Source organism: Astatotilapia calliptera, chromosome 3 (assembly GCF_964374335.1).
Source record: "Astatotilapia calliptera chromosome 3, fAstCal68.1, whole genome shotgun sequence".
In the NCBI taxonomy this organism is placed as follows: Eukaryota; Metazoa; Chordata; class Actinopteri; order Cichliformes; family Cichlidae; genus Astatotilapia; species Astatotilapia calliptera.
The window spans coordinates 2,010,500-2,082,588 of record NC_137424.1 but is presented as its reverse complement, the minus strand read 5'-3'; the positions used below and the strand labels follow the sequence as shown (position 1 = coordinate 2,082,588).

Genomic DNA, 72,089 nt, shown 5'->3' with positions numbered 1-72,089 from the left:
AAGGTGGTGATGGCTCTATGGAGGGGGGAGAGGTGGGGGAATTAGTGTCCAAAGTGCCTCTATTGTTGGGGCCGTTGGAGATGTGAAGGCTGCCTGATGGCTCGTCAAAACGGCAGTAAAAGTCGTTAAGGGTGTTGGCTAAGAGCAAGTCATCAGTGGAGTGGGGGGTTTTAGGCTTGTAGTTTGTGATATTCCTAAAACCTTTCCACACAGAGGCCGAGTCATTCTCTGAGATCTGCTGCTGCATCTTCTCAGAGTGCTGATGTTTAGCAATGTCCACTTCCTTAGTGAACCTGTACTTGGCCTCACTGTAGCAGTCCCTGTCTCCGCTTCTGAACGCCTTTCTCTTTTCCAGCCACAGCTTTTTGAGTTTAGGAGTAAACCAGGGTTTGTCATTGTTATAACTCACCCTGGTGCGTGATGGCACAATGCTGTCCTCACAGAAGTGGATATAGGAGGTGACAGTGTCCGTAAACTCATCCAAGCTGTTAGAAGCAGCCTTCATTGTGTCCCAGTCTGTAGACTCCAAACATGTGCGAAGCTCCTCCACAGTTTTTTGGTCCTCACGACAGGTTTGGAGAGCTTCAGCCTCTGTCTGTACGCGGGGATTGGGTGGATCATGACGTGGTCAGAAAGTCCGAGTGAAGCACGGGGCACCGCGCGATAGGCCCCGCTGATCGTGCTGTAGCAGTGGTCCAATGTCCTCTCCTCTCTGGTCGGGCATTTAATATACTGCTTATATTTCAGAAGCTCATGGCTCAGATTGGCTTTGTTAAAGTCCCCAAGAGCAATGATGAGAGAGTCCGGGAATGTCCGCTCCATGTGGAGAATCTGCTCCGCGAGTGCGCACTGAGCTGCCTGTGCATCCGCGTCTGGCGGGATGTAAACAGCGGCCAGGATGAATGAAGCAAACTCCAGCAGAGAATAAAACGGTTTGCAGTGAATAAAAAGATATTCCAGAGAGGAAGAGCAGTGCTGAGCAATCACTGTCACATCTGTGCACCAGCCACTATTAACGTAGAAGCAGACACCTCCACCTTTGGTCTTACCAGAGAGAGAGGCCTGCCGGTCCGCGCGCAGCAGATGAAAGCCCTCCAGCTTGAGCGCGCAGTCCGGGATGTCCTCACAGAGCCACGACTCCGTAAAACATAAGACACAGGAGGAGGCAATGATGGCAAGATGTTACACACCTTGTTATTGGACTGATTTCTACTGCTGGACTACTCCTGCGGAGAGTAACAATACTCTTACTAATTAGCTCCCTTTCACAGCTTTGGGGATATTTATTTTTGTGTTTGCAGCGCTGTGAGCCAGAACAGCGAGAGAAAAATCTGCAACAGCGACGAGCCGAATGCTTACGTGAATCGCAGCAGCTGCACATGTGCTACGCTGAATTAGAGGATATCTTTGCTCTGGATTTCTATTTCTACTTTTTCATTTCTATATGATTCTTCTTGCATCTAAACAAAGATGATTCAATTTGCTAAATGTTGATGGCTCTTCGTGCTCAGGTGTAAATGAGACGTAATATTTGCTCTTGGTTTGGTTCTCCTGTACAGAACCTTGCAGTACAACAGAAACCTAAAAACATTATTTGTAGTTGTTATTCTTAGTTGTTCTGCTGCCTAAATACCACAGGGTCTGATTATGAAGTTATTGAGCTGCACATACTTTACGACCTGCTTAAGTTCGAGGTCACAGCGTCTGTAGAGCAGCTGGAACATAATGAAGTCTACAAGGTTAAAGTTTTCTCTTCAGTTATTGTTCTTTCTGCTGCTTGGTTTGATGGATCTGAGAGCTTTTGTTTTTATTATTGTTATTATAATTATCATTAATATTTTACTCTCTAGAAGCTTTAAAATAGTGTTTGTGTTTGAAAAAATTGATTTAAGAATTGAACAGAAACATCTGTCCTTCTGAAAATGGCCCAAAGGCACGGAGACAAAGTCAAAGGATGCAACCTGTAACTTTCTCTTCCTTCATGTCAGGACCATCATCCATGATTTATATAAAATGCATATAGCAACAGTAGCACTTTAGTTTGGACTTTATGATTTCTGTAACTGGAAAATATTATTTTGTTTAAAGACAGAAGTGACCGCATAGTTGCAACATCAAAGGGAAATATTAATTAATTAGCATCAAGTATATTTGTTGCTTAAGCGTTTGCACTATAACTTAAGTAGGATTATAACTTTTAAGGAAGGAAAGATTTCAGATATTTAGTTCACTGCTTCAATTATTTTATATGAAATTAAAACATTTACGTTGGTCAAATATGATGCTCTAAATCAAATAAAAGTTTGAAAATAAATGATGTATTTTTAAATGCTGCAACAAATGTTCACAAAAAGTAACTATAATTAAAACCAGTTAAACAAAATCAAATGTTTGAATCATGCTTAACCAAATGCCAGGCTGCAGAGCTGAACCTAAAGTATACGTAGAAAGATTTCAACATCTGAGCAGGTTTTAATGTTTTTATCACATATAAATGTCACAGCAGTGGGTCCTGGCCCAATGCTTTGTGTTTTTGCTTTTCTTTGACTCTTGTTTTTCTTGCTTTTTGTTCTTCTTATTTATCAGGCTCTCAGTAATCTTAGTTCTCCCTCCCTCAGTGTTCATTTCAGCCTGTGTTTAGTTTCTGTTCCCGTGTCCCACGTTTCATCGTTTCATGTCGAGTCAGCCCTGTCTCTCTGTTTCCTGTGTCTCCCCAGTCAGCCCCGCCTCCCTCGGGCACTCATGTGTGATACAGAGTAATAAACCTGACTACATTTGCTGCACTCTCTTTATTACCTGTTACTTTAAAATTCATACACTAATTATGTCTGCCCATCTCTCTAATGTGAAGGTCAAAGGTCAACATCCCAGTGACATAAGAATAATCCCAAAGGGGCAAAGGCAGCGGTTAATTTAGCACATTTAGCATTAAGGGTACAGCAAGGATATACTTTTACTTATTGTGGCAGGGGTGTGGTCTCTGGCCTGCTGCAGTGGAGGCTGGTGGCGGGACGTTGGACGGCACAGGTGAGGGTGATGGAGCTCATGACTCTCCCCTTTATAGTGACGGAGGAGACTGGCGTGGGGGAAGCGTGTAGTGGAGGAAGCCGAGGAGAGAGCTGGTTTCTGGCTACAAAGACGGCGTCAAACCAGAAAAGATTGCTCGTGGTCAAATAATGTGTAATAATAATGAAATAAATAGGCCATTGGGAAAAACGGGATTTTGAAATAAAGACTGACTTTGAAAAAAAGGACATTTGGATTAAAAATGGCTGGGAATAAATAAAATGCCTCAGGAATAATCTCTGTTATTGTGAAAAATAATGATCATGAAATAATATTTCACAATAATAAGTAAATTTATATAGCAGAATGCAATATATTTCACAATAATGAGCTTTTTTTCAAAATGTGTTCAATTATTTCACAATATCATTCTCACATTACATATCTGTGTCTTATTTATTGACATAGTTATTTATTTCATCATGACTTATTTATTTATTTAATTTTGAACACTTTGGAGTTTCATATGGTTTTAGTGGGCTTGTAATGTAAATGTGTCTGATTAAATGTGACATTAATGCTGACGCTGCATCAAACCCTGATAAAACAGTTCTATTAGTGGGTCTGTGTGATCAGCATCAGTGGGTGAAGCTGAGGCCTTGACTAGTAGAACGTCATGTTGGTGTTTAACAACACGTGAGCCAACATCAGACTCCGAGCGCTACGATGCTAAAGATCAGAAGATCCAGTGTGACATCATCGTTACCTGGCAACAGCAGCCCTCATCTGACTTTATTGGAGGATATTTACACCAGCAACACGGTTTAGTTTGATATGACGGATTAACAACATGCGCTGTGATATCCAGTTCATCTGTAACAGATACTGGATCTAATCAGTCAGCAGATATTTGATCAGCTTATTTATAACTATACTAGAAACAAATACAACTGTGTTGGTGATTCATGCAAACTTGCATATCAGCCTTTGAAGGTTTTGTAGTATTGAGAACAAAGAGGTTGTGTTAGGGCTGAAAAGCCCGACTTGTTCTCCTCTGCAGGTCATCAAATGCACCACAGAAGTTTGTATTTGCACAGCCTGTATATGTTTGATGGCTTTATTATTCTCTGTTCAAAGACAGTAAATATGGAAAATGTCTCATGTAGTATCAGCTTCATTTAAAATGACTGCAAACATTTAGGGAACATGTGCTGCTGTTTGTCCTACATTTCAACACTGAATGAACCCTGAAAACATGATGGCAGCTGGCAGGTTGGAGTTCACATGAAATATCGGCTGTATGAAGACTGGAAATATAGATGATAAAAACATGCAGCCAAACATTTGTGGACATGGATAAACTATCTGATCCAAAAAGCAGGAAGTGACACAGCTAGAAAGTGTGTAACAGCTGAAGTCAAATGTGATGCAGAGTTGAATCTGCACTTGGATCCATCTGTGAAAGGTCCACATGTAGGGATCACATGAGTCCTGATGTTTGTCAGTCAGCTTGATAACTCCATCTACTGTGGCTACATATACTGGGCTGGTAGCTCCACAGTGTTGGAAAGAAACTATTAAATGTGCAAAGTTTAAAATCAGAGGCTCTTCTAACACAGGAGCCATGTTGAGTTTAGATCACAGCCGACCACCGGCAGTCTGAAATGGAATGAAGCCCATTGACAGCCAGCAGGTCTAAACAGGAACGCACCCATTTGTATGTGTGGCAATGATGTGGGTGCGGCTGACACAGGATTGGTTCAAACTAAACATCAGACACATTTCACAGAGTTCACAAATAAACTCACGTTTTTATCTTTGAAGATGATCATAAAGTAGAATTTATGGTCCAGTAGAAACAGCAGGAGGTTTGAGCCCTTCTGATGGCAAGGCAAGGCAAGTTTATTTGTATAGCACAATTCAACAACAAGCTGATTCAAAGTGCTTTACAGAGACATTAGAAACAAAAACAAATAAAAGGCATGCTTTAAAATTGATTAAAACAAGCAAACAAACAAACAAACAAACAAAACAGTATATAAAATCAAAACAGATCAGAACAGTAGATAAAATCAGTAGTTAAATGTAAGTTTTGAAATTTAAGCTTAAAAGTGTGGATTTGGTGCTTTATTCAAATGCAGCTGAGAACAGGTGAGTCTTCAACCTGGATTTAAATAAACTGAGTGTTTCAGCTGATCTGAGGCTTTCTGGGAGTTTGTTCCAGATATAAGGAGCATAAAAGCTGAATGCAGCTTCTCCGTGTCTGGTTCTGACTCTGGGAACTGATAAAAGACCGGATCCAGATGACCTGAGGGATCTGGAAGGTTCATACTGGGTCAGGAGGTCACTGATGTATTTTGGTCCTAAACCATTCAGAGCTTTATAGACCAGCATCAGAACTTTAAAGTCTATCCTCTGACGGACAGGCAGCCAGTGTAAAGACCTCAGAGCTGGACTGATGTGGTCCACTTTTTGGTCTTAGTGAGGACTCGAGCAGCAGAGTTCTGAATGAGCTGTAGTTGTCTGACTGTGGTTTTTAGATGTATAGATTGAAGTTCTCTGGTGACCTGTAATCGTTTTTCTTTGGCGCCAAAGACTATTACCTCAGTTTTGTTTTTGTTTAGCTGGAGAAAATTGTACGGGGCCTTGGTCTCCTGGTGACATTGTGATATATATTTGTGTGTCATCTGCATAGCTATGACAGTTTATTTTGTTGTTCTTTATAATCTGTGCCAGTGGGAGCATGTAAATGTTAAACAGAAAGGGTCCCAAGATGGAACCTTGGGGAACTCCACATGTGATACTTGTCTGCTCAGATGTGAAGTTACCTATTGATACAAAGTATTTCCTGTTTTCTAAGTATGTTTTGAACCAGTTTAGTACAGTTCCTGAAAGACCTGTCCAGTTCTCCAGTCGTTTGAGTAATATGTTGTGGTCAACTGTATCAAATGCTGCACTGAGATCCAGTAAAACTAAAACTGACATTTTTCCACTGTCTGTATTCAGACATATGTCATTAAACAGCAGAAACAGGATTTGGAGGAAGATGTTAATAGATTAGAAAGAATTGTACACTGTGAATCAATGCAAGTCTTTCTATATAGACAGATCTGTAATAATCCCTCAGGTAGGTTCCTCTGGGACAGTCACAGATAGAGACACCAATTCTGACATCCTTTGAAAGCCTGACTTTGAATTTTCATCACTCGTCATGCACACAGATGTTAATTCTACATATTCCTGGTACTGAACTCTAAATCAATATGAAGAAAATGCTCCTGCTAATCTGCATCTATGTTGATATCAAATCCTTTTCCAGCACATGGATAAATCTCTATAAATCTTTCAGTCTGATCAGAATGGGCACAGTGTTGTTATTGCAGCTCCCTGATGTTTGAAAAGCTAAATGTCCATTTTAAAGTGCTCGTGTGTAGGATTGTGTTTCCTTCCTTTGTGCAGTTCTTACAGTAAACATGTTTGAATGTTTCCTGTTCCCCTGATGCTTCTTCCTGTTGGATAAAGTTGGTTTGAATAACATGTTCTTATAGGTTTTAATGAACTTCAAACTGGGATCCACTTACAAAACTGTCTCATTTTATTGGAACGATCCACATTTGCATCCATTCACGGTACATTTGACATCTGAACACGTTTGTACACATGATGAAAGGACAGATGGTGTTTGTGTGTCCTTCTTAAACTTAGTGTGGATGTTTCATCATGTAGAACGACTTAGAACAAAGTCTTTGGAACATTTGGAGAACACGTTAAGGAAAGTAACATCCTGGTAGAACATTTTCTTAAAGCAAAGCAGAGCTGCAACATGACTGTGAGGATTCAGAAGAATAAAGTCAGAATACTTTATTATTATGAAGACTAAAGTGCACCTTAATGCTGCCAATGAACACACATGTTCTTTGTGAAAGCATGTGTGAGCACAGCTGACATGCACCACACTGACCCCACTCGCCCCATTTCTTCATCCACTTCTTGCTCTTGTGCTTGAAATGAGACGCAGCAAAAGTCAGAGGCTCTAAAATCCACACAAAGGGGGCTCGTTAGATCAGGATACTGGATGTGATCCATAGAAAACATGGATAATACACCACTTTATTTGAAGCATCTGTAGCACTGCCTCAGTTCTGGATGTTTCCACAGACTCCTCTGTGCACCTAAAGGAAAGGTCAAAGGTCAGCAGCACATGTAGTTGGGACAATTCTTCAGTCGCACAAACTACACAATCATTTTCCTCCAATGACGACTTTTCACTTGCAGAAATGGTCCTGTGTGATTTCCAGGCTGTGATATAAAAACTAGTTCCTAATGGCAGCGACTCACTCAGTAAACATGTGTTTCCTTCACCAACCTCACACACAGATCCAATAAGATCAGGAAGTGGGCAGTATAGTACAATATGTGTTATTCTGTGCTGCACTGCCCAAACTAAAGATCTGCTGAAGTGTTGGAAATGATCCAGATGTTTATTTTGGACGATACAGCAGAAGATCAGACATGAAAGTGGAGATAACACAGAAGACCTGCAGCAAAGGTCAGAGGTCAGACTGGGCCCTGGATTCAACAATGAGCCAATGATCATCAAGCAGTGACTAAAGCAGAGCCCTGACGTTCTGACATTCATCACACAGTCAGAACAAATGTCTGCTGATGACTTCATCTCATGAAACGACTGATAGATGTCAGTTCATTGATCAGCTGAGCTGCTGATCTTCATCGTCACAGAAACATTCAGCTTGTTTCAATCAGTAAATAACTCCCACTACTCCCAGTTTGAACTGTTCCCACTCAAAATGCTGTGAGAACAATGATCATTGTAGAACTTCACAAACATCACGTGTTGTTTTCCACATGTAAGATCAGCAAACACACAGAAACTTCCTGTTGCCACACACGGCCTCTAAAATCTCTTCCACGCTTTCTGTCTGAAGTCCACTCTCTGTGTCGGATCCACAGGAAACAACAAGATCTTATTAACATGGTTTTCAATGTGTCTCCTTCCAAAAAGTCCAACCAATGAACAAATGTGTGTATTTGTGGAGGCCGAACAAAAGCATGACACATTCCTCTGTTTCTATAAACTGGAGTCAAACACAAACATGAAGAGTTTCACTGACAGACTCCAAAATGCCCCCACAGTGGATCAAAGGGAAATCCTACAGTGTGGCCAGAGACTCTTAATGGCTCCAACATCAACACATCCACAATGTTGGATCCAGTTCTGCCTCACAGAGTTACTAAGACACACCCTCTGCAGCATCACAACAGCTCCACCTGCTTCACCTGCCTCCTCAGCATCTGTACACCTGAAGAGAAAAGAAAGGCTCCAACAGCTCAAATCTACAAAGGATTCATGAAGTTTCATCCAACAATAACATGTTTGCCTTCCACAGTGTGCTGTTAGACACCACTGTACCTCTGCCATTTCAAAAAGAGCAGCTTGGGAACATTTTGGCTCCAAACACTTTGTGTTTAAGTTCTTTGTTTTCTTTGTGAAGCCGACAACATCTGGAGCTTTGTGACTCATAGAAACATCATTTTGTTCTTTAGATGACAGCAGATTGGGACTGAATAATCAATCACTATCAAACCAATAAAGACAAACATGCTGATTTTACAGGAACTTTGTTGGAGAAGCTGCAAAGACATGAAACTGGTGGAGATCCCAAACCAGTTGATAGTGCTGGTTATTCCAAATAAAGCTGTTTCCCTTTGAGATGAAATGACTTTGTGTCCTGATATATAATAAAGATGTTGTTGTTTTTGAGCCCCTGTATTAAAAGTAGCTTAAAGTCAGCTTGAGTTTGATGTCTTTATGTCAAAGCTGCTCATGATGTTGAGCTGCTGATGGAATAAAAACAATATAAAAGCATGTAGTCCAGACTTAAATGTAGCCTGTTGTTAGCTGAGGTCCACACACAGTGTTTGACAGTGTAAAGTGTGTGAAAGGGCTGCTGGTGGAGCTCACTAGGATGAGCAGGTGACCACGAGGTGGAGAGCAGCTGGCCTGGCTTTGACCCGGGCCACGCCCCCTTTCTCTCTGCTTTGCTGTCACTTATCTTCACTGCTCTGTCCAATAAAGCTGAAAAAGGCCCCGAATCAAAGAAATCTGCTGCAGCCTCTGAAATGTCTTCTGTTTCCTTCCCGACGGCTTTTTCACCGTCAGCCCATCAGACAGTCCAGCAGCATTTATGATGATGTCATGATGTTGAAGAGGCTGCTACGGTGGCCTCCCATGACCCCCAGCCTCATCACAGCTGAGATGCAGACATTTGAAAACATTCAGCAGACAACTGAATAACAGTCCAACACAACAGTCTGTGTGCAGACACACACTGACCTTTCATATAGTCAAACACAGCTGGTTGAGTCATTTCTCTGTGAGTCTAAAGTGAATCTAGTATTTGAAAGTCCACTTCCTGTATTTGTTGTTGAAGACTTCTTCAGCTTCTTCTCAAGGACATCAGCTGCTTGTTTGGCAGCAGAGGCAGTTAAGAAGCTTCCTGAAAAACACTGAACAGTGAGTTCACTGTGGCATATGACAGATTCAGCTTTCTGTGTGCAAATGTGTCTGTGTCGACCTTTCAAATGCTGTTGAATCCAAAACATCAGCGGCTCCTCGGCTGCTCACTTCATGCACTCCTGTCTGTGTGACAGTCCAATGACATCACAGCTGTTTCCAGCCCCAGTGTCTCAGGACTGGACACCTTTAAACATGTCGAGGATCAAACAGCGTCCAGCTAAACACACATGAAACTATCAGAGCTGACAATCATTCCAATAACATCTAATGGTTCATGTATGTAGACACAGGACTACAAGGAAATGGCTCTCAGCATCTGGCTGTGGGAACACATGAGTCCCTGTTTGTGTTCAGATTGTGTGCATGTTTTAGACGTGTGTCACATGTAGAAACACAACAATCCCACAATGACACACAGATGTGTTTGACACAGCTGTGCAGCTGTAAGTTGTTTCTAATGATTCATTGAAGCTCTTCTAACATTCTGGAGACGATCAGTACATGAATCTGTTCAACACGACAACAGTTTGACTTCAGTGTGAACGTTTGCATTAAATAACCTTCTTCATCCAGCTGACAGCATCTTCATCCTATGATGTGAACAGTTCCTCCTGTTGATGACAAACCTCTGACAGGATCTGCTTGAGGAGCTTTTTCATGTGCAGCTCTCTGAGCTCAGGGCTGAGCTGCTGTTTCATCTTTAAGAGCTGCTGCCTCCTCGCCGGACTTGTTCTCCTCTTCTTCTCCTAATGACACCATTTCTGCTTCATATAAAATTCAATAAAGATGCTGACATGTATCTGTAGCAACAACATCATTGAATCTAGAACAACTGGAGCCAAACCAGTGGCTCTGCTGGGATCACTGGTGAGCCAACACTTCCTTGTTGATGCAGATTTCAGGGCTTCCTTTTGCTCCTCCGTTATAACTGTTCTCTCTTCTCAACACATGATGACACAAAGGAATCAGCAGTGACAAAGATGATGCTGAAGAGAAGCACACACTTCACACATATAACAGAGCAGTGCAGTTACACACACCTCTGCTCGACATCAGGCCTCAAACAAAGACACAAAACACTAACTTGACTCTAAACAGAAGAAACGAGCAGCTGTTTCTGTTCTGTGCTTATTTATATTTGACACACATGCTTCTCTTTGTGCAAACACACATCGCACTATAAGGGTAACCTCGCACACAATGATTGGACAGCACAGTGATGATGCTGGGAGATCCTATACGCAGCAACACAGAAACACTGAGAACTTTAAACAATGATGGAAAGTGTTATAAATGACTTGTTGGCCTCTGATCTGTCACAAACAGCTGAAACGTGTCTCTCATGAGTCACATGAAGGTTTTTGACAGAAAGGACAAAAAGTAGCTGCAGTCAGTTTGTGTCATTTTTATATTTATTCATCTGGGAGAAAAATCTGAGGGACATTAAAATGTGTTTTCAACAGAGACAAGAACATGAATATAACAGAACAGGTAAATGAACATGTTTCAAGTAAACAGCTGGACTGATCAGGTCCAAACACAGAGTGATAAACTTGTCAAACAGCTGTCATATCTTTATATAGAAGCTCTTTATAAATGCTGCTCACTGCAGTCTGTTTACTAATAATGTCAAAGTGTTAGAAACACAGAAACATCAGAATGGTCTTTGTTCACAGAAACCTGTCTGGGATCCTTTGTTGTTCTTTTGATGCAGAGTTACATTATAAATATAAAGAGTTATTTCAGAGTCTCATCAGTTTTCCTGCATGTCTTTATTTAACACATCAGCAGGGCTGAAGCTCTCATGTTAAACACACACTGATCTATGGACACGTTCATGTGTTTCTAACAGAACCAGGCTGTTATCAGCCTGCACTAACATGATGTCACACACACTGAATGTAACAGTGACAGTTTACATCATCACACAATCAGCTGTGATTGTTTCACTGTCATCAAACGAGTCAACAGGAAGTAGAATCAATAGAAACCAATCATTTACTGACAGCATGTCTGATGGAAATAAGTGCAGATTATGTATGAAGTCTAACTGCACACAGTAACTGTGTTACAATAAGGACTTAACAGCGCCCTCTGCTGGAGTGTTTCAGTACTGCGTTAACTAGAATACACCACCTCCTCCTCACACCACCTGCTACAGCTCTACTCTTCTATGACTACAGTCATCCACAGCACTGATGTGAGGTCACATGGTTCATATGTAAGGAGCACAGCTGACCTCAGGTCAGTTTAATGACTGTGAGCAGCAGCTGTGTTATTGTCACTGTGACAGGGAGACACTCTCAGACACAGCGCTCATGTCAGCTTGTTCTCATGCAGGAGGATCAGGAGCTCCATGTTTGTCTTTCTGTTTGAATCATGATGTGTTTGTGCCATCAGAGTCTGTCATGAGTACTCAGGGTTTCACAGCAGCTCTTCTGGATGCTGACGAGGACTCCAACCTCATGTTTCACCTCTCTGAGCTTCTGATGTCTGTGAACACTCGTGTTTCTTCTCTGGGCTCATCTGGACAAAAACACCTTTCTGTGTTTGGCTGCAGCCTCATTCTGACTGACAGGAAGTGTGTTATCCATGAGCTGCACTTCTGTGAGGAAGTTTCCTGCTGTGTTTCCTGTCTGTGGACAAACACGAGTGTTCCAGCTGAGGACTTGCTTCCTTCCACCTGTCCATACAGGACATCACGCTGTCTGCAGCTCTGTAAATGCAGCTCCAGGTCCTTCCACGTGCTGCTCTGTATTTGTGCAGTTTGTAGTGTGTCCTGGGAAACGTAGCACACATGGTGTTCTTCTGCTGTTTCCTCCTTTCACTGAGTGTGAAACACTGACGCTGTGCTGTTGTTCACAGAGGGGAGCTGATTCTAGCTGCAGCTGGACTCTGTCATCTAACTGAATGTGTTGGTGCTGATCACGGGGCTCTGAGGGGGGAGCAGCAGGAGGACTCTGGATGCTGACGTCAGTGTATCTGTGGAAGCTCCCACAGCGTGTCTGTCATTCAATATTGTGCTGTATATTGTATCTATGCAAAGATGAACAGACTGTGTGTTCACTGGTCTCTGTGCTGCAGCTCTGATGTCATCATCACTCCCTCCTCCACCCTCAGCAGTCCCAGCATGCTGCTGTGGTGCACCCCACCCTCACTCTACACCTGAGCCACAGACCACACCCTCCACCTCAATATACACCACAGTTTTCTCTGCTGTGGAAATGAGATCAGGAGGAAATCATCATTATTATTATTTAATAAACGCTCACATTAATGTGGGCTTATTTGTTTCATATTAGAAACATTAGTTGAGTGTTTTTAGTATAAAATGGTCAAAGTCCCTCTTTTTGCTCCTCCCCTCACCTGTGGATGGGCGGTGCTGTTACCGTGGTGACAGCTTGGATGTGTTTCAGTCCTGTCTGGTTATCACTGCAGGAATCTTTCACATTTATTACAGGTAATAACTCTGATTTTTCTGTGTATTATGAACCAAATGTATCCTGATACACACAGAGATGGATGAGCAGAGGTTGTTTTTGCAGTTTATGTAGTTACTATGGACTTAATGCATACATATTATTAAAATTAGGGCTATAACAGTTGTATTGATGTATAGCAACTTGAAATGCTCCCACAAATGGCTCCACAGCATGTAAAAATATAACAAAAGCTCTGGCGGACTTGGTTCTGTGGTCAGTCTTAAAGGGTGAAGTTAAACTCTGTAATCTTCACTGTGTCACAGAGTTCAGTGAGTCCCGTTATTCACAGTATCAATCAGATCATCAGAGAACAGCTGATCAGCAATCAGTGGTGCCAACAGCGCCTCCTGTGGTGAGAGGATGCAATAATGCAATGTAGCATTTTTCCACTCAACACTTGCAGTCATGGAAACTGTCTGTTGGATCTGTGTGACGTTGCTTTCTTGGTTAGAGTTCCTCACAAATGTCCAGATGATTCTTCTAATGAGGCGTCGACCATGTTTGCAGCTCTTTGGAAGAAAACGTCGCCCTTTGCCATCCTTACTTTTCTTTGACTTCTTCAAATGCAGCTGAACTCCAGCTGGTATTTTCTTGGACTTTGCAGCTGTTTCTGGTCATCAGTTCATTCCTGCAAACCTCTGAAGCTGAACAACAATGATGCTGCATTGCTGGCTGATCCCAAAAGGTTGATTCTGTTCATCTGGACGTTTTCAGAAACGTTTGCTCACTGATCAGGTGACTTCTTCAGTCTCAGCTGACTGCAGCTTTACAAGCTTACAAACAGCACATTTGCACAATGACTGAAAGCAGCAGCACCTGATATATATGATATGTTAAGGTTCAAAGTTGAGGAAGGAGAGTACAAACCACCCATGGTCCAGAGGATCTTGGTCAAACAATGATTTTAATGAACACACGTGTGGGAAGACACTCTGTACGCAGACAGCCAGTAGTCCTCGACTTAATCAAAGCATGAACAGATATTTTATAGCATCAGGGTTTGTTTACTGACGCCCCTTCATGCGTCACCGGTACATTTTATACATAGATCAGATCAACACCAGAATGACTTTTCACCTAGAAAATCATCTTCTATTTTCATGGCTTGGTACTTTCCGTTCTCTCCTCTAAATAAATCTAACTAATGTGTGTGTATGTGTTGACCTCACATGCTCTTTGTGTCACCTCTTCACCTACTGTCTGCGTCTCGTCTGCTTTCGGTTTCAGTTCTGCAAAAGGCACACTCTGCAAACCTGCAACTTCCTGTCAGCCTGCAACTTAGTCTTTCTGAAAGACACACACTGTTTCAACATCTGAATGCAATATAAACTCCAGATTATATTATTAATGCAATGGTACTGATGACAATTATTTAACAATAGCAGTAAAATAATTTCCCTGCTCCACACTCCCTCTCTCGACCTCTGGAACACCAGAGGTCGCAATACATTGTGTCCTCGCTCAGACCCTCTCTGGTGGTCTCGGACCTCGAGATCTCCAGGATCCTCGCCCCTCCTGTGGTCGCCGAGATCGATCTTCTGCAAAAGAAACAAAACACCTTTTCCTGCATCTCCCTAACTTATCCTATCTGGGACTCTTTAATCAAAAGCCTGATCCTAATTATCTTCTTAACTTATTGACTTATATTTATGTATACTCTTCAACGTTCCTCATCACTTTAAAACTCTTTAAGCCCTGCTTTCACGTCCGGTTGCTCGCTCTATTTTCCCTTATCTGATCATCAACATCCTGTGCACAAATTGTCGCTGCTGCAAGTTCCTCTACTCTAGAAATCAGTGAGTGTAAGAAAACAACCACTTTAATCAATTAAGTTTAAGCATATAAGCAATTACTCCTGTATACATTTCATCATAGCTAAATGCTGCCTTGAAACAATTCCTATGTGTTAACTTCATTTTAACCTCACATTTCCTATGTTATAACCCGTTTTGGTATAGCCTTTTTATTTCATTTTGCTCCTTTTAATGTAACCATACCTTCTAATTCTAGTTTATCAGACTTAACCAAAATATATGCTTTCCTTCCTCTTTGGTCCTTCTTTAAGTTCAGTTAAAAGCTAAATGAATTTAAGGCCTTTTGCCTGGAATCAATACTGTCATGTGTGTTTCTTAACTCTGTGTCTGTAAGCGTGTGCAATCCTTCATGAACTCATATTATCCTCACAGTAGATTGGCTAATCATAGCGCTAGCCAAAGGCTCGTGACCCTCCAGAGACAAATTTGAGCCACAACTCCTTTAAAAGCACAAAATGCAATATGTATAAAAATCATTTCTACGTAGAAGCTCCCCCTTTATCCTAAAGATAAACCTATGTAATATCTGTATGTGTAAGCCTACATTATAACCACTTCTTCTAAAGATCAAAAAAATCAAACCTGTTCTACTCCTTCAACCCTCACTAATTTTCCCTCTAAGAATTATTCACAGCTTTGAAAAACCGGCATTGTATCTTCTAAACAGGATTCAGTTCTGTCATGGTCCTGGGCCATGTTGGCCCAGTATTCTTGGTTCCTTGTATTTTCGCTCCTTATTTAGGCCATGTTTTCTGAGGTGCCCTGTTGTGGTGTTCCCTAAGTGTTTTTTCCCTTTGTGACTCTTACCCCCTTGTGCCCCTCTGTGTATTTATGAGCTCTCGTCTCTCTTTGTGTTTATTCCATGTTTCCCCCAGCCTGTTATGTCTGTGTTCTCCCCGTGCTTTCTCTCCTCCTGTCTGAACCTCTGTGTACTTCCTGTTTTACTTTGACAGTCTCTCGTCAGTATGCGTAATGTTGTGTTCACTCCTGCCCTGTCTCGTTATGTTTATCAGTGTCACCTGTGTTCCCCACCTGTGTGTAATCTCCCTGTGTTCTCTGGGTGTATTTAAGTTGTGTCTTCTGTTATGGTAGTTGCTGGTTCGTCTGTGTTGTTTCCCCTCGGTCTCCCTGCGTCTCTTGTGTATTTCCCCGGACCTCCCTGCATCCTCGTTTCTGGTTTGTGTTATTAGCTTACCCAGTTTAGGTTTCCGGTTTCTTGTTTTTCCACCAGTGCTGTTTTGTGCCCACCGTTGTAAATAAATATTCACCTGCACCAGAGCTGCCGCCTTTTGGGTCCTTTTCTACAACTCCACACGGCTTGCCTCGCAAACCGTGACAAGTTCACTTTTAATCCTTTAACCTTAACTTAAAAATAACAGTTTCAGTTTTACCATATCCAAATGATCAAAAACCCAAAAGGTCCTGAAATGATCCTAAATTATTAAACAATTAAATTATTAAACCCTAAACCCCCCTTTATCTTGATACATTTCATGTGTCAAGATACTATACAAAACTTAAAAATGCTCAGTTTCCCCACTCATGATCCAATCTATGTCATAAAAATAAACTTAAAACAGAACAGTTATCAGTCATGTGTTTCTTCAATTAATGATAACTGAGTTACATCAAAAAATATTTCCCCTTTAGCATTTGGCATTCTCCCAACAATATACTATAATCCCATAATCTAACCCCAGTCAACAAAACAAAACAGAAATTTTCTCTGGTAAAAACAATTGTTTGTCCACATTTATGCATCCTCACTCACATTCAGTCTCACATTCACTCACATGCAGTCACACCATATATTTGCTGATAGTGGAGCTTCCCGCACGATCAGATACTCCACCCTCAGCAAAATGAGCTCAGTCATTTTTTATTTTCCATAGGAAAATATTTCTTTATGCTTTTGGACTGGATTGACTCGCATAAAATCCTTTTTACAGGGACTTACGACCTGAATAGTCCCCACAGGTAGCTTTCTCCTCAGCCAATTGTAATCTGGAAAGCCGCCTTATATTTGCTCTTCCCGAGAATTTTCAGCGCTGTTGCAGGCCTGCTTAAAACAGAAATGAAAAATAGAGCTGATTGTTAGCTCATAAAAACAAAACAAAATCACCTGACAGGTTTTCTTTAAGTGCACTGTTACAAAATAATGGGCCCCTCCCAGACATGTCCATGTTTCCTAAAACTCCCTCTATTAAAAACAAAAACACCAACCCAAACCTAACTGACAAACTCAACCCATCACCACAACAACCTTAAACACACAAGTTTTGCCACCACATAATTTCACCTCCTCAATACACCGAAAGTCTCATTAAAACCACACAATTTGCAAACAAAAATCACCCCCTTTAACATACTTAAATTCAGCATAAAACCCCTTTGCGACAACGTATAATCACTAAACTATAAACTATTTCCTACCCAAATCTATACTTCTCTTGTCTGCCATGCTTCCTCGTCTGAAAGTCACTTCCTCAGTCACACACATACAGGAAGTTCCTTCGTCACCACTCACTCCAACTAATTTGCATACTGAGTCATCTCTCAAAAAGCTGTAACAACAGAAACATATGTTTAAACATCACCAACTCATTAAATTATGTTATTTCTTTCTACAGTTATCACTGGTTTTGATCACTCAGTACGAGAGCACTCCTAAGTCACTCTTTTTAAAACTACTTTAATCACTTTTTTGTTTTCATAACTCCCTTTGTCATATGGCTTCTTATATTCCTCAATTACAAACTCAAATGCATTTTATTAAACATTCACACCATTGTATCATTCATACAAAATAGCAAGCTGTTCTTCATTGCATATGTTTGTGTTCTTAGCCAGGTTTAATCAGTGTCTATGCATTAAACTCCATGAGCTTGTCTTGTCTTCATAAAGTTAATGCATTTTCTGCTTGTGTATGTGAATTTGCATATGTTGCTTTTGCAGTGTGTCAGACTCCTGCACAATTCTCCACTTAAGCCGTCAGTTTCTTTCCCAAATCTGCTAACCCAAATTCTAAATTCCCACCTTATTAACACCATTCCTGCTCCTTAGCCAGAAGTTAGGGCCCACTTGTCATGTTTATGGAGACATGGCGCTGTAAACAATTCAACCAGAAACTTGCCTTGGCATGTCCAGTCAAGTTAACCTACAGGTCTCTTCCGACCGCTGCACGTGGAAAATTGATCCAAATCTGTTTCGCCCCTATAGAAACACAACTGAGACATTTTCATTATTATCATAAGTACTTAAACTACCCGTTTCCCTTTCTCTGGTCAGAGGTCCCAACTTATGTTATGTATATACGTGTAAGCAGGTCTTCATTGCTTTTCCTATGTATTTTGTTAATGTTCAGTGAGTGTAAGCTGCTTTCTTCATTGCCTCTATATGTTAGAGTCAGGTTTAATTCATGCATCTTTTCTCTGATTTCTTACTTCAAAACTATCTCACTTCTGATTCTTTCCAGAAATAATGTCACATGTAACACTTTGTGTATGAGTGTTTTCTATTCTTGTTTACCCCTTTTTCTTTGTGACGGTGGACATCTCTAAACCATCATGAGTTCAAGCTTCACTTTCAGTCCAATTACACCCTCTATTCTCACAGTCGAACTCGTCCGGCTTCGCCTCTCACTGGTCACTGTCCTCTTCTCTCAGTGTCCTTTTGTTGTCTTGAATTCCAGCAAACACAGTCTGTTTCTTCTCTGTTTCTCTTCAGTATTTTCCTTTTGGATCAAATCCCAGCCTGGCAAAATACCACATTCAGTGCCTTTAAACAGTCATGTCACACTGTTCTTACCAGCCTGCTGTCCACCGTGCATGTTTCATCACGTGGTTTCTTCTTTCCTGTTGATCCTCTCAGTCATCTCTTTCAAGATTACTCCAAGCATGGCAAATCTGACAATCAGTGTCCAGTGCTTTACCACCGTTCATTATCCCACTGTTCAACTGCCCAGCCTGTAATTTACAGTACATGTTTCCACCTCGTGGTTCCTTACATGCTGCTGCTGGTGTCGTCAGTGTGGTTTCCGTTGCACTGTCTTTTGCCTGCTATTAATTCTTCTCAAGTCCACGATGTTCTGTCGGTCTTCATCAGGAGATTAACTGTCCTTTGAGCTTCTTCTCAGGATGGGGACAAGTGGGAGGTCAAGCTGTAAAATTTTAAGCCAAAATCTGGCCTGTTTTCTCCCAATTATGCTACTCTAGTGGTTTTGGCGCCGTACTCAAAATTCCAGGTTGAGAGAAGTCCACCTTCATTTATCTGTAATCTGTGTTGACACACTAAAACATACAATTAATATCCTTTTCATTTCTTTTCTCAAAACCTCCATTCGCTTTATCTGCCTAGAGTTTAACTCATCTGTTTCTCTCTCTGGGTGCTCACTCGTCACCTTATATGGGCATGCAAACTTCCTGTCACCCACACCATTTCCTGTTACACACACACAGCACGCAGCTGCTTTGCTGTTTCTCCAGGCTAATCAAACTTATTTTGTATTTACAATCTACAAACCCTCTGTAATTCTACTAACTTTTGACCTAAAATGTAGCATCATTCACACAATGATTTCATAATCCTCTCACACACACCTTTTAAATAAACTAAACTCTTATAACATCACTCATGCATCTCTTAAATTAAAAACACTTTCAAACTTTAAAACATCCTACTTTACATCACCCAAGAAATACCTCTCACACCTTTATTCATCATTCAAAACCTTCTAGTCACCGCATTCACACAAGAAATTGAAAAAATAAAACACACCAGCAACTATTGCTGGAGAGAAGTTACTGCTGAAAGTAATATGTTAATCTTAAGTATACACAGTGCACTCAATATATTTATATATCTACATCCAACTTCAGTCAATTACTATACATCCACTACGGCAACTCAAAACTTTATTTATAGTCCTCTAATAAACATAAATGGCATTTTAAACACACACTCAACAATGTTTGCAGCAGTATTTGTAAAACCAACTGTGGCTTAAACAGTTCACTGCTTACTAATTTGCATTATTAAGCATGTTCTGATTTTATCTGTTTTGATTTTATATACTGTTTTGATTGTTTGTTTGTTTGTTTGTTTGTTTGTTAATTAGTTAGTTAGTTTATTTGCTTGTTTTAATCAATTTTAAATCATGCTTTTTATTTGTTCTTGTTTCTAATGTCTCTGTAAAGCACTTTCAATCACCTTATTGTTCAATTGTGCTATACAAATAAACTTGCCTTGCCTTGCCTTGCATTTTCACACTCACACACACACATCTAAAAATAGCAGCAGGCAGTCAGTGCATTACTGACTCGACACACAGAGATCTCTCACACCAAATTTTCTTATTCTATATTACAACGACGTCTTATATTTACAACCACTGTCAGATCTGTCAGCTTTAGCGCCTACACAATTTTAGACAAATTTAAAATAACCGCCCAGCGGATAAACTCCCTGAGTTTTTTGCGACCAATTAACCAGTATCAAGACTTTAACTGTTTCTGGCCTCATTTCTAAAATCCCTAACTCAATTTAAAAGCGTCAACCAACCCAAACTTTGAAGTGTTAAGTTAAAGTTACACGCCCGAAGTCCAACTTCTTCTGACCAAAAAAGCGCAGACTACCGTTCCAAACGGTAAGGAGACTCTAACTCCTAGCTTAATTCCAGGATGCCCTGTACCCCACAGTTAAGCCAAACTGAACTAACCCTGTTCGCCGACAGGTCAATGTCGCGCGTCCACGACAAGGAGGGAGCGTAACCTCCGGGCTCTGCGCTTCCTAGCAGACTCGAACTGCCGTTCTAGAATAATTTATAATACTTTGAAACAACAATCAACACCCAACAAAGTGTATGACTGAGGCAGATCGACCCTGATGGACAATGGGGACTCTAACCCACAAAATGACCAACCAAGGTCTGACCTAATGACCAACCGGGACTTTAACCCACAAAATGACCAAATACCCTACCAAACTACTTGAGACTCTAACTCAATTTCTTTGGGACTTCAACCCAGTATTTAAACTTTTCCTGGCAGACTCTAACTGCTTTAGCAGACTTTACTGCTTTCATTTCTTCTTAGCAGAACTCTAACTGCTTCAACTCATGAAATTTTTCATCAAAATCAAAACAGACATCCACCAGTAACTTCAGTGAGTAGACTTAAATTTTATCATGTCCAATTTGGCACACTTTGGAAATAATTCAACAGGTAGTGCCTTACCTTTTGGATAAGCCGGCTTATGCCCACTCACTTCGACCACTGGAATTCATGTCTGCCCGTCAGACCACCTCAGAGACCACCAAATTTCTCCATCTAAACCTCCAATCCTCCCTCCTCAACCACCGGACGAAGCCCCCAAATGTTAAGGTTCAAAGTTGAGGAAGGAGAGTACAAACCACCCATGGTCCAGAGGATCTTGGTCAAACAATGATTTTAATGAACACACGTGTGGGAAGACACTCTGTACGCAGACAGCCAGTAGTCCTCGACTTAATCAAAGCATGAACAGATATTTTATAGCATCAGGGTTTGTTTACTGACGCCCCTTCATGCGTCACCGGTACATTTTATACATAGATCAGATCAACACCAGAATGACTTTTCACCTAGAAAATCATCTTCTATTTTCATGGCTTGGTACTTTCCGTTCTCTCCTCTAAATAAATCTAACTAATGTGTGTGTATGTGTTGACCTCACATGCTCTTTGTGTCACCTCTTCACCTACTGTCTGCGTCTCGTCTGCTTTCGGTTTCAGTTCTGCAAAAGGCACACTCTGCAAACCTGCAACTTCCTGTCAGCCTGCAACTTAGTCTTTCTGAAAGACACACACTGTTTCAACATCTGAATGCAATATAAACTCCAGATTATATTATTAATGCAATGGTACTGATGACAATTATTTAACAATAGCAGTAAAATAATTTCCCTGCTCCACAGATACTAATATAATACATATACATATATAATCCATACTAATGATGAAGGAACTGAGCTCACAGTCCATTGTTCATTCAGTGAACTACTCAGTTTATTTTGGGCCTCAGAAATGCTCACTCTGTTTGTACATCACTGTCAGCAATAGACTCATTCTGCTGTGTGGACAGGAACACATGTGACATCACTTCCTGTTTGTTTGTGACTGAAGAAGTTTACAAGGAATCATTTAGAAGAGTTTCAAACATCAACTGATTGAATCCATGAATCTGAAAACGTGTTTGTGAGTGAAAGAGACAGACATGTACAGACTGAACTATCTGTTCAACAGTCAGAGTGTTTCTGTAACAGGAGACACTCTTTACACTCCACTCAGCACAGGGACACTGAGGAACCAGGATAGAACCTAAACCCAGGATAAAGAGTTTGAGTGAATGTGGTGTTGAAGGTGTGGAGGTGGATCAGAGTGTCAGAGGAGACTCTGTAGAAGGACAGAGTGCCAGCAGGACAGTCCACATACACTGCTGCTCTGTTAGAGACAGAGGAGGAGGAGGAGGAGGAGGAGGAGGAGATGGATGTGTAGCTGTAATTGTGCCAGACATAACGAGGACCATCATCAGAGCAGCACAGACTCCAGGACTGATCATTGAGTCCAAACAAACAGTCATTACTGTCTCCTTTCCTTCTGATGCTTCTGTAACTCACTGATATAAAAACGCTTCCTCTCCACTCGACCTCCCAGTAACAGCGACCAGTCAGACCATTTCTACACAGCAGCTGAGACCAGTAATCAAATCTGTCTGGATGATCAGGATATGACTGAACCTCCTCCACACGTGTCACCTTCCTGTTGTTGTCAGACAGTTGGAGCTTTGTGTTCACTGTGTTTGTGTCGATTGTGAGTTGACAGGAATCTGATGGAGAGAACAAACACAATCCAGCTGCAGTTATTGATCCATCATCTGTTCATTGATTGACACTTTGATGATGACTCCTGACATGATGAAGATGGTTGAATGTGTGCCGCTTTGTTTTCATGAATCCCATTAAAAACACACTTACACTTCCTCAGACCTGGTCTCAACCATCGGACTCCAGCAGGCTCCACCCTGAAAGGAGGAGGGGGGTCAGAGCAGCACAGTCAGCATGCACACATGGACATTACATGGCTCTCACACACACACTGTTACACACTGAGCTCAAAGCTCGGCTCCACTGTTTTATTCAAAGAAATCTACATTTATTTATCAGCACATTTAAAAACAGCTTGAGCCAAAGTGCTGCACAGAGTAGAGAGAAAATAGGAAACATACACAGTAATGACTATAAAGACTGGTCAGGATTGAAAGCTACAGAGTACAAATGTGTTTCCAACCGGCTTTTAAAAATGTCCAGTGTTGGTGACGACCTGATGTGAAGGGCGACTGTTCCAGAGTTTGGCTGCAGCCATCGATAAAGCTCACCTCTGTTTTTACGTCTAGTTCTGGTCAGAAGCTGCTTATCTGCAGACCTGAGGGCTCCACTTGGATTCTTTTGTTAAAGAGAGATAAGATGGAGCCAATCCATTCACAGATTTAAAGACAACCAGATCTGGAAGTGGATTCTACCACGTACTGGTAACCAGTGGAAAAAGCTGGTGATGGGTCGTCTAGCACAGACCCACCGCTGGAACCAGACAATTGATGAGGGAGAGAACTGTGACAGCGCCGTTCCTTCACTTGACCTCAGTCGCTCTCGTCTGCTCCCTCGTAACACTGCTCTTTATTGAGCTTACATGAATATGCACAAGTTCATTATGACGTCTTACACAGGTATGAACAAAGAGTACCAGTCTGTGCATAGTGTGTGTGTGTGTGTGTGTGTGTGTGTGTGTGTGTGTGTGTGTGTGTGTGTGTCTGTGTGTGTGTGCGTGTGTCTGTGTGTGTGTGTGTGTGTGTGTGTGTGTCTGTGTGTGTGTGTGTCTGTGTGTGTGTGTGTGTGTGTGTGTCTGTGTCTGTGTGTGTGTGTGTGTGTGTGTGTGTGTGTGTCTGTGTGTGTGTGTCTGTGTGTGTGTGTGTGTGTGTGTGTGTGTGTGTCTGTGTCTGTGTGTGTGTGTGTGTGTGTGTGTGTGTCTGTGTCTGTGTGTGTGTGTGTGTGTGTGTGTCTGTGTGTGTGTGTGTCTGTGTGTGTGTGTGTCTGTGTGTGTGCGTGTGTGTGTGTGTCTGTGTGTGTGTGTGTGTCTGTGTGTGTGTGTGTGTGTGTGTGTGTGTGTGTGTGTCTGTGTGTGTGTGTGTGTGTGTGTGTCTGTGTCTGTGTGTGTGTGTGTGTGTGTGTGTCTGTGTGTGTGTGTGTGTGTGTGTGTCTGTGTCTGTGTGTGTGTGTGTGTGTGTGTCTGTGTCTGTGTGTGTGTGTCTGTGTGTGTGTCTGTGTGTGTGTGTGTGTGTGTGTGTCTGTGTCTGTGTGTGTGTGTGTGTGTGTGTGTCTGTGTGTGTGTGTGTGTCTGTGTGTGTGTGTGTCTGTGTGTGTGTGTGTGTCTGTGTGTGTGCGTGTGTCTGTGTGTGTGTGTGTGTCTGTGTGTGTGTTCCAGATGTGACCCTGTGACCCCAAAGCTGGTGCTAAGAGTCCAGCGGTCCCCCTAACAAAGGGCTCTTATACTTAACCAGACACAGAGTAGGTGTCCTCCTACACCAGGGGTCTCAAACTCGTGGCCCGCGGGCCAATTGCGGCCCGCAGGACGATAGTTTTTGGCCCCACCTTAATATGAAAATGTAATGTTAGTTTGATAATGTATGACACTTTACAGTGTTGTGGGCGGAGCTGAATTAACCCACCAATCAGGGTGGGATATGGATCTCAGGGGACACCAGCCGGGCTTGATGCAAGCAGGGAAACATTTCTCAATGAGTCAAAGTTCCAGCAGCGTTGCCCTGGAGTGTTTCTTTCTTTCCTGTGCCTGGCTGGCTTCCTCCTTTCTATTGGGCAAACGCCGACATTCGCCCCAGCGAGCTGCGTTCACAACCCTTCAAAAAAAGTTGTTTTTTTAAGTTGCTGCCCAGCGGGACATTATACGTATATAGATTTATACACACGTCAGTGGGATTTAAAGTTATTTTTCCACAGAGAGAGATCTCATATTAACTCTCACAGTGATGCGTAGGCGGCGGGATAAAAGAAAAGTCATGAACTCAATGCAGCCCAATTTAGTCTGCAGTCACATAGCGACACCTGTTCATCGGCAACAACAGTCCCCGGTAACCCGGACTAATTATAGGGTCGCACCGTAATTTGTGGCTCCATGTTTTTATTTGCATCACTGCGTTTGCATTGCAGCAAACATGAACATTACATATATTTCAATATAATGTAAAAGCAGTCAAAACAACTAACATCAGAAACAGCTGATGTTATTTGTTATATGTCACGGTGTCATTTCCGCTTCTTTCTCCTGTAACAACAGCCCGGCGCCGTGAGCAGTCGCCTTTTTTGCGCTCGCTATCCCTGCACTTTCTACCATCTGCAAACGCCACGGTGTTCGTGTCGTCATGAAAGACATGAACATCGAGCGTAAAAACAAAGGAGACTGCTACCGGCTTTTTATCTGCCGATCGCCGTGCTACGGTTGCAAGAAAAAGAAGCAGAAATGACGTTCTCTACGCGTTGAGACGTTCCCCGTCCGTCGGCTAAACGCTTGATTGAACCTTCAATGCGACAGTGACACCAAGTAGAATTATAAATGTCACATAGCCCCAAACATGTCTTTTTCAAAGCCTGCGGTGAAGAGAAAGGTTGGTGATGAGCACCGACAATTTCAGGAAAAGTGGGAAATGCAATATTTCTTTGTTGAGCACAGGGGCACCCCGACCTGTCTTATTTGCACAGAGAAAGTTGCGCTGCACAAGGAATACAATTTGAAACGTCATTACACAACTAGACATGCTGAGCTGGATGCAAAATACCAGGGAGACGAGAGAGCGAACCGGGTTGCCAGTCTTAAAACAGATCTACTGAGGCAGCAAGATTTCTCCAAGAAAGCAACCAAAGAGAATAATGCAGCAGTCGGAGCCACGTGGTTAGTGAGATGATTGCTAAAGCAGGGAAGCCATTCACAGAAGGTGCATTTGTCTAAAAGTGCATATTGCAGGCTGCAAATATAGTCTGTCCGGGAAAGAAAGGTCAGTTTAGCAACATCAGCCTTTCTGCCAACACCGCAGCAGATCGCATTTCTGACCTGTCAAGTGACATTTATGACCAACTGTGTGAGAAAGCCAAATGTTTCAGTGTATACTCAGTCGCTCTTGATGAGACCACAGACATCACCGACACTGCCCAGCTCCCAATGTATGTCCGTGGTGTTGATGACAGTTTTGAAGTGATGGAGGAGCTGCTCACAGTAATTCCAATGCATGGCCAGACCACCGCTCAGCAGATATTTACAAGCTGTGTGATGCCATTGAGAATGTTGGTTTGCCATGGAAGAGGTTTGTTGGAATAACAACAGATGGAGCGCCATCAATGACAGGGAGGAAACATGGACTGGTGGCACAAAACAAACTGGAAGAGGAAGGCGTGGAGGAGGCCATTGCTCTGCACTGCATCATCCATCAGCAGGTCCTTTGCAGCAAATGCCTGAAGTTTGACAATGTGATGTCTATTGTTGTGAAATGCATCAACCAAATCAGATCCAGGGGCTTAAAGCACCGAAGGTTCTGTGCTTTTTTAGAGGAAATGGAGTCAGAATATGGGGATGTGCTCGACTTCACTGAGGTACGTTGGCTCAGCAGGGGAAATGTATTAAAGAGACTTTTTGAGTTGAGAGCAGAAGTGAAGCCTTCATGGAGAAGGATGGAGTTAGTGTTCCTGTGCTAACTGATCCCAAATGGCTCATGGACTCAGCTTTTCTTGTTGATATGACACATGAGCTTAATGTACTGAACAAGACGTTACAAGGCCAGGGGCAACTTGTCAGTGCTGCCTATGACAACGTGAGAGCATTCTCCACAAAACTGGCGCTCTGGAAAGCTCAGCTCTCTCAGACAAACCTTTGCCATTTCCCAGCATGCAAGGCACTCGTGGATGCAGGCACACCATTCAGTGCTGACGAGTATGTTGATGTCATTTTGAGGCTACAGGAGGAATTTGATCACAGATTTGCTGACTTCAAGACACACAGAGCCACCTTTCACATTTTTGCGGACCCCTTCTCCTTTGATGTGCAAGATGCCCCTTCTGTGCTTCAAATGGAGCTCATTGAGCTGCAGTGCAACTCTGAACTCAAAGCAAAGTTCAGGGAGGTGAGTGGAAAAGCAGACAAGCTTGGACAATCTTTGAGAGAATAGAGCCCTAGTTTCCCTCGGCTTTCCCGAATGTTCAAGCGGACCATGTGCCTTTTTGGTAGCACATACTTGTGCCAAAAGCTCTTCTCCACTTTGAACTTCAATAAGTCCAAGTACAGGTCCAGACTTACGGATGATCATCTTCAAGACATACTGAGGGTCGCAACTGCTTCCTCCCTCAGGCCAAATCTGGCTCGGCTATGCGAGAGGAAACGCTGCCAGGTCTCTAGCAGCAAGGAGTAGGCAAGAGAAGCCATGTTCAGAAGAACAGTTCATTTTCTCCAGTGTTCCATTCATGTTCAGAAGAAGGTTATAGAACTGTTAATACAGACATTTCAATCTAAACACAGCAGATATAGAAGACTGAAAGAAAAACACAAGTTCACTGACTAAAAATATCTTATTATTATTTTATTTATGTATTACAGATTGATTTATTTTCTTATTAATTCTTAATTTGTTTATTTATTTTTCATATTTTGTGTTAAAAAAATAAAAATAAAGAGATTTGAGAAGATTGGAATTTTTTAACCATGCCTTTCTTGTGGAAAACCTAATGCGGCCCAGCCTCACCCAGACTCTGCCTGCAGCGGCCCCCAGCTAAATTGAGTTTGAGACCCCTGTCCTACACCATAAATCAGTAAGAGAGGGTACGACCTCTCTCATGGCCCCAAGTGGTGTGTGCATGCCAGAGCACTCTGGAAGGCACACAGAGTCTTTACAGACTACTCAGGATCAAACCTCTATCATTATGCAATCAATTATACAACTCTAAGCATATATGAGTAAATATTTCTAAGCATAAATGACAATCAACAATATAAACCTTACAGCTGGTTTTAATAACAGAATTCATTTGTTTCTCAAACGAGAAAGAGCTATCGAGAAACACTCCTAAATCTTTAGTTCTTAACTTTTCCAGTGGGCCAAGGTCAACATTATCTGCTAATGCTAAATAGGCTGCCGTTATTAACTAATGCTAATTTGACATGAATTAGCATTATGCACTAATGCTAACACTTACTTTTTTTAAAAATGTGAGTAGCTAATGCTAACACTATTTCCCTTAACTTTATAACAATGTGAACGGCTAATGCTAACACTCTTTTTCCTAGCATTATAACATCTGAGCTGCTAATGCTAAGTAGGCTGCCATTAGCACCTACGTCTAATTTAAGGCAAATACGCATTAGAACCTAATGCTCATATCGTTTTCCTTTGCTTTATAACAATGTGAGCAGCTACTGCTAAATAGCATTAGCTAATAACAGCAGTCTAATTTAATGCAAGTTAGCCTCATTTGCATTACAACGACGTGAGGAGTTAACGCTAAGTATGCTGCCATTAGTGGCTAATTCTAATTAGGGGTGAATAAATATTACCAGCTAATGCTAATATCGTATTCTCTTCCCTTTTAACAATGTGAGCAGCTAGTGCTAGGTAGGCTGATGCTAGCAGCTAATGCTAAAGCTAATTTAATGTGAATTAGCATCACATTAGTGAGGAGTTAATGCTAAGTAGACTGCCATTAGCAGGTAATGCTAATTTTAGGTGAATAGGAATTGGCAGATAATGCTAATACCATATTTTCTTGCTTTATAACAATGTGACCAGCTAATGCTATGTAGGTTGCCGTTATTAGCTAATACTAATTTGAGGTGAATTAGCATTATCCCCTTATGCTAACAATGTTTTTTCTTACTTTTTAACAATACAAGTAGCTAATGTGAACACTTTTTTTTTAATTGAATTCTAATTTTTCCCTTGCGATGTGAAGAGTTAATGCTAAATAGGATGCCATTAGTGGCTAATTCTAATTTTAGATGAGAAAGCATTAGAAGCTAATGCTAATACCATATTTTCTTGCTTTATATCAATATTAGTAGGTAATGCTAAGTACGTAGCCATTATTAGCTAATGCTAATTTAGGTGAATTAGCATTATCCACTAATGCTAACACTGTTTTTGCCAACTCTTTTCCCTTGCATTATAACAATATGAGCAGCTAATGCTAAGAAGGCTGCCATTATTAGGTAATGCTAATTATTATGTGTGTTAGCATTATCCGCTGCTGCTAGCAATGTTTTATCTTACCTTTTAACAATATCAGCAGCTAATGCTAACACTACTTTAATTTCAGTTAAACCTACTTAGCATTAATTAACTTCATTTAGCATTAAGAAGTTTTTGCTATAGGCTACCATTAGTGGCTAATGCTAATTTTAGGTGAATAATGTGAGCAGCTAATGCTAAGAACGCTCGTTATTAGGTAATGCTAATTTGATGCGAGTTAGCATTACCCGATAATGCTAACACTTTTCCCTTCCCTTTTAATAATGTGAGCAACTAGTGCTAAGTAGGCTGATGTTAGCAGCTAATGCTAATTTGATGTGAATTAGCATTGTATTAGTGAGGAGGTAATGTTAAGTAGATTGCCATTAGTCGCTAATGCTAATTTTAGGTAAATAGAAATTGGCCGCTAATGCTAATACCATATTTTCTTGCCTTATAACAATGTGACCAGCTAATGCTAAGCAGGTGCCATTATTAGCTAATACTAATTTGAGATGAATAAGCATTATCCGCTTATGCTAACAATGTTTTTTCTTACTTTTTAACAATACGCCATTAGTGGCTAATTCTAATTTTAGATGAAAAAGGATTAACAGCTAATGCTCATACTGTTTGCTTTGTAAGAATGACAGCAGCTAATGATATGAAGTCTACCGTTATTAACTAATGCTAATTTGATGAGAATTAGCATTATCCGATAATGGTAACTCTTTTCCCCTGCATTATAACAATGTCAGGAGTTAATGGTAAGTAGACTGCCATTAGGGGCTAACTCTAATTAGGGGTGAATAATTATTAGCAGCTAATACTAATACCGTTTTCTCTTTTTCCTTATAACAACTTGAGCAGCTAATGCTAATTTGATGCAAATTAGCATTATATTAGTGAGCAGTTAATGCTAAGTAGGCTGCCATTATTAACTAATACTACGTTGACGTGAATTAGCATTATGCGCTACTGCTAATACTGTTTTCTCTTACTTATTAAAAATGATAGTAGCTAATACTAATACTCTTTTCCGTTGGGTAACAACAAAGTGAGGAATTAATGCTAAGTTGGCTGCTTTTAGCGGCTTATTCTAATTAGGGGTGAATAATTATTAGCAGCAAATGCTAATACTGTTTTCTCTTTCCTTATAACAATATGAGCAGTTAATGCTAATTTGATGTAAATTAGCATTATATTAGTGAGGAGTTAATGCTAAGTAGGCTGCCATTAGCAGCTAAAGGTAATTTGAGGTGAATAAGCACTAGTAGCTAATGCCAATACCATTTTCTCTTGTGTTATAATGATGTGAAACGTTAATATTGTTCTCAAACAACAGAATGAGAATGAAATATTGATTCTAACAGGGCCCATAAACAGCATTAGCTTAGCAGCATTAGCTTATCAGAGTCTCCATCATGGTCACACAAATCCTTAGCGGAGCAAAGTGGCCTACTTAGCAATAGCTGCTGTAGAAAGCAAAGGGAAAACAGTATTAGCATTAGCTGCTAAATGTGCACTTGAGAACAAATCTATTGTGAATTCAGCCGTGAATGTAGTGTTTCCAGTAAGCTTCCATTTCCAAATGTTAGCTGCTCCTGTCTGCCTCTTTGTCACACACACAGACTGAAATGATTCACAGCCTTGTTTCATCCTTCTGTCAGTGTCACTGACTGTCACTGTGACTGTGGACATACAGCATGGGAAACACACACATGGCTGATACTTGTATCTAAAGTTACAAAATGTTGTCTCTGTCCAAATATTACCTAACTGTAAGTCTACTTTTAATGAAACTCTCAACATGACTTATCAGTTATCATTAATGTTCCTGCAAACAGACTCCTTGAAGACCCCCTACATAAATATCCATGTACTATCCAGCTAGACTAGTGTGTCTGTCCCTGAAAATATTCCTGCATGTGTGATTGTTCATGTCTCATCTGCAGGAAACAAACAGGAAGTGAGTGAAAGACACAGGAAATGATTCCAGCTCTTCCTCCTATATCAGACATTCTCTCCATACCTGAGAGTGTCCAGTCTCCAGCCTGGATCCTTCAGTCCAGCCGACAGAAGCTTCATTCCTGAGAGACCTGGATGATTGTAGCTCAGGTCCAGCTCTCTCAGATGGGAGGGGTTGGAGGTCAGAGCTGAGGCCAGAGAACTACAGCCTTCCTCTGTGATCAGACAGCCTGACAGACTGCAGACACACAAAACAACAATCCATCTGTTATCCATCTCTATAGCAGCATAACTAAGTGATGGTTCAGGGTCACCTGATCCAGCTCTAACTATAAGTTTTATCAAAAAGGAAAGTTTGAAGCTGATCGTCAAAGTAGAGAGGGTGTCTGTCTCCTGAACTCAAACTGGGAGCTGCTTCCACACCCAGTCCAACATAGCCAGGCTTTCTTTGCTGCTTTGACAAAACCTCAAATCCCAGTCAGAGATGGTGAGCATCATCACAGTGATGATCATTTCTCTGTTAACCCAGGCTTTCTGCTTCAGGATCTGTGCACGCTCACAGAACAAGGAGACCTTTAAACATCATTTCACTAAATGGATGGACTGAGCTCAGCCTACAGATGAACTGGATAAATAAAGATTTGACCTCAGTGTGCTCAGTGTTCCTGTCTATTCCTAACATATTCCTAACATGATAGCTGCACTTTAGAGCTCTAAAACTGGAACTGACACATATTTAAACTCCACATGTTACTCAGTACATTCAGTTCTGACACTCGCCCACAGTCCAACAAAGGAAACATGGAGATCACATCAGTTTGTCACCAAAGTCTAATTATTCCAGAGGGCAGTGTTGATACAACTAAAGTTATTTTTAAGCAAAGTTGAGTTTTTTTATCGTCGGAGTACTTCAAGTCTGAAGTATCATTTAAATGCATTACACGCTGTTGATGGCAGCAAACAAACCACCCAAACAAACAGAGTTGGGAGGCTTGGGCAGACTACGTAGATTCAGCTAGTGGGAGGAGTCAGGATAAAACCAAAGAAAGACAAGCTAACAGACGCCACAGTGAAGTGAGTAGCTACAAACTTCAGGCCAATTAGTGTTGTTGAAGAAGTCGGTCTGAGGAACGTTCTTAGGATCAACAAATGACCGCATGTATGAGCCTCCCTCAAGACGCACCATCACAAGAAGAACAAATGAGCTGTAGAAAAAGGAGAGACTACGACAGCCACAGCGTTACAACGTGCACCAGCTGTTGGTCTCTCTGTAGACCTGGGAGTTATAGTACATGATATTAATGAAGACTGGGAGCTGCATTCTATAGCAAACAATTTGTTATGAGGTAATCAGCTGATCTTACTTTAACCGGAAGCCCTTCACAATAATTGCAAAGCCTTTATTTTGTCCAACTACCATCAGTTCGTCTGTACTGATGGTAACTTAAAGTCACACTAATGCAGTTTAGTTTGTATAGTGTAAGTAGTAGAAGTATACTACAGTACTCTGATCACTGATAGGATAGATTTATGTAGATATACACCTTTGTGTTTAACATTACTGCATTATAGTACTGTGATCTTTGACCTTATATATGGTTATGTTAGCTATACTGACGTATGCATATAACTGGATATGTATCTTATCTATTCATCTTATTTGTCATGTATTTGTATTGTGTACTTCCTTTTTGTAAGAAACCACACACGTGATCACAGCCACAAGAATCAATCAGTGAAAGAATAAAGTGCCTCAAACCAAACCTTAAGCTCCTTATTCCACACGCTGGGCCTTCAGTGGTGCTCTGGCTGACACACCAGAGTGACTGGAGTGCTAAAGAGTGAATCGGACACACCAGTGTAATCCTTGATATCTCCACTACATTTAATCGTCCTTCAGCCTGTGGCTGCAGTTAGCTGGTCTGCTAGTTAGCTGGTGTGCTAGTTAGCCGGTGTGCTATTTAGCCGGTTCGCTAGTCAGCTGGTGTGCTAGTTAGCTGGTGTGCTAGTTAGCCGGTTCGCTAGTCGGCTGGTGTACTAGTTAGCCAGTGTGCTAGTTAGCCGGTTCGCTAGTTAGCTGGTCTGCTACTTAGCTGGTTTGCTAGATAGCCGGTGTGCTAGTTAGCTGGTGTGCTAATTAGCAGAAATGTGACTTTACAGCTCGGCCTCACTCACTGACATTAGTCAGATATGACTGAATCTATATCACACTTAAAGCTTTCTGTAAATGAAAGGCTCAGTGAAAACGAGGCACTTCAGTCAATTTTAAAACACACACTCTGAATATAACCTGATCCAGACCAGGTTATAGGTTCAGCATCAGTAACCACGGTGATGTAGCCAGGTAAACACTTATGCATTTATGCTCACAATCACTCCAGTTAACCCAGCATGCATGTTTTTGGACTGTGGGAGGAAGCAGAGAACCTGAAGACAACCTACACAGGCCACACTATCACCCTTATTTACAGAATTATAATTTAATTGGGTGATAAAGTAAAGAAAATAAATATTTTAATAAAAAAATATTCATAAATGAACTATTATTCAAGTAAGTAAGTAGAATATATTTATATAGCACATAATCTCGTTTGTATAGAAATGTCTTCATCTGCTTTTTCAAAGAGTCAGTGGAGTCTAGACAGCATAAAGATAACAGCAGGGAGTTCCACAGCCTCGGTGCCTGAAAAGCTCGATCCCCACGTGTGTTGAACCGAGTCTGTGGGACCAATAGTGACCTCTGACCTAAAGACCTAAGTGCTCGGTATGAAGCATGAGGTTTCAACAGGTCAGAGATGCACTGAGGAGCTTCACCATGTACAGCTCTAAAAGTTATGAGTATAATGTTAAAATGAACCCTAAAATTTAGTGGCAACCAATGAAGAGAAGCCAAAACTGGAGTAATGTGTGACCTCTTGTTTGTGCCAGTTAAAAGTCTCGCCGCAGCATTCTGTACAGTGTGAAGCTCCAGAGCTGATTTGTTGAGACAAGTAAAAAGACCATTACAATACTCCAAGTGAGTAGAGATAAAAGCATGAAGAATCATCTCAAGTTCTGCCTTTGACACCAGTCTGAGTTTAGAAATGTTTCTTGGATGATAAAAACAGTTTTGAAACAGTTGTTTAGAGAGTTTCTCAAGCAACATTGAACTGTCGAAAATAACACCTAAGTTTCTGAGACTCGATTTAATGGAAGGACCTAAAAACTGATCTGCTGCCTAATTTCTGAAGACATGTGATCAGGAGCAATGATCAAAGTTTCTGTTTTATCCGTATTAAACTGGAGAAAGTTGAAGTTTCACAATTATTTGATTCCTGAAAGACAATTATTTAAACAAGAATCTTTGAAAGAACAGTATAACTTAATGTCTGAATGTCATCAGCGTAGAGATGATAAGAAATATTATTGTAATATCTGATAATTTGGCCTAGAGCAGGGGTGGGGAACTCCAGGCCTCGAGGGCCGGTGTCCTGCAGGTTTTAGGTCTAACCCTGGGTCAGCACACCTGAATCAAATTCATTACCAGGCCTCTGGAGAACCTCAGGACGTGTTGAGGAGGAATTTAACCATTTAAATCAGATGTGATGGATCAAGGAAACATCTAAAAACTGCAGGACACCAGCCCTCGAGGCCTGGCGTTTGTCACCTGTGGCCTAGAGGACGTATATAAACCAAAAAGAGAATCGGGCCTAAAACAGATCCTTGAGGTACCCCAGAAGGCAGAACGGATGTTTCAGACAACACATGATTCATACAGACAGTCAAAGATCTCTCAGATACAGTAGATACGACAAACCATTTTAAAGCAACACCAGTAATCCTGAACAAGTCCTTCAGCCTATTTATCATGATGCTGTGATCAACAGTATCAAAAGCAGAGGAGACATCCAACTCAGTGCACTCTCCAGAGTCTGCTGCCATCAGAATGTCACCACACACTTTAAGTTAAGCCATCTCAGTGGAGGACAGTTTACAGAAACCAGACTGGAAAATGTCCAGAACACTGTTTTTCTCCAGAAAGTCGTTAAGTTGTTCTGCAACTGTTTTTTCCACGTTCGTTCAATGATTCATTACAATCAGATTTAGTATAGACTGGTACACGAGGAATATCAGGAGAGACAATTTTCATAATTGTATCAAACAATACTTTGGTTCTTTTCTGAAGCCATTAGATTTGAAAACTATTCAGTTCCAGCTTTTTTATCATGTTGTTAAGTGAGGATATTGATTCCTTGAGATGTACTCGATGAACCTCAAGCTTGGAAGCCTTCCATAAACGTTCTAACTTGACAGAATATCTCTTGAAATTTTGAGTATTTTCATTTATCCAGGGATAGAAATTTGAAGAATGGACAACACTTTGCTTCAGAGGTGCCGCTGTGTCTAAATAAAATGGACAAAGTGTTGTCTCCAGGAGTTTAGCTGATTTAGAGTGGCCAGGTACGGTGGGTGTGCTCCGGTTAAAGAACACGGAGGCAGACTTCCAAATTCAGGTGATTTATTCGGTCTGTAGTGAGGATACAGTCACCTGACCTAAACCCAGTGGAGATGGTTTGGGATCAGTGTTGGGCAAGTGACTTTGAACAAGTAATTATAGTTAGTAGTTACCAAGAAGTAACTAGTAACTATTAGAGATGGACCGATCCGATATTACGTATCGGTATCGGTCCGATACTGACCTAAATTACTGGATCGGATATCGGAGAAAAATAAAAAATGTAATCCGATCCATTAAATATCACGAAAGCACCTCACAAAAGTTGCAACACGCCGTAACTCACCTCAGAACGTTAGCACGTCGGAGCAGTATGCATCACGTGATAGAGCAGCTGTGGCATGCGGGACCTGTCGGTGGTCTGGATAGCATTTGGAGCTTCGCTAGCAACCCGGCATTTCATCTCCGACAAAGTTATCCCGAGAGAAGTAAAGCAAGTGTGTAAGTCCATCTCTGAATGTTTGTAAAGCATTCCTGCGTTAAGCTTAACAAACGACTGCCTCTTCTTGCTGCTACTTCAATCATGAAACTGCTTAATGATCAGCTGATCGGCTTTTCTGTCTCGAGTCCGTCTCTCTTGTTTGTTTTTGGCCCACTTTGCACCAGAAAGAGGAAACCAGCGGCTGAACAACAGCAGCACGTTTAAGCTTGATAAGCTGTTGTTACAATTTATTTAATATTACTTTCTACACCAGGATCTTTTTCTACGTAGCTGACGCTGGTAACTGTGCAGGGGCGGATCTAGCAAAGTTTAGTCAGGGGGGCCGATAGGGCATTAACAGGGAAAAGGGGGCACAAAGACATACTTTTCTTTCTTATTCTCATTTAAAATGTCTAGCTTTTAATAAATAATTATCTGACACCCAAAGTTTTAATTTGATGTAAAAGGAATAGCAGTCAATTACTGTATATAGTGACTATTAACTCTAATATATATACCCTAGTAAGCTATAGTACTTTTTCCTTTGGGAAGGTACCATCTGTGCAGTCTGCAATTTTGTTGAAGAAAGATGTTGAATCTATTTAATATTTCTTGAAAAATAATTGATTTCTGTGCATTTTTTTTCACACTGCATCAAATTAAGGTTGATTACGTCGATTAAGCATCACGAGGTGGAGCGTGAGGGGTGGTTCCCTATTTTTTATTTATTTATTTTTGTTGTTGCTGGGAGTTGGAACCCTATTAGTTAGGTTGCTTAATATTTATGCTAAGTACTCTTTAAAATACCAGAATAGGGAGGATGGTGTAGGTCTAAGTTTATTAGATTGATCAGTATTGCTGAACTATGAAATATTTTTTGTTTGCATACAGGTATAACAGAATAGCTTTAGTGTAGTTGTTGTTTTAAACTTTAGTATGAACTTATACAAAATGCAGCAAGATATTTAAAAAAACAGTTTTGTTGATTAAAAAACACTATATCGGATTCATATCGGTATCGGCAGATATCCAAATTTATGATATCGGTATCGGTATCGGACATAAAAAAGTGGTATCGTGCCATCTCTAGTAACTATACTACTAACTATAGTTAACTCTACGTAGTTACTTAGAGTTAAAATATTGTAAGTCAGTTACTAAAAGTAATTAATTACTTGAAAAGTAACTATTGCGTTACTTTAAAAAAAATGTTCAACCCTCTGGGGTCCAGGGTATAATTGGCCATTTTTAACTACTTTTGATTTGACCTCTATATTCCACCTTTAAAAACTATTTACTTTGCCTGTTTGGTATCATTCTTTTCAGCACAACCTCACGTGTCTGAATTTACAGTTATGTTTTCATTTTGACATACTGTATTAACATAATTGACCTAAAATCAGACAAAAAACAATATGAGTAGAAAAAGTTATATTTTTTACTGTTACAACCACAAACATGTTTAATAAATCATTAACTTGAAATCTAATAATTTTAATATTTTAATAATATTTTAATAATAATAATAATAATAATAATAATAATGGATTGCATTTATATAGCGCTTTTCGGGCCTTAAAGTGCTTTACAATGCCACTATTCATTCACTCTCACATTCACACACTGGTGGAGGCAACTACAGTTGTAGCCACAGCTGCCCTGGGGCAGACTGACAGAAGCGAGGCTGCCATATCGCACCATCAGCCTCTCTGGCCATCACCAGTAGGCGCTAGGTGAAGTGTCTTGCCCAAAGACACAATGACCGAGACTGTCCGAGCCGGGGCTCGAACCGGCAACCTTCCGGTTACAAGACGAACACCCTTAAAATCCTATACACAAGGTTTGCAAACAACCATTTTGTTATTTGTAACAATTTACCTTTTACCTTGATTTTTTAAAAATAACTATTTCAAACTATTTACAGAACAATCAGCTGTTCTGCATTAAATAAGATGCCACAAATTATTTGTGCCACTCCAAAAAAATAATTTCTGTCCACCATAAAGGAGAACATCACAGCCTGATACCTGCAGGTCTGACAGCAGCAGGTGTATCACTGCTGTTTCTACCTGGAGACACCGTTTACACTGTAATCTGCATTTGCTGGTTTTGTGGCAGCACCTGTAACAATTCCATTCAATTCAACTCTATTTATATAGTGCCAAATCACAACAGTCGCCTCAGGGCACTTAACATTCAGCAATTGCCTCATTGTTCTGACAGACAACATAAAACTATCCACTACACTACACACTAACTTTTTTTGTTCTTTTTTCCCCTACACACTAACTACACAACACAACATACTATGCACACACTCCAAATACGCTAAACGTCACAAATCTCTCACATCTCACACCGTCACTCCTAAAACTTCCCCCTCTTCCTAAACAACCAAATGTCATGTTGCTATATCATTTTTTTGATTGGTCGACATGGTTCATTTTTCCACCAACAGGAAAGGGATGATTTGGTTTTTTTTTGCTCATAAGCAGAGAGTGCTTGCTGTGCTGTCCTTAGACAGTAAAAGTGACGAAACTATTGAGGAAAAAAACGCTGCGTATATATTGTTTATCATGACTCTGGTTTTATGTGACCTATCAACACAATTTAAAAACTGGTATATGTCACCTTGTTGCTTTGTAATCTTGAAGTGGTCATGTGATTGGCTTACCATGAATACTTTATTCTTCCTCAGCCAAACAGCAGCACTCATGCGATTGTTTTGCCCCCTTAGCTCCAGGTGTTGTGCCAAAAAGTGATCGTCTGCCAGAAAGTGATCGCTGTCCGCGGGAGTGCATGCAGCTGCTTAACCCTTTAAAGCCGGTCAGAGTGGGCACACTCTGTTTTGCGTAACATAATATTCCAGAAACACGCTTTGCCGATCCGATCAGCTGTTTGTAACACTTCCTACTTTGGAATTGACATCAGCGTGAACTATCGCATATCCGCCATGACCTGCCCAAAACCGGAAGTGATGTCATTTTTGCAGAAATGTATTTTTTACCATCATGGCCTCATAACCCTATACTAGTGTTTTTTAAAGTTATGTTTGACTTTCTGACTTTCTGTGTTGTTTCTGGGATGCTTAGGACTCATATTGCACTGCTGGAAATAGTTTATTTTGATGCATATGCTGCTTTTTTGCAAATTTGCACTATAATATTTATTTTCGTTTTTCCTGCAGTGTATAGAAATTAGTGTATTTCAAAAATAAAACTATGAAGACACTCAAAATAAATTTCATGTGGTGGGAAACTATTTTGTGCAACTTTTTTGTATTTACAGTTTTGAGGGATAAGCCTCTTAAATTTCTCTAACTAGAAATATATGTTAAAAAACAAAAACGATTTTCAATTTTTTTTTAGTTTATTGCACTTTTTGCAATTTATGTAATTTCTATGCACTTAATGCATGCATATTATTAAAATTTAGGCTGTAATGGTTGTATTGATGTAGAGCAACTTGAAATGCTCCCAAAAATGGCTCCACAGCATGTAAAAATATAATATAAGCTGTGGCGGACTTGGTTCTATGGTAAGTCTTAAAGGGTTAAAGCTGTAGCGCCCAGATTACTTATAGCTACTTCCATGCAGCTGATATAAGATTGGTTGTTGAAAAATAGTAACGCAACCGCACCGAATCCAATTCAGGATTTTGATTTCCATCACACTTCCACTGGATGCCCAGCTGCTCTCCTATTATGTGATTATCATCAACACAGAACTGGAGGATAAGACCGCGGTTCTGGGGGTTGGGAAGCTCATCTTGTAACCAGAAGGTTGCCAGTAGGATCTCTCTGTCTTGGTCGTTGTGTTCTTGGAACACAAGACACTTCAGTATGTAGTTAGTACCGGGCGACTCCCCTCCCCCACATCGGCACCAGAACCCTGTATTATCTACAGGGTAAGAATGCCTGTTTTATCAAACTATGGCTATTACTACTGTGATCATTTGCAGCCCAGTGTGCTGCTCTCTCTGCTGGGATGAACCACTGGAGCTCACCCAGTCATCCCTCTCTTTCTCTCAAGAAGAAGTGAAATAAATATATTTATTATGTTACGAGTCTAATATTCTTTAAATCAAACTGTAATGAATAAATCAAGCAAGAAGATTTGGTGGCTCCAAGTGTTGTAGAAGAAAAGATAAACATCTCATTTTGAGAAATCAGCCTTTAAAATTAAGTAAGTACTGTGAATAAAAAACTAACAGCAAACCAATCGCCAATTACTTTTGAAAGTAATTCAGAGTCCAATTATCCACTCAAATGTAAATAAAAGTTCACTTGACAGCTGTATAAAGGTTACCTGTTTATACAATAATATAAGTCACATTTCAAATGATCATCTGTGGAAAAGTTTGAATCCTGACCTGAGAGTTTCCACTGCACACTGTGAACTCTTTAGTCCAGCAGACAGAAGCTTCACTCCTGAATCCTGCAGGTCAGAGTTACTCAGGTCCAGCTCTCTCAGACTGGAGGACTGGGAGCTGAGGACTGAGGACAGAGCTTCACAGCTTCTCTCTGACAGGTTACAGCCACTCAGTCTGAAAAATAAAAGACAGTCATACAACAAATACTCATGTTGAGTTTGTTAATACATTTCACAACATTAAATCTTGACTTTCTATTTTTAGAGGAAACATAAACATACTAAGAAACAACATCATATGTATGAACTAAATAATTGAATAATTCTAACAACAAACTGTTTTCTGATCTGACCTCAGAGTATTCAGTTTACAGTTTAAACGTTGTAGTCCAGCAGACAGAAGCTTCACTCCTGAATCCTGTAGCTTTCTGATACTCAGGTCCAGCTCTGTCAGACTAGAGGACTGCGAGCTGAGAACTGAGGACAGAGCTTCACAGTTTTCCTCTGAGAGTTCACAGATGTTAAGTCTGAAGATAAAAACATGAATAAAGATTGTTGTTAAAGTGTAATCAGGGTGCAATAGCTTATTGTCTTGTGCTGAGCAGGTTAGTATAAGTTCACTTTAACTTATAAATGAATAAAAATGCTATGGAACAAGGATAACTGGATAAAGTTTACCTTTACTGGTTAAATTATTGATTATTTTTGTTAGTTGATATAAACAAAACCAAACATCAAACATATAAACAAACAGAACTAAACAGAATACAAATTGATCTGACCTCAGAATATTCAGTTTGGCGTGTGGACTCTCCACTGCAGCAGACAGAAGCTTTACTGCTGAAGCTTTCAGGCTGTTGGTACTCAGGTCCAGCTCTCTCAGACTACAGGACTGGGAGCTGACCACTGACAACAAATTTTCACAGCCTTCCTCTGAGATGTTACAGCTGCTCAGTCTGGGAGAGAAAGGGAAAAAATAAAACAAAACAAAAAATATATGTGATCAAATGAAATTTGTTTATATGTTAAACCTTTTAAAAAAAACAAAAAAAACCAACCTATGACACTATGAGTGCTACCAGTCCAGTGCACACGATTGGTACCTTGATGGTACCTTGCTCAGGGGTACCATCAAGGTAGCTGTTCGGTGGATTCGACCCCTGACCTTATGATCATGGGGCGACCACTCTACCTACTGAGCTAATAATTCTGTGTACACTATCATACAATATTAACTAAAACAATTATTTTAGAAAATCTTACTAATTCAGTAATTGTTATGCTATTTAACTGTGAGTAACACTGGATTTTAAACACTAGCTGTATAAAACTCCTCCTGTTAAAGGTGTGTATAAAGGAGATGAGCTGAAATGCAGACTTCATGGAGAATGTTTGCTGTCAGGATATATCAAAGACAAAGCAGAGATCCATCCAGTCTCTTCCACTAAGCCCACAGAGGGAAAGACAACCATTCTCACACACACACCTGCATGAAGTTTAGATCACCAGGTAATCTAACTGCATGTCTGTGGACAGTGGGAAGAAACTGTAGAGGACCCAGAGAGAACCCACTGTAATTCTGTGGGAACACTGGTTATGGAAGCCTTACAGTTAGATATGAATACTGTCAAGAAACAGGACCTGAGTGGCAATTTCAATTATGAAGCCCAAGTTCTCCTCCTTGAATCGCTACCTTATCGTGGTGGAGGGGTTTGTGTGTCCCAGGGATCCGGGGGCTATGTTGTCTGGGGGCTTTTGCCCCCTGGTAGGGTCTCCCATGGCAAATTGGTCCTGGGTGAGGGACCAGACAAAGAGCGATTCAGAAGACCCTTATGAAAAGGATATCGAGAGAACAGTTTACCCTCCCCGGGATAGGGTTACCAGGGCCCCCCCCTGGAGCCAGGCCCGGGGAGGGTGCCCGAGGGCGAGCGTCTGGTGGCCGGGCCTTAGTCCATGGGGCCCGGCCGGGCACAGCCCAAAGAGGAGACATGGGCCCATCCTCCCGCAGGCCCACCACCCGCAGGAGGCGCCATAGGGGTCGGGTGCATTGTGTGCCGGGTGGCGGCCAGGAGCGGAGGCCCTGGTGGACTGACCCCCAGCTGCCAAGACTGGCAATAGGGACATGGAATGTCACCTCTCTGGTGGGGAAGGAGCCTGAGTTAGTGCGTGAGGTTGAGAGGTACCGGCTAGATATAGTCGGGCTCACCTCTACGCATGGCTTGGGCTCTGGAACCAGTCTCCTGGAGAGGGCTGGACTCTGTCTCAGTCTGGAGTTGCCCCTGGTGAGAGGCGGCGGGCTGGGTGGGTATTCTAATATCCCCTCGGCTTGCTGCCGGTACGTTGGGGATTTTCCCAGTGGACGAGAGGGTTTGTTCCCTGCGCCTTAGGGTCGGGGAACGGGTCCTGACTGTCATCTGCGCTTATGCGCCGAGTGGCAGTTCAGAGTTCCTAGAGTCCCTGGAGGGGGGGGTGCTGGAAGGTGCTCCACCTGGAGACTCTGTTGTCCTGCTGGGAGACTTCAATGCTCACGTGGGTAACGACAGCGAGACCTGGAGGGGCTTGATTGGGAGGAACGGCCTCCCTGATCTGAACCCGAGCGGTGCTTTGTTATTGGACTTCTGTGCTAATCACAGTTTGGCCATAATGAACACCCTGTTCGAACATAAGAGTGTCCATAAGTGCACGTGGCACCAGGACGCTTTAGGCCGTAGGTCGATGATCGATTTTGTAATCGTATCACCAGACCTGCGACCATATGTTCTGGACACTCGGGTAAAGAGAGGGGCTGAGCTGTCAACTGATCACCACCTGGTGGTGAGTTGGATCAGGTGGCGGGGGAGGACGCTGGACAGACCTGGTGCACCTAAACGCGTAGTGAGGGTGTGCTGGGAACGTCTAGCAGAGGCCCCAGTCCGCGAGATCTTCAACGCACACCTCCGGCAGAGCTTCAACAGCATTCCGAGGGAGACTGGGGACATTGAGTCCGAATGGACCATGTTCAGCGTCTCCATTGCCAAAGCTGCTGCATTGAGCTGCGGCCGCAAGGTGGTTGGTACCTGCCGTGGTGGTAATCCCCGAACCAAATGGTGGACACCAGAGGTGAAGGGAGCCACCAGGCTGAAGAAGGAGTCCTATCGGGCTTGGTTAGCCTGTGGGACTCCGGAGGCAGCCGACAGGTATCGACAGGCCAAGCGGAATGTGGCTCGGGCAGTGGCTGAAGCAAAAACTCGGGTGTGGGAGGAGTTCGGAGAGGCCATGGAAAAAGACTTTCGGACTGCCTCGAAGAGATTCTGGCAAACCGTCAGGCGTCTCAGGAGGGGAAAGCGGTGCTCTACCTGCACTGTGTATAGTGCTGGCGGAGCGCTGCTGACGTCGACTGAGAAAATTGTTAGGCGGTGGAAGGAATACTTCGAGGACCTCCTTAATCCCACTGACACGTCTTCCGAGGAGGAAGCAAAGTCTGGGGATGAGGGGAATGACCCGCCAATTTCCGGGGGCGAGGTCACTGAAGCAGTTAAACAACTCCTTGGTGGCAGAGCCCCTGGTGTTGATGAGGTCCGCCCCGAGTTCCTGAAGGCTTTGGACGTTGTAGGGCTGTCCTGGTTGACACGCCTCTGCAATGTTGCATGGTGATCAGGGGCAGTACCTGTGGACTGGCAGACCGGGGTGGTGGTCCCCATCTTTAAGAAGGGGGACCGGAGGGTGTGTTCAAACTACAGGGGTATCACACTCCTCAGCCTCCCTGGGAAAGTCTATGCCAGGGTGCTGGAAAGGAGAGTTCGTCCGCTAGTCGAACCTCGGATACAGGAGGAACAATGCGGTTTTCGTCCTGGTCGCGGAACACTGGACCAGCTCTTTATCCTCTCGAGGATACTTGAGGGTGCATGGGAGTTTGCCCAACCAGTCTACATGTGTTTTGTGGACTTGGAGAAGGCATTCGACCATGTCCCTCGGGGTGTCCTGTGGGAGGTGTTGCGGGAGTATGGGGTGTCTGGCCCATTGCTACGGGCCATTCGATCCCTATACAACCGTTGCAAGAGCTTGGTTCGCATTGCCGGCAATAAGTCGGACTCGTTCCCGGTGGGTGATGGGCTCCGCCAGGGCTGCCCTTTGTCTCCGGTTCTGTTCATAATTTTTATGGGCAGGATTTCTAGGCGCAGCCAAGTGGCGGAGGGCTTTCGCTTTGGTGGCCTCAGAATCTCATCTCTGATTTTTGCGGATGATGTGGTTCTGTTGGCTTCATCGGGTGAGGGCCTCCAGCTCGCACTGGAACGGTTCGCAGCCGAGTGTGAAGCAGCGGGAATGAGGATCAGCACCTCCAAATCTGAGGCCATGGTTCTCAGCCGGAAAAGGGTGGAGTGCCCACTCTGGGTCGGGGATGAGTTCCTGCCCCAAGTGGAGGAGTTCAAGTATCTCGGGGTCTTGTTCGCGAGTGATGGGAGAAGGGAGCCGGAGATCGACAGACGGATTGGGGCTGCAGCTGCAGTAATGCGGACGCTGCACCGGTCCGTCGTGGTGAAGAGGGAGCTGAGTGTAAAAGCGAAGCTCTCAATTTACCGGTCGATCTACGTCCCTACCCTCACCTATGGCCACGAGCTGTGGGTAGTGACCGAAAGAACGAGATCGCGGATACAAGCGGCAGAAATGAGCTTCCTCCGAAGGGTGGCTGGCCTCTCCCTTAGAGATAGGGTGGGAAGTTCGGCCATCCGGGAGGGGCACAGAGTAGAGCCGCTGCTGCTCCACATCGAAAGGAGCCAGCTGAGGTGGTTCGGGCATCTGACAAGGATACCCCCTGGGCGCCTCCTGGGTGAGGTGTTCCAGGCATGTCCCACCAGGAGGAGGCCCCGGGGCAGACCCAGGACACGCTGGAGAGATTATATCTCTCGGCTGGCCTGGGAACGCCTTGGTATTCCCCCGGATAAGCTGGAGGAGGTGGCTGGGGAGAGGGAGGTCTGGGCCTCTTTGCTTAGGCTGCTGCCCCCGCGACCCGGCCTCAGATAAAGCGGATGAAGATGGATGGATGGATGGAAGCCCAAGTTTTCCCTCCATCCTGGATGAAAACAGGACAGTCACAGCAGAGATTTATAATAAAAAAGGGAGAGTGTGCACTGAAAATGAGATAAAAAAACAAACTGCTGGATTTGGAGACGTGAACAAGCTGACGATAATAAACCTGTCAGAGGGGCTGAAGGATCAGAGCTCATGTTCTTATTGGCTGGGCCTGGATTGTACTTTGATAAGAGATATAGACAAAAATGTGTCAGAAATACTGACACGGCCTGCTGGACTGAAAAAATATTTACTGAGTGAATGATAATCATTTAATTCACTATTTTTATGTTTTTTAACTGTTCTTTGAACTCAGCATTTCTGATTTATTTCCCATGGTTTTAAGATTTTTATCGATTATAAGATTTTAAGCAATGAGTTCATGTTTACTTACAGAGCTTTATTGGAGGCTTTGACCACTGGCAGCAGCCTCAGAAGAGCCTCCTCTGAAGCAGAATATTTCTTAAAGTCAAACTCATCCAGATCTTCTTCTGATGACAGTAACATGAAGGTCAGAGCTGAGCACTGAGCAGGAGACAGTTTACCTGTGGAGAGACTTCCTGAAGTCCTGTATTGTTGGATCTCCTCCACTAGAGAACGATCATTCAGTTCATTCAGACAGTGGATCAGATTGATGCTTTTCTCTGCAGACAGATTCTCACTGAGCTTCTTCTTGATGTACTGGACTGTTTCCTGATTGGTCTGTGAGCTACTTCCTGTCTGTGTCAGCAGACCTCGTAGGAGACTCTGATTGGTCTGCAGTGAAAGACCCAGGAGAAAACGGAGGAACAAGTCCAGGTGTCCATTTGGACTCTGTAAGGCCTTGTTCACAGCACTCTGGTGAAAAGATTCTTTTTGGTTTAAAAAGCTAAAACTCTTGGAGGTTATTTGTTTCTGTTCAAGAAGATTTTTTCCAGAGTTGATGAAGGTCAGATGGACATGAAGAGCAGCCAGAAACTCCTGAACACTCAGATGAACAAAGAAGAACACCTTCTTCTGGTACAGTTTTCTCTCCTCTTTAAAGATCTGTGTGAACACTCCTGAGTACACTGAGGCTGCTCTGATATCGATGCCACACTCTGTCAGGTCTGATTCATAGAAGATCAGGTTTCCTTTCTGCAGCTGATCAAAAGCCAGTTTTCCCAGAGACTCCATCATCTTCCTGCTCTCTGGACTCCAGTGTGGATCTGTCTCAGCTCCTCCATCATACTTGACCTTCTTCACTTTGGCCTGAACCACCAGGAAGTGGATGTACATCTCAGTCAGGGTCTTGGGCAGCTGTCCTCCCTCTCTGGTTTCCAGCACATCCTCCAGAACTGTAGCAGTGATCCAGCAGAAGACTGGGATGTGACACATGATGTGGAGGCTTCGTGATGTCTTGATGTGGGAGATGATGCTGCTGGCCTGCTTCTTATCTCTGAATCTCTTCCTGAAGTACTCCTCCTTCTGTGGGTCAGTGAACCCTCTGACCTCTGTCACCATGCCAACACAGTCAGGAGGGATCTGATTGGCTGCTGCAGGTCGTGTGGTTATCCAGAGGCGAGCAGAGGGAAGCAGTTTCCCCCTGATGAGGTTTATCAGCAGCACATCCACTGAGGTGGACTTTCTAGGGTCAGTTAGGATTGTAGTTTTGTGGAAGTCCAGAGGAAGTCGACACTCATCCAGACCATCAAAGATGAACACAACCTGGAAGTCTTCAAAGCTGCAGATTCCTGCTTCTTTGGTTTCAGTAAAGAAGTGATGAACAAGTCCCACCAAGCTGAACTTTTCCTCTTTCAGCACATTCAGCTCTCTGAAAGTGAATGGAAATATGAACTGGATGTCCTGGTTGGCTTTGTCTTCAGCCCAGTCCAGGCTGTATTTCTGTGTTAAGACTGTTTTCCCAATGCCAGCCACTCCCTTTGTCAGCACTGTTCTGATTGGTTCATCTCTTCCAGGTGAGGCTTTAAAGATGTCTTCTTGTCTGATGGTTGTTTCTGGTCTGTCTGGTTTCCTGGATGCTGTTTCAATCTGTCTGACCTCATGTTCATCATTGACCTCTGCAGTCCCTCCCTCTGTGATGTAGAGCTCTGTGTAGATCTGATTCAGGAGGGTTGGGTTTCCTGCTTTAGCGATGCCCTCAAACACACACTGGAACTTCTCCTTCAGCTTAGACTTAAGTTTACGATGACAAACAGCATCTGGAAGTTCTGAATAATAATAATAAAAATACAACTTTAACAATCACATTTTACAAAATGCTGATGACAATTTCTGACCCACTGAGAAATGACTGAACACACTGGTGTCACAAGTCTCTCATTTATCCAGCAGCTTAAATCTTTAGATAAATCCTCTTACGTCTCTGCAGACGGTCAGCCAGCTCCTCCTGCTTCATTCTCCTCAGGAAGTCCACTGTGATCTTCACAAATGCCTCTCTGCTGTTTCTCCTCTGCTCATCATCCTCCCTCTGAAACTCCAAGCACTGGGGCTTATTTGGATTCAGAGCTTTCTGGATCTTCTTCAGCTCGTTCTTCACAAAAGTGATGATGTTGTCCTCCAGCAGCTGGAACAGAATATTTATGAATGACCCACCACTCTGAACTTTAGTCCACACAACATCCACTTCTTTACGATCAAGGGGCATATCATCCACGAACTCTTTACCAATTATAGGTTTGACTTTATCTGATTAACTGAGACTTTGTCCACAACTCCATGATCCCAAAACGTTGATGCTGTTCATATGAATGCAGCGATTTCAGTGGGAGAAACATTTCACTGGTGTTCAGAGCTGAACTACCAACAGGTTGATGATCAAAGCCAGAAACTTGGAGATGTTTCAGGTGACTGAGTTGATCGTACAGACAACTGGTCTTAAAGGTTCACTCTGTTTACACATACAGATCAGTATTTAAGGTTTGACTCTCATCATCCACTGGGGCACAAACTGGGCATCATCAGGACGCTACAACACAGAACAAACACCATCCCCACAGACACAGCAGCCAGGGAAGCAGAAGAACTTCACATCAAGAAGGTCCTGAGTAAATGTGAACGCTGGTTTGAGGGCGGAGTCAAGGAGGCCATTTATGCGAAAAGGAAAGACCATCTCTGAATGGAGGAGGGGCCTAAGGGTACATTTGTCACCATCTTACAATGCTGTGATTGCAGCCATTCCCCAGCTCTCTGTGAACTGGACTCATGACCATTGATCAACAACCATTGATCAATGGTCCTGACAATATGCGTACCAATGATCAATGAACTGACCTCCCAGCCCATTGTTCCTTCAGTGGGCTGGTTTCAGTCATACAAATGTCCTGTTTATAAGATTGAAACCTGCAGTCAGCTGAGACTGAAGAAGTCACCTGATGATGATGAAACGTTTCTCCCACTGAAAACATCCAGATGAACAGAATCAAGCTTTTTGGGATTTACGTACCTGGATGATTGAGCATCAAGACACAACTCTGTGACTTTTCTCAGATGAATCAATCCTCTCCTCCAGCTTTGTTTACATCTACCAGCCCTGTGGCGCTGCCCAGGGAAATAATCTATGTGAGAGGTGGAAAGTCATACAGGTGTCTGCTCCTGCCTTCAGTTATTTTATCTACTGTGTGTCAACTGGCTGAACCTCCTCCAACTGTCTACTGTCTCCCTAAACTCAACAATGACTTAGTGATCTATCCATTCTCTGACCAAAGACATCCTGCTGCAGGTTAACATAGCAGCCAATGATGATCCCACTCACTGTGAACAACACATTTGGACCTGATTTGCTGCTCTGGTTTACACGTGAACTTTGACTGCTGCTGTCACCAACTTGAGAGGCTCTACAGAAAAACTGGACTTGTCCATAAAAATCATAAACTACATTACAAGGACAGCATTGCTCAATCAACTCTAATTACTACTGACATGTTATCTCTTCTAACTAAGGTACAGACACTCAAACTTGCTGCTTTCAGTGAGAAGTCAAATGTCTGAATATGAGCTGGAAGCTGCTGAGAGTCCTCCTCCTTCCCGTGGGGTTTACTTTCTCTACTACTTTCACTATAAACACGCCCCTTTCATGCACCTGCAGAGGGCCACCAGCAGATGGAGCTGTCTTAAACAAATCCACTTGGATAGTTAGCTGTAGATGATTTTCTCAGTATGATTGTAGGACTTTGAGTTATTCTTTAGATTTATTTAAACTCCTATATTGTGCACAAGTGTTGAGCGACCCATAATTTCTCTGTACTTTTCATAAGAGCAGCCAGACTTTCAGCTAGTTTTTGTTTTTTAAGAGCTCAAAGTTATTGAAGAAACAGTTATTCAGCTTCATTCCCACTGATCTCGACTACAAACTGTTTCACTTTGGTTTCTGTTTAAAGCCTCGATGTTTAAAACGTTTCCCTGTGATCACATTTGCACCGTCTGATTTCAAAGTTTGTTTTCTTTTGGTCGTTTAGTCCACAGAGTCCTTGGTGTTCTGAAAGGGACCTATAAATAAATGCATTATTATTAATATTAAAGTAGTTGTTGTACATGTACAGACCATAAATATGGAGTCCAGCTGTGTTTGATGCTGCTGGGCAGACTGACCACTGGGAACCTCTGAGCTCTGCTGGTCCACTCTGTGGAAGAACCATGAAGGATTAGATCAACACAGGATAAAGATCCAGGAGTTTCTGCTCAAATAACTTCATCTGAATCAAGTCTGTCAAGTTTTAGACTCTCAGATTCTGAAGATATATTTTCTGTTTTCTATGAACTTTCTTTCATCAGTGATGGAAGTGATGATGCTGCAGAAGCTCAGAGGAAACTTTGAGACTTCATCAAACTGATAAATTCACTCACTGGAAGGTAAAACTGTGATGAACCATCAACTAATGCTCTCAGGAGGCCACAGGTCCCTGAATGTAACTGTGCAGTAGATTCATCGAGTGTTTGAAACCTGACCACTTCCATATGTTTTCATTCTAACATAAGAAGTCCTTTTCTCATTGCTTTGATTTGAGTTTTCATTTGAGTTTTCTGAGTCTCGTATTTGGAGTCGAGTCTAATCAATGATCTGACAGAAGAACATTAAAAAGGATTTACCACTGCTGTCAAAATTAACATGTAGGGTTAGGGTTAGGGGTTCATCTGTTATCATGATTAACATGATAAAAACCTTTAACACGACACATCTGGAGAGCAGAACGACTCAAAATCCCTGAAATGTTTCTATCAACGCACTTCGGGCAGTTTGTCCAAGTAGAGTTACCTTTGCACACGTGCAGATGTGCAGCACATCTGTTAGTGACGGCAGCTGAACCAATCAGCTCAATATGGAAGATGACAAACACACACTGACCTCTCGATGGAAAGTTTGAGCATTAAAAAAATAACAAGACGGACCAGCCGACCAACATGAAGGATTCTGCACATCGTGACAGAAGGAATTTTCTTTTCACCGAAGCACTTCCAGCTTAAAATATCACAACAATGCAAAGCACTGATGACACAACTGCCAAGTGGACAAACTGCAGACCTGTTAGTGTTGTTAATAACATAGTTTTGGTTCCTCATGTCAAAGACTTGAAGAAGAGTGACAGAGAGTGTTAGACTGCTGCAGGATCAGTGCCACCTCCACAGACCTGTGAAGAAAATGATGGTTTGACAGATGGGCTCAGATTCAGGATCAGCTGAGGAGTTTGTGGCTGACAGAATCCTGCAGGTACAGAGCAGAGCCCATCATTAGCATGCAGGACTGTCCCTGGGGGGGTCGGCTCATTCAGGAGGTTAATCAATGTTTACATGTTCAATAAACATGTTAAGTGTGTAAATTTGCCCTTTTCTCTCGAGTCTGTTTGCTCATGAAATGAACTTTGATTCGTTTACATTAAAAATGATGTTTAATGGTGATTAATCCAAATTAATCCACAGTAACCCTGTGATGAGTCTGATTAAACATTTTCATTAACAGCAGTAATATAGATTATATATGATTATATATTAGTGCACACTTAGCTTTTAGTATATATGTTTGTTACAAAGTTGTATTTACAGCAGAGAAGCTGAGTTAAAGACTGAAAACTATTCAAAGTCTCTTTGAATTGAAGCGTTTAACATTCTTTGTGTTTATTCTGCATTGACTTCATTATATGGTGTAAACGTCTGTTACAGGCTTAAATATAAAGTTGGAAAATGTAACTGCAGCTATTGATCAAGTAATTGTGATTAATCAGGATTAATGACAGAAGATTGTGTCATTAATTAGTCATTTTTAATCTACTGACAGCACTAGTGTTCACTCTGGTGCCTCCAACTGTTTTACGCCCTTTCAACACCTTCGTGGTCAAAAGTGTACACGCACAAAATCTACAATAAAACCCTCACGCAGCAATAGGACAGACACACAATCCATTTATCTCTGTGTCTCAAACACACACACGTGTATTCAAAGCCTCGATTTGTTCATATTTCATCTGTTGTGTTTTTATCTTCAGCGTTTTCAGTGTTGCTGCATTTACACCAAAAATGTTTCCATTGATGAATCAGATTGATTTGAATGTGTTTCATCCATACAAATCCCTCCCTGGTGGTCACATGACTCTATAACATAACAGGAGTCATGTGACAAGAGTTTCATGCTGTAAAATGTCACAATGGTTGAATGTGGTGGAGTAAAAATGTGAGATATCAACGACTTTTCTTCAATATGAAATGTTTGCAGGGCCTGACAGGAAGTGGACGGACGCTCTGATCACTTCCTGTTTGCTGAAGTGGGTTTTCAGTTGTTTAGAAACCAAAGGCTTGTTTTAAAAGACAGTTTAAATGGGACTGAGGGAACGACGTGTTTGTAGTTTATATCCAACAACATCAAGCAGTTTAATCAAAGAGTTCATGTTGCTAACAGCTCACCTCTCTGCAGCAGACACAGGCTGGACTTTAAAATCAAGGAGACGACCAAAAGACGCGTCACTCTGTAAGGACACAGAGCTGGGTGGAGGTCCAGGCTGGTTCCTGTGAATAATGATGCAGCAGTGATGTGAGTGCTGAGCTGTGACATGGAGAAGAGTCATGGACAGTTAGAGATGGTCATCTCACCTCTGAGCTTTGGTCTGGCTCTCATGTTCCCCACACAGAGTGCTTTTAGAGGGAGGGGCTCCCTCCTCTCTGTCCTCACACTGATCCATGCTGCTCAATTCACATCAGCTCACACACACTTTCTACCTGCAGAGGAAACACAAATCATTCATGTGCACATCAGCTGAAATCCTCCTTTCATCATGTGTGCTGTCCAAATATCAGCTGCTTCTTTCCTGCTTCATCTCAGTGTCAGCTGGATGCAGTCAGACAGCAGTGTGAGGCAGAGGAAGCTGCCATCAGCTGCTCTGCTATCAGTCCACTAGATGGAGCCTGAAGCACACACGATGCATTCACTGACACACACTGATTCACTGTGACTGGAAGTTTCAGTCAGTCCAACACGTGTGAACAACATTTTAAACCTTTCAGCTGATCCAGGATTCAAAGAGGATCAGCAGAGTTAAAGCTTCACACTAATTCTTCCTGCTGAGTTTGCAGAGAACTGCACACACACTGATTCACTGCTAATGAGAAGCTTCTTCCATCCAGTAATTCATCATCCATCAGCTCTGCTGCTGCTCTCAGTCCTGGACTCTGATCACACACTAAAAGCAGCTTTTTAACTCGTGTCTGTAAGAACTCTTAGTGTTAGCTTAGTGTTAGCTTAGCTTTAGCTTAGCGTTAGCTTAGCGTTAGCTTAGTGTTAGCATGCTGTGTGCTATTTTAGCGTCAGAGCTCTGCAGGTGTCTCGTGTGTAAATATTAATCACAGTGACAGTAAAGGAGGTAAAGGGCTGTGACGTCATCACGTACGCTGCGTCCTCTGTGGGCTCTGAGTGAACTCAAAGTACAAACTACAAGTACACAAACACGAACGTAGCTCAGAGTGGCGGACACACTCGGCCTCGTTGGTCCAGCTGTGAGTCCGTTACCGTGAACTATGGAGCGGCAGATTTGTGCTGAACTAAGCTGCACACAGCTGATGTTAGCCAGGAAACATTACACACTGACTTTAATGGAGAGACCGGAAATACAAACACACACAGTTTGTTGTGTGAAGAAATCAAACACGAGCTGAACAAACAGTAAAGTTCCTAAAGACAAACTGTTAAAGGAGGAAACAAAGCAAACTTACAGTTTCTTCACACACCAACAACAAGCTCCACTCCACACCTGGGGCCCGTTCTTCGTACCTCGCTAAGTAGGTTAGCCGGATTAGATTGTTGACGATTTCGCGTGATCCTGGATCAGTCGGTTCCCCGAAGCTCATCCGGGACTTGCTGTCATAGCAACAGAGCCGTAAGCGTAAACCTGCTCGGGAGCAGGTTCACTTTATGTAAACAGGATTAGATCGCGGCCACGCAGGTATGTCCGCGTCATTCATACGAAAGCAACAGCGATATTCCACCACTGTTTCACCATAAATAAATAACATCAATGTAACTAAAGACAATGCAGCACCTGATCCATTTATTGATTTCACACAGATACATACAGGTCATTCCCTAAAAAAGGGAAATGTACTATTAACATTCTATTACATGTATGTGATTATTACAGATGTAATTCATATTTCAGAGTAGTAATTGTAAATTACTTCGTGTAATCAAGATGAGAGACCACAGCTATAAAAGCGAAGGTGGATTTGGGAAGTCTGTCGCAGCCATGTCCTGTCCGTATACGCGAGCAGCCCATTGCGGAAGGTGCAAGATTGATAAGGAGAGTCCTCAGAATTCAGCGTATATTGCGGGATAGACAGGATCCTTTAGCTCAGCGCGACAGTGTGCTCATAGAGAGATATCGATTTTCCCGTGAGGGTATTATTTACTTAACCAACTTGTTGACGAGGGGGTGCAGGACCACCACCTGTCTTTTTTTCCTCTGCCCTTTTCTTGGTTGCTGTTATGAACAAACTAAAAGAGTATTACAGGCCAGTATTACCTTGCCAAGAGACGCAAAGCAATCTAAGAGATAAATATTTCCATTCTGTAGAATACTCCTGTATTCCACTTTTACTTGTTCCCATGTTCTTGTGGGTCCTGTTGTGGCTCTAATGTGAAAGGGGATATAATATAACATATTATAATATAATATAATGCCATATGATATTGGACAATATAGTGTCATATGATAGATCTACCCTACCGCCTACTGGTGTTGGCCAGAGGGGCCGATGGCGCGATATGGCAGCCTGGCTACAACCGTAGCTGCCTCCACCAGTGTGTGAATGTGGGAGTGAATGAATAGTGGTATCGTAAAGCGCTTTGGGTGCCTTGGAAAGCGCTATATAAATCCAATCCATTATTATTATTATTATTAAATTACCTACGAGTTTGATTTGTCAGCAACTTTCTGCCAGCCCTCTCTCCTTGCTTTTGCAGCCTTTGCAGTGTTCTCTTGCGTTTTAATTAAACTCTGAAACTCCTGAAATCCCTCACTCAAGAGTTCTTGCTCTGCTGCCGGAAAATACCGAGCACGCCCCTTCGACATTTTCGCCGACCAATCAGCGGGTTGCCGATCAATGTTTCTACTATCGATGCGTAGCCCCTTTTACGACGCCCAGTGATGTCACATTCCTGCGTCCAGCTGTAGTAATCGTCAACAGCAGGTGTGTTCGGGGAACCGGATTAGCGAGCTCACGGTTAGCGCGATGATTTGATCTTGGATGTGTCATTTGATCTTGGATGTAGTAAGCGACGTACGAAGAACGGGCCCCAGGACACTAAACACGGACACACAGGTGAGCTGCTTCCTGGAAGGAGGCGGGGCTCCACCTGAAACTCAGCACAGGTGGGAGGGGCTCAGCTCTGTGTGTGCTGATGTGTTAACTTTAAAAATATGCCGTCTGACTGCTCAGACTGAGTCAGAGTAAAGTTCACATGCTGACGTGTGGAGACATGAAACCTTGTTGTAGCTGCAGGTGTGAACACACTGATCCCAGATCAGCTCTGCTGTATTTGTAACATGAACATTTCTGCTGCAAAGCTTCAAATGTTCAGCATGTTTCTCTGTTTCCAGTCTATAGATCCAGTCACACTTTCTACCTTCACCTGTGCAGTAAAGACTGAGAGCAGAGCTGAAAGCAAGCGTCCAATCAGTGAGCAGCATCAACACCTGAGCTTCATTCAGACTCTGTTATTGAAGATGTTGTTGGTACAAAGTTCATCTGCTGCTCACATGAATCCATGAAAGGTTTATTTCACTGAATGTTTCTTCAAAGCTCATTTCAACCTGTTGAAGTCATGAATGAAAGTGCAGACTGAGAGTGGATCACATGATGTTTGAGGTGTGTCATGTGACATGTTCAGTATTGTCACACATGTCTAGATTGTCCCTGATATCATAACTGCTCAAACACTGATGATTATATTTGAAGAATTATTCCTGATGGCAGCAAAGTTTGAATGGAGCTCTCTGTCTGTGCTGATTTGTCGCCCTCTGGAGGTCAAAGCACAAACTGCATGATGTCACTGTAACCACCACAGAGACAGGAAGTGTTTTTATGACTGAAACACTGAAATGATGCTAACGGCTGTCGTTAGGCTCACTGACAGCAGTGCTGATGTGTTCATGTCAAACACTGGCTCAGGTCAGACTCCTTCATCCTTCTCCAGCGTGAGGCCGCCCTCAGACCCACAGGAGCTCTGACCTTTGACCTCCTGACCCTAACCATTTTAGTCTTGTTGCATCTTTAAATGCAAATCCATCCAAACTGTAGCCGAGCAAAAGAAGCTGGAAGCTGTTCTATGAATGATGTTGTTGAAGGAGCTTGGAAAGAAAAGCGTCTGGACTTCTTTAAGTTGCTTGAAGAGGGACATGGACGTCTTAACGCCCACTCACATCCTGGGACATTTGATCACAGGAAATCACATGATACCGTGGGGCTAGATCTCACAATGGGTTCACCCAAAACCTTGGCTGATTGAGACCCACACCCGTTTTCACGGAGGAGGAGGAGTTTCACATCCTGAACATGTGACAGCCTGGTTTAAAGGGACCAAAAGTAACTGGACACCTGATTCAGTTCAGGTTTATTCATCCGCTCCAAACCACAGCAGCAGTCACCTCCAGGGAACCAGCTGATCCATGTAACTGGGGACAGACCACAGCCCAGAGCACTGGTTCATGATGTGTTTGTGGACTGTAGGTTGTTTGGATAGAGATGAGATGTACTCAGCAGTCTGTCTCTAATGTTTAATGAAATGTTCTGAAGATGATAATAACTTGTGATTTTCTTTTGAATGAATCTTTAATCGTGTTGTAGGGCCTCTGACTCTCATGAAGATTTTCACATCAATGTGCTTTTCACAAAGATATTAACAATGAAAATGACGTGCAGCCCTGAACTACTCATGCGTTAACTCAGCGGTTCCCAACCCCCGGGTCACGGACCGGTCCGTGAGTCGTTTGGTACCGGGCCGTGAGAGTCGAGGCTCGGTGTGAAATTGATGGTTGATAGGTTTGTAGCATAAACCTGTTCGCTGGATCGTTCAATCCAGCTACACAGCAAAGCAAGACACGAGTAGTTCTTTCTGTTTCTCGTGCACGGGAGAGACCTGGACCAATGCCGTTCCTTCGCTTGACCACAGTCGCTCTCGTCCGTTCCCTCGTAACACTGTTCTTTTATTGAGGTTACATGAATATACATAGGTTCATTAACATACACGTGAACAAAGGTACCAGTCTGTATGTTATGTAGGTGTGTGTGTGTGTGTGTGTGTGTGTGTGTGTGTGTGTGTGTGTGACCCCATAAACGACTTCCCTAAACCTGCTGGTCTGGAAGTCCAGCAGTTCATCTAAACAAAAGGCACTTAGACTAAAACAGACATCCTACCACAAAACAATAAGAAGGTAGCACCTCTCCCATGATCCCAGGACGTGGGTGTGAATGCCAGAACACTCTGGAGTCACACAAAGTCTTTAAAGACTACTATCATTACACAATTGGTTCTACACCTCTAAGCATATATGGTCAGATATTCCCCAATAACAATGACAATGATAAAATATAAATCCAACAATGGTTTTCAGGGTTTTTATCGTTAACTTCGTTTCCCTGGGTCTTTTCCCGTGTTGTAGTCGTGTGTCTTATTTTGAAAGAAATGTTTACGCGTTACCATAGCGACCAGAGAGCATTAAGGGTGCAGACAGGTGCATCCAACAACATTTTATTTTCCCTTATTTGATTTATGGACCTAACTGTATGAACTGGACTTTGGCTTTAATGCTGCTCCTCTTCATCATTGCTGTGTTGCATTTCCATCATTCTGCTGCTGGATTCACTGCAGGCTTTAACAAACACTCCTTTGGGTCCAGGCCCAGCCACGTGTTTGTAAGCTGCTGTGCTCCTCACAAATAAAGCCTGAAGCAGCTCAGACTGTTAGAAGCAGCACTGAGCCCTGTTACAGTTATAGTGTTAGAGCAGCGGCTGCAGCCTACAGCATTTAAACTAGCTGACAGTAAACACATCAGTCCAGATGTTACCACATTACTTTGTGATGCTGAGAGTTAAAGGAGACTGGCTGATTAAAATCCCATTCCTTACATCACCGTCCTCTGCTCTGACTGCTTTCATTTAATCACAATCAGAATACTTTTTTGATCCCCAGGGGAAATTATTTAGGTTACAGTGCTGCAGCACAAACAGGAACAAAGACACAACACACTAAGTAAGAAATAGCACAACATACACAATATATACATGCATACATATGAGTCACTTATAAGTAACATGTGAGTGCTGGGGTCTATGACAGCAGGCAGGTCTGTATTTATGTCCAGGCTGACATGAACAGCTAGTAGTTCAGGGTTCAACACTCAGGAAAGTGTGTGACCTTCCACACTGACAGAAGATGCTAAACATGACTTTAAACTGTTGTTTGTTAAAGCCTCACAGATCTGAGAGCAGGGCTCAGTGGGTACATGAGCCTTTATACATGAAGGCTTTCTGTTTCCAGGAGAGGAAACATGTGATCCAGCTGTGTTTGGTCACATGGATCTGCTCTGCATGGATCACCTGACTAAAACATGTTATTATTATTGTTCTTACAGTCTTAAATCGGTACATCAGGTGGGTCACATGACACCCGGGGGTGACAGCAACATCTTTCCTCTTTAGAAAGCTGCTCTCTGTGCCAGGAGCTGTTGTCACAGTAACAGCAGGAACAGGAAGTCACACGCTCTCTGCTCTGTGATTGGCTGCTTCTTATCTCAGCTTCCTGCAGAGGGTGGAGGTCTGCTGATGACGCACAACAACAGAAGTGTGACTTTCACTTCCTGTTTATTGCTGTTGTTCTTAAAGCTCTCAGGCGATGCTGCAGCGCCCCCTGCTGACACAAACTCCTCCCTCTGTCTCAGAGGTCACAGGTCAGCCTGCTGCAGAGGGTCTGCCTGTTCATGGACTTCCTGTTACAGAGACGGGTCTCAGCGTCAACACTGGTTTCTGATTGGACGGTGTGGAACCCCAGCTTCCTCCAGCCGAGTGATGTGTGGATTCATCACTCTCTGTGGATCAGTGTAAGTCTGTGTGTGGGTCAGCTGCAGGACTTGCTTGACCTTTGACCCTGGCAGACAGAGCTGGTTACTGCTGTGTGACTCCTGCCGTCGCTCCACTTTAAATTTTACTTAAAATAAGTCCTGACATGGCCCCGCCCCCTCTGACCTGCTGCTCCTGGATGTGCTGAGGACACAGCGGAGGCTCAGAGGGGGCGGGGCTTTTCTAGTGATTCTATCTAGTGATTTAATTCTGTGTATTTATATGTGATGGTGTTCCTGCGTTCAGCCTCAGCTGATATCCACAGACGCTCCTATTGGCTGGTTTTAAAAACACATTTTTCCATTAAAGAGACTCTTTTAAAAACACGTCTGCCTGAAATTCACATTTCATTTATTTTGGGGGATTTTAACAGAGAGATAGAACTTTATGAATCCCTCATGTTTATCCTCCAGGAAATCCAGTTTGTAGCAGCAGAACACCGACAAATCTTTACACAGCACAGAATTAGGATATCAAATAAAGGGGAATAAGAGAATATGAATATAAGCATAAATATATACATATATACACAGACCTCACACAGAGACAGCAGCTACACTGTGTGTGGATGTGATCCACAGTCACAGCTGTGGGTTTCAGTCAGTGTGTCTCTAACTTCATGGTCACATTTCAAAGCTTATTGGAGCCAGAAGATGTTCAAGTAAAAGATTTGTTGCTGTACTCGTCTACCAGGATAACAGGAGGTTCATAAAGCTGTGTCATACTTCAGCTTTACATCATGGAGTAGTAGTTTATTAAACCCCCCAAAATATGACTATCCAGAGTTGGGACCAGGAAGCAGAGTTGCAGTCTTACACGCCTCTCTGCAGCTTCTCTCCTCCTGCTACCCCCCAAAAACCCATCTCCATAGAGACTGTGTCAGCTCCCAAACAGACAAAAAACAAACTAAAAACCAGCAACAAACAACTTAAACATAAACAATCACAAAGAAAGAACAATACAGTATCCACATCTGAACCAAAGAGTAAAACAGTGAAATGTGGATTATTAAACATTAGGTCTCTCTCCTCCAAGTCTCTGTTAGTACATGTTAGTAAAAACATTTCTGCATTTTACCCATATTTTATTTTTAACTCAAAATCAAAGATTCCAGATTCTCCTACATGTTGGTTTTGAATCAGATAGGACGACAGATTTCAGGTGGCCCTGTGTCTTTCTCTATTACATTTGCCACTGTGTAACTCAAAGTTATTTAAGGACTAGTTTATTTCAATGGATGAGTTTACTGACTGACGCGCAGAAGAAATAGTTCTTTATGGAGCCTAGATGGTGTGAATGATGAGACCAAAGACTGCAATATCTTGTACCAAAAATATATTGAATAAATGGAGGAAAGGGGAAATGGAACAAAATAATTAACACAACACACAACATAAATGCCCACAATTAAATAATAAATCAATGCTGTGATCTTTCTGTGCAAAAGTCCTTTTTGGTCCTCTTCTTTTTAAAGTTCACTTTTAAGGTATTCCTCCTTAGAGTCCAGCTTCATACAAATGGGGAAATATGTCCGTAATCCAAAGACGGCTAAGTGGGGGAAAGAGGGGAAACAAAGAATGGTCCTACCGGCTCGCCACTTCAATATGAAGAAGATTAATTCAAAGGGGGGGAACAAAACCTGACCTGTAGGTCAGAAAAACGTCCATTAGCACATCAAGTTCGATTCAGTTTACCGGTAAACAAATATATTTTTCTGCAAGCCTGTGTAACAATGCAAATCATCATCAACCAATGTACAACAGTTAAATTATTAATTATCTTGGCTACGTAGCTTAATCTATACATTCCAGTAGCGTTCGCTACAAACAATACAAAAACAACAATAAAGAAAAACAGCTGTCTAACAGACAGCATAGCCGAATTCAAGGCAACACATAACAATAATCATTCAATCGCACTTTGTTTCAAAGTAAGCCCATTAAAATGCTTAAGTAAATAAAAGTGTTCAAAAACAGCGGTTTTTGAGCCGGAGTTCTGCTCGCGGTGGGAACGCCGCCGCACAAAGTCATTTTTTAATCGCGCAAACGATCGACTGGTTACTGACAACCAAAAGGTTGTTTTTGGCAGATATTAAAGATCATGGGTGGGCGGGGCAAATGGAGCAGTTTTCTACAGTCGAGTAAAATTCCAGGAAAGAGCTGGGTGTGGCTTTCCTTTAAATCACATGATCAACAGCTTTAAGATGGAGGCAACTCGCTCAGTGTTTCCTGTTTCATTCTTAGACTGTGGCGATGGTAAGTAGCAGCTTTTCACTTGTTACCTGGCATCTTTTCAGCCACCAATGATAGTCATTGTATGTTATCAACATTTCACTAACTATGTTTTCTCTCATGTTTAAAATAGGCCGACCAAGAGCAAAATAGGTATGTCTGCAGACTCTGCTGTAGCCAAAGTTATCAGATCTCCTGTGTCTTTAAATCCCTAACTGCTCGATCATTATCATTTTAGAAGACAACAATTTCTCAAAGGAGGTTCAAAACTAATGCCTACAAGATTACCAAGAGGAGGGTTCGGGGCTCTTACATGACTCCGGGAAGTCAACACTTGGTGGATGAGGTGTGTTACCTTTGACACTTTTAAGACAGTCCTGTTTATCACTACTAACAATAAGCAAATATGTTTTCACTCAACAGATCCTTCACAGCATGTTGTTTCTGGGCAAAATCAACAACATCCCCTTTTCTCCAGAAGAAATCTTCCCTAATCCTTTTGTTTTGGGTTCTTTAATGAGAAGATATCCCAGGCCTTTTAAGTTGTATTCGACTCAGCTTCCCAGGCGAAGTCCCTTCTCCTGTGTGCTCGACATGGTAAGATAACTCTTCTCACATTGTCAGTCAATCTGACAAACTTCCAGTTTTTAGGAAAGTATAATGCAAAGTGCTTTTTTACTGAGAAATCCAAAGAAAATCCATACTGTACCTTATACTTCAACATATGCTTCTAGCTATACTTCTCCACCAAACACAGAGACTGCAGGAGAGCTGGAGACTTGCTTCAGAATTTGTTAGTTCTAAATAATGTCTAACAGACTCATTATTGGAGATGCTTACAGTCTTCAAGGCGTATATGATGCTGTCACTGTGTAGCTGCTGGATCTGTTAAGCTCAAAGACTCTAAATTCAGCGTGTTTTGACAGCCCGGCATAGCAATATAGAAAAAAAAAAAGGTCAATTAGCAAATTTAATTATAAATTAGTGAGAACAAAGATGGATTTTTGCTTATTGATTTAAAATTAAATAGATTTTTGTGACTTGTTTCACCCCCTATCTTAAAATGTCTAAACCAAAAGCATCCAATGGTCCTGCATAGTTAAATAAGTCAAGCAGCGAAACAAACATGTTGATCAACTTTCTATGAAAAACAACTATATAATCAGGTGCAACACTTTGACCAGATCTGTAACTGTTTTCAGATCGTCCTGCAAAATAACTCAGAGAATGAAGAGCAAATAAAGCAGAGTCTGCAAGATCTCCTCACAGACTTGGACTTAGAAGAGAATAATAAAAAAACAGCTTTCGTCTCGTCCACTATCTGCATTTCTCAAAAATCCCAAACCAACAAATCAGAAAGGTACTGCGGAGTCTCCATGTCCACCAAAGGTCCTAACGCTGGGAAAATTATGATTGCTGCCTCCTGTCTTAGCAAATGGCATAAATATGTATCTGGTGCGGTGATGACCTATTATCCAAACACAGTCCAGAAAGATTACTTTGATGGAACAATTGAAGTACCTGGAAATATCAGGTGTGAGGCTTTTTGTCTCCGTGATGGTGCCAGAATGAAGCCTTGCAGATCATGTAAGAATTTGTTTGGCTTGAACACAGAAGACCTCAGAGAGTGGCCATATGGTAACTGTGCTGAAGCTGAGAGCCTGAGCAATTTGCTTGAAAATGAGAGAGAAGTTGAAACACATGTGGATGAATACTCAGCTGAAAAGGACAACAGGCAGAGAGCTGAGGATGAGGTTGGTAGGGTTCTTAGAACCGTGTTGCAAAGGATTCGGTTTAACTGGACAGGTGAATTTTACAACCCAGAACAAGAGTGAGATTTCATGAAATCATTTGCATTCATCATTCTGATAAATCAAAGATTCTCTGCTCTGACAGCATCTGTGTGGATTTTCTGTAATCACAGAGACGTGTATAAGCATGTTTACTTTCCATCTCCATGTAATTGTCACATTTAATAATTAAAACTGGCTTCTATGGGTTTTTGTTTGCTTACATATCTAGTGTTTAATGCAATATGAAGCATTATTAGACAGCATTTATTGGGAAGAATCCCATTTTTATACTGGTCTGTACCCAGGGTACACAGAAAATAAAAACACATGTTTTCTTATTATGATCCCAACTATAATTTACTTAAGCAAAAGCACTACATGTGTAGTTATAATATTTATAGCAGTTACTGTTGAGCTTTAAATTTATCATCTTAAATGTTTATATGCTGATTATATTGCTTTATATAAGAAAGGCCTAACTCTGAGTACACTCTGTGCCAAAAAGTGCTGACAGGAAACTGCATGCTTTTGCAGAAACGTGCTTTTGCAGCTAGAAAGTGAAGCTGATATATATCAGTTTTAATTAGTTTTTACCAACTGCTTGCTAGGGCAATCCCACGAGTTTGGTGTTTTTGTATTGAACATGATTCCAAGTGCTTTCTATAACACATAGCAGAGGTGCCACAACAAAGACTGAGAAGAGGACAGGAAGAGACAGTGAAAGAGATGCACTCCTTCGCCATTCATGTTAAAGCGTTGCATAGCTTTAATTTTAGAGAGTGTTGCATAACTTCAGTCATTTTTCTACCACAGGTGAAGCCAAGAATTGTGAAGCTCTCTTTTGGCCAAATACCAGAATCTGTAAGAAGAAGAAAAAACAAACAATCAAATAGGTCATTATTAAGAGGACAACAATCTCTTGATGATTATCCACAGTGTCTTTGATAACTCTGAGATACAAACTGTCAAGGATATACACATCCCAGCAAACAATAGCTGTGTTTGACTAAAGCGATTAATAACAAGGACAGAGCTACAATCACTACAGTCAAACATAAAGGGCTTAATCCTGAATCCAAGTCTGAGCTGTGATGCCGTTGGTGCTGAAAGCTGCTCAGATCCTGAAGCTGCACGTTTTGTCTCTCTCTAACCAAACCAGCAGCAAAAGAAGACACATTTCGCTTGACATAAACATTGTCATGAATTCCCTCTTACTTTTGCTGGTTTGCTTCCACCACCATTAAAACACACACAGAAAAACAACACAGCACAGCTCTCTGCCTCTCTCAGTGTACTTTAAGAACACCGTTTCCCATCTCAAATCTCTGTTTTTGGCATTATTCGCTTGCTTGTTATGAAGCAGTCTACCGTTGTTTACAGCCATTTTTTTTAATGACTTCCGACAAGACAGCCTCATTTCTGCTGTTCAATACCAAATTTTATTTATTTTTTTCAAATTAAGTGAAACTGCAAAATGCTCTGCTGTGTCTCTATTAAAACCTCTTATTAAAACCTCTGAATCACTTCAGCAGCATCAGCCAATGTACATTTGTTGAGTCGTGGTTCTCGTCTGCTTTTGTTCTACTGCAGAATAATATTTTTAAGGTTATCTACTGTAAAAAGCTAGGCCAGGAAAATCTCCTTCATGGTTTTGTGTTTTATCCTCAGTTACTTTGACACAAAAGCATCTGCTGTGATGCTCACACCTCTGATGAAGTTTCACAAGTGTCAGTACTGATAAATGATCAGAATTATAATGTTTCTGACTCTCTGAGTAAGAATTAAATGGAATCTAATTGGGACCTTGTGAATTGGAATTGAACAGGTTCTAGAAATCAGTGATGATACTCAGCTCCAATACCCACCTATGATATTAGGCTTACGAACGCTGACTGGGTTTCATTTACCAGCTTTTTATGTTCTTCCTGCAGTTTCCTCCCCACATCACTCATCTTAACTTTTTTCCAGTCCTCCTCAGTGTAAACAGAACACACAACAATACAAAGAAAAGCTCAGGTGATTGATCTCTAACACTAGGCATCCCCAGTCTTATTCTTAGCAGTCTAACTTCTCACCATATCTTTGAAGGCCTCTCCATTGTAGTAGCGCTTGGATGCTGGATACTCTATCGTTTTGTCACATAGTTCCAGGAAACTGGAAGCCACCAGATGCAGCTCCTCTCCGTCATAGCCGTACAGCTTTTTGTCCTCACGCGTCATCAGCACAAGCTCGTCACATGGACATGAGGTGCCCTTTACCACACCAATAACCTGCATTTTTACAATCTCGGGAAGGTAGAATTTTCCCCAGGCGTTAACTTCATCATCATCCCCGTTGTATTTGGTGTTCTCAAGCTCTTCTATCCACAGGTCAGCACCACTTGGCTTCTTCAGGTGAACGCACATGCTTTTGTTTTTGGAAACAAAATCTTTCACCCATTTCAGGTACTTTTCACCTGGAAAGAAGCAGACAAGGAAATATGGATGAATGTAGAAGTGTTGGAAAAGACAAATAGCAAGGTTATCCTACAGCAGTTTGTGAAAATGTTGTATCTTGAAATAAGCAGGCAAAATGAGGATCTCACTTATCTCATATGTTCTGACTACCGACTTTCTTCAGTTAAAGGACAAAAAAAGGGCACACTGGAGGCTGACAGAGTGTGCAATGGTGGGAATCATTTTGCAGAACTCACTAAAGTTTGTTTCTCCTGGAACAAGCTTTTTACACTTCGGCAAATGAAAATACTGTGTTAAACTAAAAAAGAGCACCAGACCAAGGTCTACAGTACTAACAGAAAAGCATGCCGTTACCTGTTGCCTGTCGACACAGCTGCTGATCTTCCTCACCAAAAAAATGAGGATCCCTGAAAGGAATAGAAAGGTTATGTTAAAATGAATGACTGTCACGGTGATCATGGGAAGCTCCAAAATATCACAATAGCTACGAAATCACAAAATGCAGTGTGATGTCTGTAAGCACCAAACATGACATCTCTGCAAATTCATCTTGAAACATGTAGGTACCTCACACGTACAGCTGCAGCCATCTCAGCCATTTATCACTGTGGCTGCCAAGTGGCAGCCACTTCACAAGCGCATGGCACAACATAGAAGAGCCACCTCCACAGGACAAGACTCAGCAGTCCATCTGCATCTTAAGGATAAAGGACACTCTTTCGAGGATGCTAATGTTCACATTTTGGACAGAGAGGACAGATGGTTTGAAAGAGGAGTGAAAGAAGCATCTATGTCCACTGTGAGCGACCATCTTTGAACAGAGGCGGGGTTTACGACACCAACTCTCTGCCATCTATAATCCAGTTTTGAGATCCCTTCCCAGACGCCTTAACGCCCACTCACATCCTGGGCCATCTGACCTCAGGAATTCGCATGATAAGGTGGGGCCAGGTTTCACAATGAACACACCCGAAACTGGCTGATTGGGGCCCACACCCAGTTTCACACCTTGGCTCAGGCAATTAGAGGATCATCAGGGGGTCCTTTTGTCCCTCTGTGGGGGGATACTCCCACTAGGCTTATATCTGGGACTCTCCACCATTTGACCTTAGAACTGAAGAAGCTTCTCGGATGAGAGGTGAAACGTCTTCAAGTAACTTAAAGAAGTCCAGACGCTTTTCTTTGCAAGCTCCTTTGACTACGATGACCTGGATGACTGAGAACCTTCACAGACATAAGGTGAATGTGACAAACAAAGCGCCTTCTTGTTCTCTGTGATAATGTAAAGTTATTAATGAAAAAACAAACGAGTAAAAAACGGACTGGAAACATGTCTTCAATCAAAACTCGACAAAAACAAAGAAACAGCCTCACTTCTCTGCGACGCTCCCTAAAAATGACGTTACGTGTTATGTACCAGAGATTTCTATACAGCCCTTTATCAAGCCGAGAGAAAGTGACGCAAAACCCTCCAACTAATAACGACTAGCAGAGAGGCTCAGCTGAGTGTAGTTACCTGGTTTGCAGACGCATACAGACGTTTCCTGTCCTCTCGGACGCAGCTGTGATAGAACATGTGGTGCATTACCGCCACCAACTGGCTTGGAGTGAGGACCGGAAATCGCTCATGCCAAATCAAAAAAAAAAACCATAAAGAAAGATTAAGTGAAGAGATAAATGAATACATTAAATCAAGAAGAAAAAAACCCACCACCGGACATATACATCCTCATATCCTTCTGTACAAATGAGTTTGTTTTAGAAACTGAAAAAAGCCACAAAACCTTCACATCTAGAAATCCTTTGCAGTAAAACTTGTTTTTTGGCAGGTTCCACAGGTTTTGAATCAGTTTTCTTCTTTATTCCTGATAATTTTGACAATGAAAAAGAACATGTTCTATAGGGCTTTGGAGTTGACGTCACGCCGCAATGCATTGTGGGAGCGCGGCACCATTTTCGAGGTCTACGAATCAAAACAAACACACTGTGTTGGAACGACGATTACAAGATGCTTAAAAGCAGCTCAAAAGAGAACGGACTGTATAGAGACCGATTGCGTCCAGAGGCGAAGCGGCGGTACTTGCAGAAAATAGCGTGCAGTGGAAATGTGGACCCGTATGAAATACGGCCGTGGAGTAGAAACCCTGAAGACGTAGCCTGATATATTTTCGTACCTTATCTGTGGAGTCAGCGCGTACAAGTCGTCATTCAAACAAAGGTAAGTCAGCTCGAGTACTGCGTGTGAAATGCGTTTGATTTCCCTGCAAACATTCACATTAGTGCAGCATAAATTCATTCATGAGGGGAAATTACAGTGAGAACATGTGGAGGCTGTTAGAGGGAGAAGATAGTGAGTTCAGTGCAGGGCTGTGCAGAGAGGTTTAAAGGGGCGGGTGCTCAAAGTTAAAAAGGGGCACATTGAACCAGGCTGAATAACAACAACACACATTCATCAAGAATCTAATATGGGAAGGGCAGGGCTGTGTTGGTCTGAGACTGTAGACATTAAAAAGTCCACAGGAGAGATGGTAGCTGATTAAACAAGTGTCATGAGATAATAACAAAATGCAAAGATTGGTGACAGCGCTTGGAACCATAAGGCAACAAAAAACTATGTATGTAAAAAAAAAAAAAAAAAAAAAAAAAATATATATATATATATATATATATATATATATATATATATACACACAGTGGGGCAAAAAAGTATTTAGTCAGCCACCGATTGTGCAAGTTCCCCCACTTAAAATGATGACAGAGGTCAGTAATTTGCACCAGAGGTACACTTCAACTGTGAGAGACAGAATGTGAAAAAAAAATCCATGAATCCACATGGTAGGATTTGTAAAGAATTTATTCGTAAATCAGGGTGGAAAATAAGTATTTGGTCACCTCAAACATGGAAAATCTCTGGCTCTCACAGACCTGTAACGTCTCGAAGGACACCAGGAAAAGTATTGTAGACCTGCACCAGACTGGGAAGAGTGAATCTACAATAGGCAAGCAGCTTGGTGTGAAGAAATCAACTGTGGGAGCAATCATCAGAAAATGGAAGACATACAAGACCACTGATAATCTCCCACGATCTGGGGCTCCACGCAAGATCTCATCCCGTGGGGTCAAAATGATCATGAGAACGGTGAGCAAAGATCCCAGAACCACACGGGGGGACCTGGTGAATGACCTGCAGAGAGCTGGGACCAAAGTAACAAAGGTCACCATCAGTAACACACTACAACGGCAGGGAATCAAATCCCGCAGTGCCAGACGTGTTCCGCTGCTGAAGCCAGTGCATGTCCAGGCCCGTCTGAAGTTTGCCAGAGAGCACATGGATGATACAGCAGAGGATTGGGAGAATGTCATGTGGTCAGATGAAACCAAAGTAGAACTTTTTGGTATAAACTCAACTCGTCGTGTTTGGAGGAAGAAGAATACTGAGTTGCATCCCAAGAACACCATACCTACTGTGAAGCATGGGGGTGGAAACATCATGCTATGGGGCTGTTTTTCTGCCAAGGGGACAGGACGACTGATCCGTGTTAAGGACAGAATGAATGGGGCCATGTATCGTGAGATTTTGAGCCTAAACCTCCTTCCATCAGTGAGAACTTTGAAGATGAAACGAGGCTGGGTCTTCCAACATGACAATGATCCAAAACACACCGCCCGGGCAACAAAGGAGTGGCTCCGTAAGAAGCATTTGAAAGTCCTGGAGTGGCCTAGCCAGTCTCCAGACCTCAACCCCATAGAAAATCTGTGGCGGGAGTTGAAAGTCCGTGTTGCTCGGCGACAGCCCCAAAACATCACTGCTCTCGAGAAGATCTGCATGGAGGAATGGGCCAAAATACCAGCTACTGTGTGTGCAAACCTGGTAAAGACCTATAGTAAACGTTTGACCTCTGTTATTGCCAACAAAGGTTATGTTACAAAGTATTGAGTTGTATTTTTGTTATTGACCAAATACTTATTTTCCACCCTGATTTACGAATAAATTCTTTACAAATCCTACCATGTGGATTCATGGATTTTTTTTTTTCACATTCTGTCTCTCACAGTTGACGTGTACCTCTGGTGCAAATTACTGACCTCTGTGCAAGTTCCCCCACCTAAAATGATGACAATCGGTGGCTGACTAAATACTTTTTTGCCCCACTGTATATATCAGCAATCAATCAGAAAATCATTGGTTCATATTACAATTAAATATGAACAGGCTCCTTAGATGTAAGCAGTTCAGATCTGATGTCATTTACATTCTTCACACAGCACATTCGTCCAGGCTGACAGGTAAACATAGAACTAATCTCAGGTAACATGACTCATAGTAGAGATCCAGTAAGAAAGATTGCAGGCTCTAATATTATTACCACACAATCCAAGGACACACCAACAGCTCAGATTTGTAGAACTATTTAAACAAATGTCTTCTGAATATTCAATTCAGGTTCACAGTGGGGGGGGGGGTTCGTGGAATTTTTTAAATAAAGTCTGCAACACAGAAAGAGCTGTGATCAAGCTATTTATTACTGCGCCAACACACATCAAACATCACAGTTCAGTCATGTCAGCGCTGCCACAGAGGTCGTGCTCCTCCTCCTTTACGCCTTCCAAGGAAGAGGGAGGAAGTTACAAACTGATCCTACCACACTTCACGTGTCTCGCTATGAAACCTAACGCATCAATGGTTGTGCTGTTTTGTGCCCTTGGCCTTATCAGCACCTGTAAAGGGAGTTGTTTTCTCAAACTGCTGAAGTAAGTTCATCTAGTTTTAGCAACTTTCACTGAACAGTAACAGTGTCACAACTAAGCATATGCATAAGCACTTAAACACTTTAAATGAGAATAACAGAACATTTCTATTACAGAGGCTGGAACCTGTCCCAGTAGTAGGTAGAGCACACCTGGACAGGTCACCAGTCTGTCAGAGGACTAACACAGAGACAGACATCAGAGTAACAAATCTATTTAAAATTAATGTAAGTTTGCTGCAGCTGTATGTATGAACATGTGTTTCTGTGCTCACAGTCCACCTCTCAGGAACCTGCAGTTCACTTTTAGTCTACTTTAAACAGACCTCACAAAAGGCTGATGTGGCTGGATCAGTAGTCTGATTTGAGTACGATACCTTTGGCCAGGGATTCATCTGGTGCATCGCTTCACTGCAGTCTTACGTATTTTCCCCACACCTGAATAAAAAAATACTGATATATACAAATAACAGCTTCAGCTGATGCAGCCTGACTCAATCCTAGATGTTCAGCACACAGAGACACAGAGGTGCCGTTTAAAGTTTAGTGTTAACCTGAGTCACTGATCATTTGCAGTATTACAGAGTCTGGCAGTCTTTGCATGATGTCCACGTCACTGTAAGTTTCTAGCTGACTTCACTGCAATTTCAATTTCAATTTCTGCTGTTCACAAACGCTGTCCATCTAATCTGACTGAGCTGGAGCTGTTTTGCAAAGAAGAATGGGCAAAGATTTCAGTCTGTAGATGTGCAAAGCTGGCAGAGACAGACCCTAAAAGACTGGCAGCTGGAACTGCAGCAAAAGGTGGTTCTACAAAGTGTTGACTCAGGGGGCTGAATAATTACGCACACCCCACTTTGCAGTTATTTATTTGTAAAAAATGTTTGGAATCATGTATGATTTTTGTTCCACTTCTCACGTGTGCACCACTTTGTGTTGGTCTTTCACCTGGAAGTCCAATAACATTGATTCATGTTTGTGGCTGTAATGTGACAAAATGTGGGAAAGTTCAAGGGGGCCGAATACTTTTGAAAGCCACTGTATATGTAGACACAGGACTACAAGTAGAAGATCAGACATGAAAGTGGAGATAACACAGAAGACCTGCAGCAAAGGTCAGAGGTCAGACTGGGCCCTGGATTCAACAATGAGCCAATGATCATCAAGCAGTGACTAAAGCAGAGCCCTGACCTTCTGACATTCATCACACAGTCAGAACAAATGTCTGCTGATGACTTCATCTCATGAAACGACTGATAGATGTCAGTTCATTGATCAGCTGAGCTGCTGATCTTCATCGTCACAGAAACATTCAGCTTGTTTCAATCAGTAAATAACTCCCACTACTCCCAGTTTGAACTGTTCCCACTCAAAATGCTGTGAGAACAATGATCATTGTAGAACTTCACGAACATCACGTGTTGTTTTCCACATGTAAGATCAGCAAACACACAGAAACTTCCTGTTGCCACACACGGCCTCTAAAATCTCTTCCACGCTTTCTGTCTGAAGTCCACTCTCTGTGTCGGATCCACAGGAAACAACAAGATCTTATTAACATGGTTTTCAATGTGTCTCCTTCCAAAAAGTCCAACCAATGAACAAATGTGTGTATTTGTGGAGGCCGAACAAAAGCATGACACATTTCTCTGTTTCTATAAACTGGAGTCAAACACAAACATGAAGAGTTTCACTGACAGACTCCAAAATGCCCCCACAGTGGATCAAAGGGAAATCCTACAGTGTGGCCAGAGACTCTTAATGGCTCCAACATCAACACATCCACAATGTTGGATCCAGTTCTGCCTCACAGAGTTACTAAGACACACCC

General features: G+C 42.2%; 2 protein-coding genes and 2 long non-coding RNA genes across 4 annotated transcripts; all 4 read right to left on the bottom strand.

Annotated features, from left to right (window-relative positions):
- Positions 1–21,860: 21,860 nt before the first annotated feature.
- LOC145423829 (stonustoxin subunit beta-like) lies at positions 21,861–31,918 on the bottom strand. The gene is made up of 3 exons (XM_080296735.1): positions 31,185–31,918; positions 22,851–22,897; positions 21,861–22,702 (listed from the first exon to the last, which is right to left on the bottom strand). Exons 1-3 carry the CDS (start codon positions 31,394–31,396, stop codon positions 22,161–22,163), a joined length of 801 nt encoding a protein of 266 aa, XP_080152861.1. The 5' UTR covers positions 31,397–31,918; the 3' UTR covers positions 21,861–22,160.
- Positions 31,919–40,726: 8,808 nt separating this feature from the next.
- On the bottom strand, positions 40,727–48,895 carry LOC145422763 (protein NLRC3-like). Its single transcript, XM_080294534.1, has 3 exons — positions 48,880–48,895; positions 45,850–47,644; positions 40,727–41,362 (listed from the first exon to the last, which is right to left on the bottom strand). The coding sequence occupies exons 1-3, from the start codon at positions 48,893–48,895 to the stop codon at positions 41,053–41,055; spliced, it is 2,121 nt and encodes a 706-aa protein (XP_080150660.1). The 3' UTR covers positions 40,727–41,052.
- Positions 48,896–52,327: 3,432 nt separating this feature from the next.
- On the bottom strand, positions 52,328–56,875 carry LOC145423993 (uncharacterized). The gene is made up of 3 exons (XR_013904943.1): positions 53,631–56,875; positions 52,515–52,640; positions 52,328–52,430 (listed from the first exon to the last, which is right to left on the bottom strand). It is a non-coding gene; the product is annotated as an uncharacterized LOC145423993 (long non-coding RNA).
- A 6,921-nt stretch (positions 56,876–63,796) lies between these two features.
- On the bottom strand, positions 63,797–66,117 carry LOC145424075 (uncharacterized). The gene is made up of 2 exons (XR_013905030.1): positions 65,865–66,117; positions 63,797–65,509 (listed from the first exon to the last, which is right to left on the bottom strand). It is a non-coding gene; the product is annotated as an uncharacterized LOC145424075 (long non-coding RNA).
- Between the last annotated feature and the right edge of the window lie 5,972 nt (positions 66,118–72,089).

What these genes read in the sequence shown, in the direction of transcription:
- LOC145423829 (XM_080296735.1), bottom strand. Translation starts at nt 31,396, where the DNA reads ATGGATAACAGATGGATTGTTGTTTTGTGTGTCTGCAGTCTGTCAGGC. An exon ending in TGGAGACTGGACACTCTCAG is followed by an intron (nt 22,898 to 31,184) that starts GTATGGAGAGAA and finishes TCCTCCTTTCAG; the next exon opens with GGTGGAGCCTGCTGGAGTCC. An exon ending in GAGACCAGGTCTGAGGAAGT is followed by an intron (nt 22,703 to 22,850) that starts GTAAGTGTGTTT and finishes TCTCTCCATCAG; the next exon opens with ATTCCTGTCAACTCACAATC.
- LOC145422763 (XM_080294534.1), bottom strand. An exon ending in AAAGCCTCCAATAAAGCTCT is followed by an intron (nt 41,363 to 45,849) that starts GTAAGTAAACAT and finishes TTTCTCTCCCAG; the next exon opens with ACTGAGCAGCTGTAACATCT.